Here is a 72,089-nt window from a genome sequence, read left to right as displayed (position 1 = left end):
TCTCACAAATAGGGTGTATAGTATTTACACCCCTTGTCCCTTATATAACACTATAAAAACTACAATTCCGCGTCCCGCACAATGACGTTGCATCGACGATACCAACTTTCTCTAGCGGCTTGATAGTGGAGTGATAAAAATGATTAAAATAGCTAATGGAGGCATTAATGACCACAGGAAAACACTGAAGCTATTGTTGGCCCTGCCGCAAAACCTGCGTGTTTTTTCTCTCTAGTCTTTGATACGTTCGCTAGATTTTATGTTATATGATACAGCAATCAATCCGCTTGTAATAATCGGTATCGTTAGTTCGACGAGAGTGGAGAGAGCGTTGAAATGTAATTTTGGGATGTTCTATATGGGACAAGGAGTGTAAATACTACACCCACTATCTCTGAGAGTGTAGTTGAAGATTAGACTAGGTATTTTATAAGGTAGTAACTCCTGTGGAAGCAACGAAATGTCCGAGGGACAAACTACTCCAGTTACCACTTCTGAAGAGAGGGCGCTAGTCGGTTGGTCCCTTTACGCACCCTTTGTTTAAGAGTGTTGGGTCCCCCCTACGCTTCCTGAAAAATATATCTTACTACTCCAACACCTTGTGCAGCATTTAAAGGAAGAGAGGACGTCAACGTGCATTGCACAAAGTCAAAGGAGGTTTTCAAGATGAGGCAAACGCAGCTCGCGCAGTTTATGAAATTTTTACGGAAATCGGTGGCCGAGTGGGCTAGTGCACACCAGCTCGAAGCACGGAGTAAAAGTTCGCGCTGCGGAACCCACGATCCTCGGTTCAATCCTCACTCTGCCGGTTTCGATCTAGATGAACGTCGTACCAGCGTGCGGTCATGTATCCCTACTGCGTGATGCACGTTAAAGACCCCAGGCTAGCGGTTGTACTGCAGTTACTAAATTGCTTATCTACAGCTGGGTGACTCGTCGCTCTTTGAGGCAGACCAAGTTCAAGGCTGTATAAACATAGAAACAACCCTATTTATTTTGCGATTCTATTGTATCGTGAAAATATTCAGATACACCAACTTGGGAGACGCGTGAATACTTAAGTATTCAAGGGAATACTTAAGTACATGTGAGCAAAAAGGAACGGACAACCATCAGCGTGCTTCAATTTCAATTGCTTATTTTAGTTTCATTACTTTTTTGCTCACAGGGAAAGTGAAGCATGCTCAATTTAGAAAACACTGCAACACTCCACACCATAGGAAAAATATAAAATTAACCCGAGCGATATGACGTTCTCAAAGGTGCCTCTTGTGGGCTGTCCAAATAGGCCCACTGCATTCCCCACGACGGCGGCCATGTAGACTGCCGACTTAGGTCCTTTGTGGGTCATAAGAGCAGGGCCTTTGTGGGCTGCCGATGTAGACCCACTGTGGATACCACGTGGGGAGCCCATGTGGGCTGACCAAGTAAACCTCCGGTGGGTCCACCGAGGCAGCCTTGGTGGGCTAAGGGCCCACTTGGGCCCGACTTGCAAAATCGACTTAGGGCGTCTGTGGACCGCCCAAGTTAAACTCACGTCGAGCCCCTTTGAGAGCCCGATTTGTGCTACATTAGCCACGGAAAGTATCCGCAGCTTAAGGTTTATACTCTAGTAAAAAAAAAAAGTTCAGACTTTCCACTTTGGTGTAGGAGAAAGACCAGCGAAGCTGTACTATTGTGTGAATGAGGTATTTATAAACGTAAGTTTTAAGGTGTGATTGTGTAATTGATTATCAGTACAAATAAAAAAGTTAAAGCCGTTTACAACTCCCGGTAACGCCGAATTGGAGCGCAGCTCTTGAGGAGGAGGACGGAAGTGTACTGAGGGGAGGGTAGACCCCTCCTCCTCCTCCTCCTACCCTCATTCTTGAATATGCTCCGGGGGGGGTCACCTGACCTCGGGAGGAGGGGTCACGTGACCTCGGGGGGGGGGGGTTGCCACGTGACTCCAGGAGAGGGGGAGGGGGGTCACGTGACTTCGGGAGGGGGGAGGGGGTCACGTGAACTTGAGGTGACCTTGGGAGGGGTCACGTGACCTTGGGATGACCTTGGGGGTCACGTGTCCTTCGGGTGACCTTAATTACGCCGACGGCGACGGCGACGCCGACGCCGCTAAAGCCGGAAACGGCCGCCTAAGAGCTGCGTTCTAAAAATCAGAAACATATGTAATGACCCGGGGTCGTTATTTATGCGCTCGTCCCGTGTGTTTGTTTTTCGTCCTCGTCTGTTTTTCGCGATGTTTCCTACAATGAATTCCCACCAACTCGCCCAACTGTTCATTCTTCTATGGCAGGTGGAAAGGTTGCCGCCATCTATGAGTGACAGCGGCAACCATACTGACTGTCTGTTTTCAGCCGGCGCTCATAGATTGCGGTAGCTGTCCAGAGTGTTGTGTAGTTTCGTGCCGAAATTTGTTTTGTACCTAACGCGAAACTGGGGAAACTAGCCCTTAACAGCTCCGCTATAAAACGCGTATAGGTGACACCGTTGTAAACAACGCAATGAAAAATTTTCCTGAAACAATATGCGACTGATTCACCGGATAATACAACAGATATATATATAGCCACCCAGTAACCGTACTTCCTCTCGCTTCGTTGTGTCTTGATTCCGGCATTCTTTGCCAAGACACCAACTTCCTTCCAAGCTTTATTTGATGCTGCAAATGATTCTCTTTCTTCGCCATAGCAATCCAGTAAATTTCCTAATTTTGTTTTCATACCCTTCATTCAATTACGAAGACTTCCCCACTTAATTTAAAGACCCGCGTCGGCGCTAGACTTTACTTCTTTTTTTAAGTATTTCTTTAGTACTCTAATTGTTGTGCCAACCTGTTTTTCTCGACTTGTCGTAGGTCCTTGACCTATTCGACAGACATTTCTTAAAAAAATGTTTCAATACTATTCATGGTCCTCAAGAAGTTCAACTCAATGTCCAGCATGGTCGATCCTGGTCACGCTGCACTGGACGTCCTTTGTTAAGCATACAAAATAGCGCAAAAAAGGCAAGGACAAGAAGTTTACAGACAAGCGCTATAACACAAATGCCCAGCTTTTCCAACATTTATGATTGCCAACATAAAGGTGACTTCTGTATATGTTTTTTTTTGTTTTTTATTTTTCGTTCTTTAGCAAAGACTTCTGCGCGACTTTGGAGTTGTTTACGTCCAACACCGAATCCCCTTCAGCACCGCCCTCTTTAAAAAAAGAGACGTTCACACCTTCCTGTAACGCCAAATTAGAGCGCAGCTCTTGAGCAGGAGGAGGGAGGGTACTGAATGGAGCGTATGCCCCTACGCCTCCACCGTACCCGCTCCTCCTCCCCTGCTTCTCCCCTTGCCCTCCGCTCCTCCTCCTCCTGCTCCTGTCTTGAGGTATATTAATTTTGCGATATTAACACACTTGAGGCGGTTATTGGAGTTTTAAATACATATTATTTGTAAAGTTTGTCAACGTTTCGGCCTGAGACAGACCTTTTTTGAGAGGCGTAGAAGTCTCAAAAAAGGTCTTTGTCCTTTTTCGTTTTTGTCGACGAACTTTACAATATGTTTTAAAAACTCCAACAGCCGTCTCAAGTGCGTTTTCTGCCATATATACGTTTCGTCATCCTGAGCTACGTTCTCTCTTTCTCTCCCTCTCTCTCTCTCTCTCTCTCTATATATATATATATATATATATATATATATATAATGACCCCAGGCTAGCGGTTGTACTGCAGTCACTAAATTGCTCATCTACAGCTGGGTGACTCGTCGCCCTTTGAGGCAGACCAAGTTCAAAGCTGTATAAACATAGAAACAACCCTATTTACCTATTTATTTTGCAATTCTATTGTATCGTGAAAATATTTACATACACTTTTCATGTTTTTAGAAACGACGCCGTAACATACATTTTTTTCAGCGAAATTAAAAATTCGACCCTTTTTGCCTGCACGATTTGAGATGAAATCACCCATATGTATATTGTCACGGGTGGTGACCAGAATAACAATAAAAAAAACAGGAAGAACTAAACGTTTAATGTGGCGAACTTGTGCGAAAACAAAAAGAGAATAGAAAATAATAACAAAGCGTCGCGAGCGTCGAGGTCGGCGAGACAGCAGAGTCGAGCGCTGGGGCGAAACTGACTCGACAAGGTCGCGGGCGGCCTCTTATCTAGAGTTAGTCACTATCTCGAAGATTCGGCGGAGAAGGTTCGAGCGTAGCGCGCTCGGGGCGAGAATGAACAAGCACTTTCTAGAACAACAAAAACAAGGATGAACGATAGTTATGTTCGCAGCAAGAATGAACGAGAACTTTCTACAAGTCCGTGACCCTGCGCGCGGCATTATCCCCCCCCCCCCCTTTAAAAAGTGCATCGTCCCGATGCAGCACGAAACGAAGAACAACAAACAAAAACAAATCCAAAACAAAAAGGCAGCAGAATCGCGAGTCGCAGTTCACAGTTCACAGTTCACCCGTCGACGAGAGTGGAAAGTTCTATCGTTCGTAATACGGCTTCAGCCGGACGACGTGCACCACCTCGGGTCGCGGCTGACGTCTTGCAGATGGGCGCGCTCCGTCGGGTAGAACTTCGTAGTTCAGATCGCCGAGGCGTCGGATGATCTTGTAGGGTCCGAAATAGCGTTTCAGGAGTTTTTCGCTGAGACTGCGACGACGTATTGGTGTCCAAACCCATACCCGGTCTCCGGGTTGAAAGTGGACGTCCCGGCGACGAAGGTTATACCGGCGTGCGTCGACTCGCTGTTGGTCTTGAATCTTGACTCTTGCCAGTTGACAAGCTTCCTCCGCGCGCTGGGAGATGAGTTGAGCGTCGTCGTTGACATCACCGGTTGGCACGTGAGGCAGCATGGCGTCGAGCGTCGTGGTAACCGTTCGGCCGTGTACCAGTTGGAACGGTGTCATTCCCGTGGTTTCTTGAACCGCTGTGTTGTACGCAAACGTGACGTACGGCAGCACCTCGTCCGATGTCTTGTGCTCTACGTCGACGTACATGGAAATCATGTCGGCGATGGTTTTGTTGAGTCTCTCCGTCAGCCCGTTGGTCTGCGGGTGGTACGCCGTGGTGCGACGATGGCTGGTGTGGCTGAGACCAAGGACCTCTTGCGTCAGCTGGGCCATGAAGGATGACCCGCGATCTGTAATCAGTACTTCAGGTGCGCCGTGTCGAAGGAGAATGGACTCCACGAAAAATTTGGCGACTTCCACGGCTGTTCCCGATGGCAGGGCTTTCGTCTCGGCGTATCGTGTAAGATAATCGGTCGCGACGATAATCCACCGATTTCCTTGCGTCGATGTTGGGAACGGCCCAAGCAAATCCATTCCGACTTGCTGGAAAGGCCTAGTCGGGGCAGGTATCGGCTGCAGGAGTCCTGCTGGCTTCGTCGGAGGCCTCTTACGTCGTTGGCACTCATGGCACGACCTTGTGCACAGATGGACTGTTTTCGGGAGTCTCGGCCAGTAGTACTTGTCACGAATCCGGGCGAGCGTCCGGCTGTAGCCAAGGTGTCCAGCCGTCGGGTCGTCATGGCATGCTTGAAAGATTTCTTCTCGCAGGCTGGCCGGAACAACCAGCAGCCAAGCAGGGTTGCTCGTTCCGAAGTTCTTCTTGAAGAGCACACCTCGCCGCAGAACGAAGCTTGACAACTCTCGAGCCAAGACTCGCGGAACTGAACTTCCTTGGCCTTCGAGGTGTTCGATCACGGCGCGAAGTTCCGGGTCGTCTCGTTAAAGTGCTCCCATGTCGGCATCTGTCACTGCACCGAGAAAACGGGCGTCGTCGTCGTCGTCAGTGCTTTCGGGAGGAGATTCGACTGGGGCCCTAGACAAACAGTCGGCGTCGTTATGCTTGCGGCCAGACTTATGCACAATGGCCACGTCGAATTCTTGCAGTCGCAGACTCCAGCGAGCGAGGCGTCCTGACGGGTCCTTGAGGTTGGCGAGCCAACAGAGAGCGTGGTGCTCCGTGACAACGCGAAACGGGATCCCGTACAGGTACGGGCGGAACTTGGTTAACGCCCAGATGACAGCGAGACATTCCTTGTCGGTCGTCGAGTAATTTTTCTCTGCCTTAGACAGTGCCCGGCTTGCGTAAGCGATCACCCTCTCTGCTCCGTCTTGTCTTTGGACGAGTACCGCGCCGAGTCCGGCGTTGCTGGCGTCCGTGTGAACTTCCGTTTCCGCTGATGGATCGAAGTGTCCGAGGATAGGGGGCGACTGGAGTCTTTCCCTCAGTTCGTTGAACGCTTGTTCTTGCTCCTCCCCCCCACTGGAAGTTCACGTCGTCCTTGGTCAGATGCGTGAGCGGTGCAGAAATCTTGGCAAAATCGCGAACAAAACGCCTGTAGTAATCGCACAGTCCAAGAAATCTTCTTACGGCTTTCTTGTCTGATGGCTTGGGAAATTCTGCAACAGCAGATGTCTTGGAAGGATCAGGGCTTACACCCTGAGCACTCACGACATGGCCCAGAAATTTGAGCTCGCCGTAAGCGAACCGACGTTTTGACGGCTTGAGGGTGAGTCCAGCGGTCCGTATGGCTTGAAGAACAGCTCGGAGTCGTCGCAAGTGCTCGTCGAAGTCGCTTGCGAATACCACGACGTCGTCGAGATAGACGAGGCAGCTTTGCCATTTCAAGCCGGAAAGAACGGTGTCCATTACGCGCTGGAACGTCGCCGGTGCTGTGCACAGTCCGAACGGCATCACTTTAAATTTGTACAGTCCGTCCGGCGTGACGAAGGCAGTCTTCTCACGATCCCGTTCATCGACCTCGATCTGCCAGTACCCACTCTTCAGGTCCATCGATGAAAAGTATCGGGCATGGCGCAGCCGGTCCAGAGTGTCGTCGATGCGTGGCAGCGGGTAGACGTCCTTTTTCGTTACGGCGTTTAGTCGGCGATAGTCCACGCAGAACCGAAGAGTCCCGCCTTTCTTTTTCACCAGGACTACCGGTGAAGCCCACGGGCTGCTTGAGGGCTGGACAATGTCGTCATCGAGCATTTCTTGGACCTGCTTCTGGATGACTTCTCTTTCTTTCACGGAAACACGGTACGGCGACCGATGCACAGGAAGCGCGTTGTCTTCAGTGACAATTCGATGTTTCGCAACGGTCGTTTGGCGCACCTTTGACGACGTGGAGAAGCACTCATTGAACTCGGCGAGAAGGTCACTGAGTTGTCGTCGTTGTGGGGTAGGCAGGGTTGGGTCGATGTCAAACTGCGAAGGCGGCGTTGTCTTAGGTGGCCACGAAGAGAGGTCTTCTGATATTCCGGCGACTGCGGCTGCGTCCGGGAGTTCCTCGGCGTGGCCCACGGCGGTGCCTCTCGTAAGGTGCTGGGCCTCCTGTCGGAAGTTCGTTACGAGTGCGACAGTAGTGCGTCCGTCTTGGAGCTCCGTGACGCCTCTTGCGATGCCGATCCCTCTTCCTAGAAGCAACTGGAGGCTTCCTTCGAGCAAAACGTCGCCACAGAGAGTCTCATCGACCCCGACGGGTACGAAAACACTTGACTGCGGCGGTAGGTTCACGTGGTTTGCGAGGACTCGTACCGCGGATGACGTCATTTTGGGGTCCTCCTGTGCTGGAGCAGGTTTTCGAAGCGTCAGCCGGTTTGCTCCGAGGTCGATGACGGCGCCATACTCGCAGAGAAAGTCCATTCCGAGGATAACGTCCCTCGAACAGTCTTGCAGAACGACGAACTTGACAGGGCACGTCTCACCGTGGATCTCGACGCGAGCAGTGCATCTCCCGACCGGTGTGATGAGGTGCCCTCCGGCGGTTCGTATCTGAGGTCCATCCCACGGCGTCGTGACTTTCCGAAGGCGGCGGGAGAGGCTCCCACTCAAGACTGTGTAGTCTGCTCCAGTGTCCACGAGCGCTGATGCGTCGTGGCCGTCGATGACGACGTTTAGGTTATTGGACACCGTTGCAGGGGCGTGGTTTCGATCTCTGGTAGCGTTCGAGTGGGGGCCCTCCGACGTTCGTGGAGGATCTTGGCGTCGGTCGTCTTCGGCAACTCCACCTCCATGGGTTGCCGCGCCTAGTTTCCCCGGCGAGGAGCGAGGGGCGACAGGCTTTCACGTCGGGGTCGGTGCATCGGCGAAGCTGGACGTCGTGGCGACGGCGACCGGAACTCTCGGCGGAACGTAGGCTCGGGGGACTGAGGTCGTCGCAGGTACTCGTCGATCTCCCGAGGGCGTTCACCATAACAGGGTCGCGGGTCGTTCGGGTGGAACCCGCGAAGCCCGAGTCGTCGGTATGGGCATCGGCGGTAGGTGTGGTTCGCTTCCCCATAATGGAAGCACAGAGGGCGTCGGTCGGGCGTTCGCCAAACGTCGGTCTTGCGGGGTGCGCGAGGCTCCGGGCAGGCGTACTGGACCTGGTCGTCGTGGTGTCGGTCGTGCTGCGGCGCAGGAGACTGACGTCGGGGCGGCGCGACATAGGTGCGACGAGGAGGAGGCGGTGGCCGTCGAGCCACTGCGGCGTAAGTCAACGTGGGCTCCTCGGGGGCTGCCACGACGACGGGAACCTCTTTCTGGAAGGTTCTCTGGACTTCTTCCCGCACAACCTCGGCGATGGAGAGTGAGGCCGGGCGTACTGCAGCGGGCAGGAGCTTCTTTAGTTCCTCCTGGACGACTTCACGGATAATTTCACGGATGCCGGGGAGGGTGGTGCCAAGGTCGGATCCGGATGTCGCCAGAGTGGTTACGCCGGGGTGTCGCTGGTAGTGTCTGGCGCGTGCTTGTAGGGCCCGTTCCATATTCGTCGCCTCCGTGACGAACCCGTCGACGGTTGTCGGGGGATTGCGAATGAGACCGCCAAATATCTCACTTTTCACACCCCTCATCAAGTGGTGCAGCTTCTTCTCCTCGGTAGCCTGACGATCGGCGCGGGCGCTCAGGCGGAGAACATCCTCAACGAAGCTGGTGACGCTCTCATGTGGGTCTTGGGTCCTTGTTCGCAGGAGATCTTCGGCCCTCTCACGTCGGTGTTGGCAGGCAAACGTCTTCTTTAATTCTTGCTTGCACACCTCCCACGACGTCAAAGAAGCCTCGTGGTTTTCCAACCAGTGCCTCGCAGTTCCTTCCATCGAAAAGTAAAGGTTCTGCAAGCAGTGCTCGGCTGACCACCCGTTATGGCGGGCCACCCGTTCGTAGTGTTGCAGCCAGTCCTCGATGTCCTCGTGTGCGTCTCCGTGGAACGGCGTCGGAGTTTTGGGTGCGACGGGCAGGTATACGACGGCAGAAGCAGCCGGGGCCTGCGCCTGGTCGGCCATCGTCGTCTTCTTCGGCTTGGGCTTGTCCAGTAGCAAACCGTATTCAGGATCCTCTCTCTTGATGCGCCGGCTGGTCCGAGTTTCGGGTTCCACGGGGAGTGGTCTTCTCACTGGGCTTGGTACCGGACTTGCACAGCGGGATTTTGGAGGGGAACGCTGTACAGGCATGCGGTACCCCGCACCTCCACCAAAATGTCACGGGTGGTGACCAGAATAACAATAAATAAACAGGAAGAACTAAACGTTTAATGTGGCGAACTTGTGCCAAAAAAAAAAGAGAATAGAAAATAATAACAAAGCGTCGCGAGCGTCGAGGTCGGCGAGACAGCAGAGTCGAGCGCTGGGGCGAAACTGACTCGACAAGGTCGCGGGGGGCCTCTTATCTAGAGTTAGTCACTATCTCGAAGATTCGGCGGAGAAGGTTCGAGCGTAGCGCGCTCGGGGCGAGAATGAACAAGCACTTTCTAGAACAACAAAAACAAGGATGAACGATAGTTATGTCCGCAGCAAGAATGAACGAGAACTTTCTAGAAGTCCGTGACCCTGCGCGCGGCAATATATATATATATATATATATATATGGGTGATTTCATCTCAAATCGTGCAGTCAAAAAGGGTCGAACTTTTAATTTCGATGACAAAAACATATGTTATGGCGCCATTTCTAAAACCGCAGTCGACATAAACCGCAAGTTCGTCGGATTTTTTGTTCTCGACTTATGAATTTTTAAAGAGGCCGCGGCGAAAAGCAGTGTTTTTCACACCCGTCGTGGGTCGGATGTTTCGCTTGATCTCCCGCCATGGATTTTCTGTCCAAATTATATTATCTTTTTTGAACCACTCTGTGGACACATTTAAAAGGCTCCAATACCATGAAATAATTTTAGGCGTTTTGCTTTTTTTCTGTAAAAATGTCAAAAACGCCTCCTCGGTCAATTGTTGACGAAATTTGACAATTAATTACTGGCGATCTACTTGGGTTACACCGATATTTTTTATGTCCACAGAGAGCCCAAAACACGCTCTTTATGTTTATTATAAAATGCCTTGGCTGTATAAAATATCCTTTGCGGTACGTTTACGTTAATATTATGCAAAAACCAAAAAGTACCATATTTGAAATTGATTTTCTCAAAAAACACATTTTTTATTTTTTTTATTTTTTGTTCAAATGTAGATATGACAGTTTTCTACACGAAAATCAAACCTAGAAAATGTATATTTTGTTTGCATGTATTATGTTTAGGCCTCAATATCGGAAAAAGGCGTCTTTATTTTGCAAGACCTAAGTCAGACATAGCGACCCATGCGTCTCTATGATATGTGAAAAAGTTTTCTTGAATTTTCTTCTGCATTTTGTAATCAATTATAAACGGATTTTGTGGCATTGAATATTTATGTATGTTTTGATAAGAGCGGGAACCATGAGATACATATCTAACCAAATCAGCAGGCCTTATAGTAGACTTTCAATAACCAAAAGGCACAGACGTTGTATTGTTTCGATTTATAAACCTTTCAAAATAAACTAGCACGACTAGCTATTAGCTGTCATATTACTAAGACAAAGAAAGTCCCCACATCGTCGATATATTATATACAATTCTTTACGAAACCAAACACTGGGGCTTGTTCACCGCACATCGCACAGGTCACCAGGGAATGTCCTTTCACTTCCGTAATACACAAAAGTGGTGACACAGAAACGGTCCGAAACACACAGAGAGTGTGTCACGGAGAAGGGTAGGAAATAAAAATAAATAAATAGGAATTAAATTGCCCAACTCCGATCTTAACGAAAATTGCGTTAAAAAAATAAATAAAATAAAGTATTTAGGTTCGAGCGGTGGCAAGGCGATAGGTCCACGCCTGGTGGAGAGTCAGACAAAGAAGTCGACGGCACGTAAAGGTAAATAATTTAATATTATAATTTAATTAATAATTATTAAACAATAATTTAATAAAGACAGGAAAACTCAGTCGCACATGGCAAGAACAAAAACCAACTCCCCCGGGCATTCCCTAAACGGGACGCAACCAAATGCGTGCGAACACGCTCTCTACATCACCGCCAGGCCGCTACGCCATGACGAAATAAACCCAACAGCTGAACAGTGGTAACAAACAGTTAGTAAGAAAACATTGAAACAAAAAAAAACGTTCAGAAAAATCCGCACCCGCGAAACAAAGTTCAGCGGGGCGAAGGAACACACACGAGTCGGCCCCACGACATTGAAGTCTGGCAGGATGACGGCGTCCAGATGATGCTCGAATATGTTTCTCCCTCTGTTACGCACATCCACGACGGCTGTGCGGAACAGTGGCTGTACGAAAGAAAGTGAAGAATAGATTCGAGCAGGCGATGCGCGAGAAGGTAACCGAGACTTTGCTTCAAGCTTCATATCGGGAAAGGAGCTTTCGAGGTAGTTTCTGCAGTTACTGAAACTTTCTCTTTTCCCTTCCCTTTTTCAAAAGAACACGTCAGCCGGCGCTAACGTTTCATTTCGGGAGAAGACCACTCTTCACAAACGGTTATAGTTGACAAGGAGGCTGACTTCGACCCAACTAGTCTCCGGGCAGAATACAAACACAAGTAAATTTATCAACACGCTCGTTTTAATGTCAGTCTCCGTGCTCTGCTCTTTACAAAAGAGGTAACCCATTATAAGGACAGAACGAGCGGGTTGGTGGGGATAATTAAACTTAAACACTCCCTTCTCATTTTCTTCCTCAAGTTTATTAGATAACCCTTCGGTGCTATCGGATCTCCCCGGAGAGAGAGAGAGAGCACGGCCGTTTCACGGTAAGGATAGAGCGCTCGAAGCTAGGGCAAACAGGCGGTAACGTTTCACGCATGCACGGATGGCTGGTTTCAAATTTCCCCACATCCCTAACGAAACCGGCCCATCTTCGTGTGTGCGTCTGCGGGATTTCTGTCCCGCGCCGCCAGTTTTAGCGCGCACGCGGCGTTGTTTTTGGCTGGCAGATCAGTTGTTGACCGTCGACATTGTAAGGCCGTGGTGTCCTCATCCTTTCAGGCAACGATTCCTTTGCTTTCCCTTGTGCAATACTCTGACCGACTCCTCCTGGGTGGCTGTCACTGTTCGCCGCGTCAACGACACAACCGCACCATTTCACTCCTCGTGACACAGTGTGCGCTGCTCGCTTTAGTGTCACGGGCCGTCCCATCTAACACAACGAGCGCGAAAGGTCGTGGTCATCTGCTGGCTCCGAAAGGGCGGGACGTTCATGCAGGCCAATGAGGGCCCCGAATCAATAAGACGTCTGCCGACTCCTACACGTTAAAAATTTACGACGACAGCTGCTCTGTTAAGAAGTGTTGCTTTCTCTTTTTGGAACTCCTCCGATGTAGCTTGCCGCCTATAATAAAATTAAAATAAGCAATAAGTATATCAGGGTGGAAATAATGTATTTCATTTTTATGTGGGAACGTTGAAAAAAAGAAAAAAAACTATTTCCAAGCTTGTGAAGACGCGCAATTCGCAAGTGCACTTCGAGCCGTAAAAACACGTTTTTGTACGATATTGGTGCTTAAATGTAGAACATACAAACAAAATATACACTTTCTAGGCTTGATTTTCGTGTAGACAACTATCATGTCTACATTTGAACAAAAAATAAAAAAAATAAAAATAGGTCTTTTGAGAAAATCAATTTCAAAAATGGTACTTTTTGGTTTTTGCATAATATTAACGTAAACGTACCGCAAAGGATATTTTATACAGCCAAGGCATTTTATAATAACTATAAAGAGCGTGTTTTGGGCTCTCCGTGGACATAAAAAATATCGGTGTAACCCAAGTAGATCGCCCGTAATTAATTGTCAAATTTCGTCAACAATTGACCGAGGAGGCGTGTCTGACATTTTTACAGAAAAAAAGCAAAACGCCTAAATTTATTTCATGGTATTGGAGCCTTTTAAATGTGTCCACAGAGTGGTTCAAAAAAGATAATATAATATGGACTGAAAATCCATGGCGGGAGATCAAACGAAACATCCGACCCACGACGGGTGTGAAAAACACTGCTTTTCGCCGCGGCCTCTTTAAAAATTCAAGTCGAGAACGAAAAATCCGACGAACTTGCGGTTTGTGTCGACTGCGGTTTTAGAAACGGCGCCATAACATATATGTTTTTCATCGAAATTAAAAATACGACCCTTTTTGCCTGCGCGATTTGAGGTGAAACCACCCATATATATATATATATATATATATATATATATATATACATATGGGTGATTTCATCCCAAATCGTGCTGGCAAAAAGGGTCGAATATTTAATTGTGCTGAAAAAAAAAATATATGTTATGGCGTCGTCTCTTAAAACGCAGTAGCCACAAACCGGAAGTTCGTCGGATTTTTTGTTCTCGACTAACGAATTTTAAAAGTGGCCGCGGCGGAAAGCAGTGTTTTTCACATGCGTCGCGGGTCGGATGTTTCGTTGAACCTGCCGCCGTGGCTTTTCAATCCACATTATATTAATTTTTTCAAGCACTCTGTGAACAGATTTAAAAGGCTCTAATACCATAAAATAATTTTAGGCTTTTTGCTTTTTTTCTGTAAAAATGTCAAAAACGCCCCCTCGGTCAATTGTTGACAAGCTTTGACAATTAATTACTGGTGATCTACTTGAGTTACATTAATATTTTTGTTATGTCCACGGAGAGCCCCAAACACTCTTTTTATATATGTAATAAAATAACTCGGCTGTATAAAATATCCTTTGAGAAACGTTTACGTTAACATTACGCGAAAACCAAAAAATACCATTTTGAAATCGATTTAAAAAAAAAAAAACCTTGTTTTCATTTTTTATTAAAATGTAGATATAATAGTTGTCTACATGAAAAGCAAGTTGAAAAAGTGTGTATTTTGTTTGTATGTTCTATATTTAAGCGTCCGTATCGTGCAGAATCTTGTTTTTACGACTCGAAATGGACTTGCGAATTGCGTGCCTTCACAAACGGTAAAATATTTTTTGCCCTTTTTCAACGTTCCCACATAACATTGAAATACAGTAGTTCCACCCTGTTCTATTTATTGAATATCTAAATTTTATTATAGGCGGCAAGCTACATTGGAGGAGTTTAAAAGAGAAAGCAACACTTCTAAACAGACCAGCAGGCGTCGTAAATTTTTAATGTGTAGAAATCGGCAAACGTCCTATTGATTCGGGGCCTTCACTAGCCTATATGAACGTCCCACCCTTTCGGAACCAGCAGATGACCACGAGCGTTCGCGCTCGTTGTGTTAAATAGGACGGCCCGTCACAGTAATGCGACCAGCGCACCCTGTGTCACGATGAGTGAAATGGTACGAATGTGTCGTTGACGCGGCGAACATCTCTCTCCACGGAGATCCGATAGCACCGAAAGGTTATCTCTTTTGCCAACAGCAAAGACCGCAGACTGACATTAAAAACGAGCGTGTTGGTAAATATACTTGTGTTTATTCTGCCCGGACACTAGTTGGGTCGAGGTCAGCCTCTTTGTCAACTATAACCGTTTATGAAGAGTGGTCCTCTCCCGAGATGAAAAGTTAGCGCCGGCTGACGTGTTCTTTTGAAAAAGGGAAGGGAAAGAAAAAAGTTTGAGTAACTGCAGTAACTACCTCAAAAGCTCCTCTCCCGATATAAGGCTCGAGGCATGTTACGTCTCGACCACCTCCTCGCGCATCGCTGCTCGAATCTATTCTTCACTTTGTTCTGCACAGCTACACTCTTAGAAAAAAGGGTATGGATAGTCCTCCCTTAGGGGAGGAATGGTCTTGTAACCCATGTTCCTTTAGAAAGGGAGAAACTGTCGTCCCTGAAGCAGGGGAGAAAAGTTCCTCCGTCGCTTACATCTCAATATGGCGGCCCCGAATCGAGCAAATCGAGCCCAATAAGGCTTGACAAGGACGCTACGTCTCTTGAACGGGACGAGAGGAGCAGCAAATAAAAACGTAACACGAGCTTTCCGCGAACTGTTGATTTCCGAAGCCAGATTCCCCCCACAGGTACAGAAAGTTGCGTTTCGAAAGCAGTAACTCAGTCTTCTCGTCGACAGCAATGCGATGTTAAACGGAGACAACCGATATAAAGTTACTTCGCGCACTTTGCATCTTACCTTTGGTGTTCCTCGAGTCACAATTCCTTCGTCAACCGCACATCACGGAGAAGGGCAAACAGAATCCGCGAAACCAAAAGCCGCTCTCGAAAGAACAAACTCGAAGCCGCTGTTTATCGCGTAGCGTGAAAGAAGGTTAAATCGCTAGCCACCAGATGGCGGGGTCAAACAGAGTAATTGCAAGTAGCGAGTATAGGTGGCGCTAGGTACCACCGCCCAATTCACGTTCTACAAAAAATAATTTGATTTTCTCTGACCAATATGGCGCTTGGGGATCCTCTACTACACACATAACGCTTGTGAGAAGCATCAGGTCAACATATATTGAGCACATACACGGCACACACAAATATCAATATACCGGAACACCACACTAACCCTAACACTACGCCTGTGCTCTGAGTTTCCGTCTTTTATACTGGTCGTTTTGAACGGACGGAATTTCTCGGTGACTGAATAAGCGATAAAAAAATATTCCCAGCTTGTTGATTTTTTTTCAGCAGTGTCATACCTCTGAGAGTATTTTGAATGGCTCAGGGGATGAATCTCTTGTTAAAAAAGAAAATGCTCGATCATGCCGTAATTATTTGAAAGCCAATAAATCAAGCCGCTCCAATGCTGTTCTAAGCCATGAGTTTGTTTCCCCGCACGGCACGTCGTAGCCTGTATTGCTATTGTAGTGTTCGTTTTTCTGTTTGTGCTGTTCGCGCAAAGCTGCAATTGCCGTCTTGAATTAATCTCTGTAGTAGAAGCGGTGCTTCACTGGCTGAGAAATCGCTTGTCGATCAACTTGAATGCAGCCAAAGCCGCGACTTGCGGCAGGTGTTAAGTGTACGGAGCTACGCCGTGGCGAGCCCTAAAACTTCCAGCGCTCATCCCAGCGCGCCACTTGGAGGGCAGTTTCTCCAGGAACCGTAGTATATTTAAACAGCAAAATAAAGGGTAGCTTTTTTTCGATTTTATTTACTATTGTTTTTTAATGCTAAAATTACACACTGTAAATATACGTACTTTCCGTCACGATTTCGTGCTGTTGTCCTTTCCTCAGAGCGCAATCGCTCTCGGGGACGAGACAACCGACAGTCACATTGGCCACTGTACGATAGGAGCTTATACTGTTCAGACCAGCGTTCCAACATGACTATCGGCACGTTGATCGATTGCACGTAATCCCTCAAGTGGTATTAAACTTTTTCAATGTAAAGCGGAATGTCAACCTGCGACACCCCGCCTCCTCCGATCACGGCCCGACCAGCGGCTTCAATGCCCGACAGTTTACGATCTCATCTTGTTGTTACACCACTGATACGCGAGGAGACGGTCACATCGGCGATAATTCCAGTCTTCTGTTCACAACCCACAACACTGCAATCACGATGTTGCAGCTATGTTGCTGACACGCACAAATACAGAACCTCGTTGAAAGCCGGTTGCACTCGGCATCGGAAAACAAAACCGAACTCAGCACGGAAGGCACCTAGGCAGCTGGCAGCAAAACCTGCCTGTCTTTGACACAGTTCCTGCGGTTTCCATAACGTCGAACACGTCGACATAGTTCCGCGTGGTTTCGCTACTGCAGTTCCGTGCCGCGTGAGTCCCGCAATCCGGAGACGGCCATCCTACCCAGTGTACGTGGCGCTGCTGACACATGCTCCGGAACTTCGCTGTTTTTAGCGGCTTCGTTCGCTCGTTTGATAAAATTAGTGATAAAAACGTCATTGCAACCGAAATGGTCTGCACGTTTAGACTAGAAGACGGAATTACAGGCGGCCTTCGCTGCCGCTGAAGCTCTATCAACTCAACAGCTATTTGTTAAACAACGTGTGTGACCTGCTCGAAAAACGAAACCGAAAGAAGATGAGTCGGGAGGGCGAAAGCTTTCTCCCGTCTGTCTGGAGAAGGAGAAAAACGTTTCGTTCCTCCCCTTTTCTCGTGTCCGCTTGGGAGCGCGTCAGTACCCTTTGCGATACTTAGCGAAAAACCGGGGCTCTTAGAGTATACTTTATTTGCACTTGGGAGACGCGCCTTTGCTCAAGGAGGATAGAAGGGTAGGAGAGGGCATGACGTCGGCCGCGTTGCCTCCACAAGTCATGCTCCATTGACGCCTCGCCTCTTTCTCAAATTCCTCCTTACTCTCCTCTCTTACCATGCCAACGTGTCCACATCACGTGACCGTAGCTAACCTTCGTGTTGCTACAGTGTACTAGAATCTATGGGGTACTAGAATACACCACAGTCTAGCCTTTGATCTGATAAAACCTACCGGTCGGAGCGCGCGCAAGCCTGCGAGGAGTCCTTCTACAATTAACCTTCCATCTCACACGTGACATGTCACGCGCACCAATCGCCAGAGAGATCTGCGGTCACGCTGGGCACAAAATCATTTAAACTTTTTATGACTAGGCTTCACCAATATTGCAACGTGCCCCCTCCTAGTATTCTAACCTCCTTGCCGTTGCTACTTTTTTCCACCATTTTTACTTAGAGTGTACTGTTCTGCACAGCCGTCGTGAATGTGCGTAATATAATGAAGAACGGATTTGAGCCTCATCTGAATACCGTCATCCTGCCAGGCTTCAGTGTCATGGGACTGGACTCGGCATCGGTCAGTTAAAACTTTTTTTTTTATTTCGTGTGTGTTTCTTCGCCCCGCTGAACTTTGTTTCTCGGGAACGGTTTTGCTGAACTTTTTTTTTTTAATGTTTTATGACTAACTGTTTGTTAGCATTGTTTAGTTGGGTTTATTTCGTCATGGCGTAGCGGCCTGACGGTGCTGTAGAGAGCGTGTTCGCACGCATTCGGCATTTTAAGAACAGAAGGGAGGACTTCGTCAAGCTTCCCTCCTCCACAAAAGCGCACTGCAAAAGCGGACAGTGTTCCCCCACCCCTGGCCGGGAGTGGGGGAACACTGTCTCACGGCGTTCTATGCTCTGCTTTTAGCCATATTGCGCCCCACACTCCCGCCGCCACTGTGGCAATGTGGCAGCTTGTGCAGCCTTGCTCTGCTCGTCGCCCAAGGCTCCAAGGAGTGCGGGTCGGAGTTGAATTTCAGATTTATGCTTTCGAATTCACAACTCATAAGAAGTGCCTAGATGTCCTCGGAGTTATTTTTTTCTAAAGCGCCCTGTATTTTGTGCTTGGAACACACTCAAAAATTTTACTGCTTTTGTGGAGGTATAGGTTTACCAATTATGCTCTGTTATTTTCTTGCTCGCTAACGTATACTCACCCTTTATACATTAACACACTGCGTTCAAGCGAAAAGCCTCCGTATTGTTTCCTCCTGCAACTCATACCCACGATCTTTTCTCTTTCATCTGGGCTCATTGTGCAGCAGTTGCGACAAAACGTCAAAGATAAACATACGCTGCAAAACGAAAACGAGACAGGCGATTTTTGCTTTTCTGCCCACGCCACGACCCAAGACGCGACATTTAAATCACAGTAGCTTGCTTTATTTTTCTTCTTGAATCCCCTTTTGTTATTCCCTTTTTGGCCTGTTTGTTCGATGGCTTTTTTTAAAATTATTTCCGGTACATGTGCGATTGGTCATGAGCGGAAGCACCATCGATTTTGACGACTTATTTTCACGCAAACTTCACTGTTGATTGTGACGATTGGAAGGTGGCAAGGCAAGAGTAATTGAGAAAAAATGTTTAATGTGACGAATTTGTACAATAACGAAGTGCCAGAAGTGGCTTTGCGGGCGTCGCTGTTATTTTACAGCAGGATTCAGTGCTGGCGTAAGACTGACTCGAAGGAATGCGCTATGGTGCTTTTATACACGCTCTTAACTCAGCAAGATACTAAACTTCAAGCGACGACAACTTAGGAGAATGCAGTGCAACCTTTTAATAAAGCAACCAATTGTACAATAAAAGCTAAACCACCAAGATTAGTACCCGGTTGATTCGCGTGGGATCCAGGTGCGTTGCCAACTCGGCCGTGTACACTCGTCTTCTAAGAAAGCAGTGATGAGTGTCTATTTACTTCTTTCGCTACACCATTCCTACTGCGTACTAGGAAACCCAGAGTTCACCTCTACCCGCTTGAACTAAATTCACGTACCTCGCGATTAACGCGACACGTCGTGGAGGCGGAAATATAATCTGCGTGGGAGCCACACTGCATCAGAGCCCACATGCTGTTTACCGGTCCGCCGTCAGAAATTCGATTTCCGGTGGCACCACATTAGTAACGACTGTACGTGCTCCAGTTTACTTACAATAAAACATTTATTATACAGTTTTCGGATACCGTAACTGGTATCGCAATATCAAAACAAAGCAGGTGACTTATCTGAATAAATATTTTAGCCAATCGTCTTACCTTACACAGCGCTACTGGAAAGAAATATTGTGGTATTAAGAAAACCAATACATTTGCGATGCGTTTGAATGTTGGCTTTAATATATGAGGAAACGAAAAAGCTATCGCGGTGACGCTGATACACAAATATGTATTTTTAAATAGCACACTGCCCTTCCGTAAAATGGCTCAACAGAGTGCACTCTTACACAGCGTAGCTCATCATCAAACCTTATAGGTAAGTTGGCTACAAAATAAGTTGGCTACAAAAAAGTCTTTCCACTATTCCCAATATTTAATATTAATTTTCTCTTATACGATCACTAAGAAGCAGCCATCAATGTGTTTTTATTGTCTTATTATATTATGTAAACTTATACAACAGCCCTTTTTGATAACTACCCAACATGCATTTTATGAGTGCGTAATAAAGCGCAAGCTCCCTCAAGTTTGCTGAATAGCTGAATATGCCTATCAAGGATGGTATACATTCGTTTTTAACCCAAAGGGCAGAGAGGCACTTGTATCTGGGTGAGTCACTCCGCTGCGGCAAAGCTGCTATTAATATTGGCTTGTTCGCACTCCCTTAGAAAAAGAAAACGCAGTATGAGGGTCAGTAGAAAGGTACTGATACTTTAGGCACTCCTCACAGATCTGTTTTTACAACTATTACATTTCTTTTCGGTATCCTTTTAGGCATTGCACAGAATGGCCCATCCCTCTGGAAAAAAAAACCGGGACAGGCTCCAATGGCTATCATGCACTGGAATTAAGTGCTCCTACTAGGCTGTGAAATTATGGTCAGGGGTTTTAAAATCCCCTTACCGATCAGTTTTCTTCTTAACCATCGAGGACACGCAAAATTCACGCGATACAAGGCATGGATGGGGTAAATTGTGTGTGATTAATTCCAATGAAATGAACTTCGAGGAAGTTTAGTGTCATATTGACACACTAAGCTGATGGATTGTCGTGGTGCAGCAAGATTTTCCCCAAGTTAGATATTGGTCGATTCTCTTGATTTTTGGAGGACTGCTGGAAAGCATACTGTGGTGTGTCATTGTACAGGGACTTTGTTTTGGATTTCTAGGGCAAACGTCGCCACGTGTTCTTCAGCTGTAAAAAAGGTTCCGTCCATTTTGCTTGAAACGTTTTATCATATTGACCTCTTTGTGGTGAACTCTCTTCAGGGAGCACCCAACAAAATACAGGCGTGTTATTTCGGAGTCACACTGCGGACGCAAGTTTAGTTGTCTGTTACTATGTCATCTGAGCGGCATCTTTTGGCATCATTCCAATAGCTCCTGATTATTAGTTTTTTTTTGTAAAATTGTGTTGCGATCACCAATATAAAACTTTTTCCCAGACAAAGGTGTTCGTAATTATTTGCTGAGGTATTTGGTAATTATTCTTCAGTGTCTTTTTTATTTCAGTACAACTCAACCTAGGATCCGCCCTAAGAGTCGCTCCACTGCAGAAAAAAATTGTTTAGGTCACCTTCACGGCTGGTGATGGTCTGGTGGTGGAGTTGCTGTCCTTTGGTGAAGTGACTTCACGCTTAAATACACCCAGTTAACAAAAGCTGTTGCATCCGTCAGTGCAATGGCCCTAAAAGCACGTGGGAACCGTTCTCGTGATTCCGACATTCAAAATGGTAAACCATTACCGCTTGAAAATCCCGTCTCTCAACATCGATGGCGAAATCCGAACGAAGGAACTAGTTGCCGTCTATCAAAGTCCATGGCTGATATTAGGCGGCGTTGTGGTAGCCTATAGAAGGCTATTATTACTAGGAGAATACAAGGCTTCGTGGTGCCACCATTTATTCGTGCCTCCGTTTTTATTGTTTTTCAGATTTCAGAACGCTTCTTGCGACCTTCTTATTACAAGAATAATCTGCCTAATTCGATAAATGAAGCATTTGATCGCCAGTAGAGCATCGTTTCCCGAAGATAGATTTTATGATCGGGGCTGGCCACGGGCTTTGAGTGCCAGTATACAGCTTAGGAAAACGCAATGAATGACATAACTAACGGCTATCCTTCAGTCTTCGGACGTTACCTCTCCCTACAGCCTACCTGCCTTCCTCTCAAGAAGTCACTCGATAAAAAAGTAGGAGCACTCGGTCATGCCACCGCGAGTCACTCGGATATTTTTTTTTTTTTTTTAAGAAGAGGGTTTGTTTAAGATTTTACGATTTTACTCCTCCAGTAGCTGCCGGCAGTATCGCGTCGCCTAGTTGAAACCTTCAGTTGTGTCTGAAACTTGTAGCCTAAAAGAACCGGTTAAGGCACCGCCCCGAAAATACGCATGAAATTTGCATTATTCCGGCAAGATTCTACTCCAACATAACTTGGCAAGCAGAGGTGTCACGTCGAGTCACTCAGGTTATTGAGCCAACCGAAGAACCGACGCCGACTACGAGCGAATCGAAGCGTAGGCACGACATGAACTTCCCGCCTACACCAGCCCTCAAGCAAAACACATTCGTGGACAAGAACGTCGCTCAGCTCTTGTCTTGCCGAGATATGCTAGCAACATTAAAGACTCATTTTATGGGCTTCATCTACCAGGCTACATTTACTGACCACTTAAGTGACGCAGATCCTGATGAATCCAAAGCATCTTATTATTGCTCGGAAGCCAATGATATTGCGACATTAGCTGATGAGAACTCCCAAGGACCAGTCGCAAAGAAAGAAGCTTGAACATTATAAGTCATGTCCTTTGTTTTTTAAGGTATCAATGTGTATGAAAAGGATACTTCGACTTGAAGGATTACCGGTCGGCATTCATTTACTTCGCAGTGTAACCCGGTCAACTGTTTCATGGTTTGGAAAAAGTCTTGGCACGATGAGTCATTGCGGGTGAAAACTACATTAACCAGGTTAACTTTTTACCCAGGATAAAAACTACGGACGATAACAACTACTAGGTCCTTTACAGTACTTTGCCCCTGGGACCAAGTCTCATGGGTCAGGAGGAAAAAAATTCGGATCCCTTGATGTTTCCTTTTCCACCAAATGAGCACATTGCGACTTCCATGACAAAGCTATGCAAGCAAACGGAACTCATGAGAACCTCAAGAGGTATTCGTTATGGACACATGCTTCCGTTCTTTCTGCTTTCTTGGGGTCGAGTACTCTCTCCTTTGCGTAATTATGACGTGTCAGAATACGTAAACTTTAATGTTTTAGCAACATGACTTGTATCTGTGGCGTCGCTACCACCGGCGGTGTTGCTGTGACGTGTTCGTGCTCTATATATATTACGGAAAATCGCACAGCGTAGGAGAAAAGAGGAAACAATAAATCCTCCCTGAAGTTTGACGACGCCCCACATTTGTCGACATTGGATCTATTTTTACGTACCCAACTCGACAATCCTGGCTAAAATTTGAGCAGGATTCAGAAGTAGCAGTCGTACACGTAAACTGCTACAGGTTGGACGTGATATTTTACGAAGGAAAATGACACACCCTGCCGAGTTTGCGGTGTTCGGAGTGTTGATGGTTGTCGTGCTCGGTTTGGGACTATTTTTCTCTTTTAGGAGGCGTTCGTCGCTGAGCGTGGAAGAAGTGTTCTTGGGAAGCCGTACACTGCAGATGATACCGCTGGCACTGTCTGTTCTCGCCACGCTCGTATCTTCAACAGGCATCATCTCGTTTACTGCACACTTCTACGCGTATGGCATGAATATGCTGTGGTGCATACTTCCTTACCTCATGATGATTCCCGTGATAGTCCACATCATAATCCCTGTTCTGTACAGACTCAAGGTGACATCGGTCTTTGAGGTAAAGTACTCCACTTATACTTTTTATTGTCGAACAGCCTTTAAGCAAAAAAAAAAAAAATCACTGTTTCGCGACGTTGCAATTGGTATGTCAGCAGTGTCGGATGGACATTTTAGTGCCACAGGGTTTTGCGGATACCATAGGTTTTTCATTTCTCTTGTTTACTCTCGCGTCGACTATTCGGGCCCAGTTGGAAGAGCGCATGGCGTCCCCTGGCACGTACTGGCAAGTCTGCGACTGCGTACGAGGGGACGCCATGCCGCCATGGACGGTGGCCGAAGTACGCCACCAATCGACCAAGCATGGCTGTCTTCCCGAATATAATGTCTTCCCATCAAAAAAAAATCATACTTTATTTTTGGCATGTCCTAGACTCTTTAAGTAATGCAGGACCTGCATTACTGCCTTGACTTGTTTTTAGTTCTGCGACGTTCTCATTGGCTTATGCAGCACTCTAAGTGATTGTGGACTGATAAGACGATTAGGACTCACTAGCCCTGCGTTTGTTGAGCTGTGAGGGAGTGTAAATATCTCTGATCCGGGCCTTACGGAGTCAGGGCGAAACAAAAGTCCGAAAGACATAGGCAGTGTAATTTTGAGATGTGATATCACACATCTCACACATCCCCGCCTCCATCGCTTCAGTCACTGACACCGACCGTTTCAAAAGTGCCATTTGCAACCATTTTTTGTAAGCCCCCTGCTGTGTTTATGTTCATGTTGTATTTTTTTTTTTTGCTTCACCACTTCTCTCTGTAATGCTTCGGCCTTGAGAGTAAATAAATGAAATGAAATGAAATGAAATCAACCTGAAGCGAAAAAGACACGAGAGACATTTGTGTGACACGGGCTTCAGTACTCATTTTTTGTTTAAGGGATATTGTAAAATGTTTCTCTTTTTCCAGTATCTCGGAGCACGATACGGAAGCAAGATCTCACTTACAGCCTGCATAATCTACTTTCTTCTTACTGTAAGAGAATCAATTTATTTCTATTTGTGCGCCACAGAAATTTCCCGTTATATCGTCTATCCTGCAGATAGCGTTCGAACTTTAAATTTGCACATGCCTGAAAGAGAGCCTTCGGCCGGAAAACTCGGCAATAATAGTTTAGTAAAACGTCTAAGCGTAGCCTTCTATATATACTGGAAAGCCCGTCAAATCGACGACGGAACACTAGAGCACCCGTACGCCGGAAAAGAGAGAGGAGAAGTGGCAGAACGGCGAACGCAATGGTAGCGCAGGAGGCGATCTCTCGTGAGCGCCAGAGGACCTAGTGACCTCTTCCCAAAACGCAATTGTATTTCTTTCTTCTCTTTTGCTTTTTTTTTTTGCTCTCCTAAACGCTGCGGCGGCGAGGCAACGCGGAAAGGGTGCGGCGATTGTTGCACGGAGGGAGAATAGAAGGGTGTAAACCTACGTCCTATCTCTCCTCCCTCAAAAACAGAAACAAAACACGCGAGTATTTTTGTTTTTGACAAGGTATCCCCTCCAAGGCGCTTTTGGGCATCCTCCCTCTCCGCCTCTCCCTTTTTCCTCGACCGCTTTACGTTGAATCCTGACAGGCCTTCTCGAATATACACCTTTCCAAAAAACACTCGACCCCAGGGGCGACAAACTGTTTTCGAGCCCAGTCACTGAGTTTGAGGCTAGACTCTCACCGGCGTCCCTCCTAACCCTAACCGAGTGGACTGTGATTTCAATAGGCGCAGCCTGCGTAGGCGCAGTTTCAAGCGCTGCTGGCAGCTAAATTCTCGTCTTTTCCCGCTATATTTTGTGTTTCATGGTACATGTATGTTCCCGAGGACATTAAAAAAGCATTGTGCCACATTTAAAAAAAAAAGCAAAAAAAAATCTAAACTATTTTTGTTGGGTACGCGTGCGACAGAACGAATGCGACTGGAATGAATAGTTCTAGTTATTATTATTTTTTTTCTTACGATGAGCTTTGACGGCGCCGCGGGATTCGCCGCATGACAAACGACAAAGCGCTTTGCTGTCAAAAATAAATTGCAACAGAAGAGGGCCGAAAGGCATACATTTTCACGCTCACAAATAACGTGTTTACCGATGGACAGGACACGAACATACAATTGAGGAAGTGTTAACATTCGAACAATATATCGAACGTACCACACGATGCAGCCTTATCCGAAGAGAATTTATTTGAGAAAGATCTCAAATAACACAGTCACAGTCGACGACAGTCACATCTTGACGATCGGACGGAATCCGAGATGACTTCGTTTTGGGGCACGTTTTGGGAAGAGCTTCCTTTTTTCACAACCGCACCATGGCAAGGAAACAAACGCGACTGACCCGTTTCTCACCCCAACCCGGACAACTATTTTCGGAAAAGACTGAGGATTCTACGCGGATTATCTCTAGGAGGGGGGAGAACAATGCTCGCAAAATCGCGTCGAGGGTCGTTCGACGTCCTTCACCTCCTTCGTTTCCCGTGGTGAATGTCGAGCAGAAAAGCTCCAATTGCAGGCACTTACCAGCCTTATTTTTCACAAGGGAAGATAACTCAAAAAGGGTACGCAGCACGCATAAAAACATTAAGTGGAAACTTTCAAGAGGGGCCGGAAAACGTCGAATGCAAAACCGCAAAAATGTAGGTAGAGAACCGCGCTGAGCGGGTGTTCACAGTCCCAGAGAGTGGCAGAAAATTTCTAGCTGATAGAGGGCGCGAGAGTCGCACCAGCCGCATCAGCATCAGCAACACGGCGGCGGCCTAGGAGCGTTTTTTGGAAAGGTGTATAGGAAGCTATGGTCTAATATCTCGTTCCGATTACGGTACATTTCATCCCATCTTTGATCATTTTCAGCAAAGTTCAGGCGCTGTTGCCATTTCTGCAGCAGCCATGGCAGTCTCGACCAGTAAGTTGACACAGAATTGCGCAAGGCTTTGAGGTTAGATATTTTATTACTAATGCATACATTGACTTTTTTTTTTTTTTTTTTTGCTTTTATTTGCAGTATTTCAGGTTTCATTCGTTTGGTGCTGCTTGGCCATTGGATTCATGGGAACAGTGTACACGGCTCTGGTATCTAAGTACAATTTTAATATATCACGTAACCGATTAGACGACCTCGTGCGTGGAATGGACGATTTCGCGAACGCCAGTGCAACCAGTGTGGATCCCCGAATTATGCAATTATCAAGGTTTTCTCGACCTCAAGCCAAGCTGGCCGAGCGCAACCAAGCGGCCAATGGGCCGTGACAGTTCCTCAGAAACATCAAGGACGCAGTGCTCGATTTCCTGCGTCACTTCAAGGAGCAAACGTGAATCGCAGGAACAGCGACGATCAAGATTCGGCTGATCCCCGTGTGTTCACTGATTGAACACGAGTACCAGCCGATCGCTGACGCACCCGTCGGGTCCGATCAGCTGACCTCCTTGAGTGACGCAGAAAATTCAGCCACGCGGATTCGCCATATATTGCCCCAGGGCAGCAAATAGGCGGCGACTCGGTGAACCATTAGACTGCGCGCCTGGTGGCCGAAATGGGCAAATCTGGGAGGGCCTAACCACCGAGCGATTGGACACGATCGCTGCATCGCAGCTCGAAAAAAGTTCGGACTTTACAGCTCAAGATCGGGTCCAGTGATTGCGGTCGCGGGAACGCCTCAGAGTTGCAAGAATTCGCCATAATATGGCGCCACATGTCAAACCAAACTTGATTGCCCGGTTCGTCCACAACCAACGTCACAATCCGATTTAGTCAATCAAAGAGCTTCGAAAGCGCATCTTCATAGTACTCAATGCTATTTGGGCGTCTGTTGTCACCGACTATAGCCCAGTCAGGCACAGTGAAAGAAGCGCTATCCTGCGCTTTCTTTGGTATGTGATTAGTTTAGCCGATGATGGCGAGTCCACGAGCGCCTTGATGGTTCACTTTTGGAGCTGCTTTACCGGCTCCAAAGGATCGTGGCATCAACTACGGTTGGACTTAAAGTGAAACGAAGTGTAGGGGTTACTTGCCGCGCTCGGGGGCAAGTGGGCGGTAGTGGCAGAAAGGAAAGAGATAGAGAGAAATAAACGCCGAGAGAAACTGTACGCGACTGCAGTAACTGGCGCTGCACATAGGTCGCGGACGATGGGGCCGCTCAAGCACGTTCAGCCGCGGTCCATAGATTACCTGGTCGGTAATTGTTTCGTCATGCTACGGGGATGTTTTACCTGATGAATAATAGACTCCTCAGAGTTGCTCTTCCGACGTTAGGGGGCAATCAGTAAGATCGTATGGATAAGCTAACGGATGGCTAGGGGTGAGGATAAGCCACTGTGAAAAGTAGGAAAGTTGCCGGATGCGTCGACTATTCCATCAAATCGTGCAGAGTCACCGAAAAAAAAAAAAGAAAGATTGTAAGCGCCATCTATTCTTCGGACCTAGAGATTATATTATTTCGAAGCAATTGAATCACCATGCAAAGGCTGCTACATCTTCATTAAAAGGGTCATCGAAACTCTTAAATATATATATTTTTTTTTGCTTTTACTGCCGCATGAATTAGTGCCACTTGTAGCGACAAGATTCACCAGGGGGCAATAAAAAAGAAAGTTCGCATAGAACCGAGGAGCGTATATAAGTACCGCGAAGTTCAGGTTACATCGGTATTCCCAGCATGCGTGTTGTCCGTCTCATGAGATAGCGCGGTACTTCCCAAAAGGGTTGGTTTTAGATGTGTTTAGTTTTATATTAAGCCAGAGTCGCGTACTTTTACGTGAACGTTCAAACATGCGCACACAAATTTGTTTCTCTTACTGTGATACACATGAAAGGCCATTTCTTTTTTTCCCCCAGGGTGGTCTGAGGGGTGTTGTCTGGACGGATTGTGCGCAGGCAGTGATCTCCGCATGTGCACCAGTGGTAATAATCGCGAAGATAGTCTACGATTCCAATACAGGAGACCTGAAACTGCGACCATTCAACCTCAACGCATTGGGCCACTACGTTATAGAGTATGCTTTTCTTTCCGCCATTGCACGCTGTTTGAGAGATCACTCTAGCCAATTTTAGTTCGGTTGTCTAAGCAGACATTTTTCCCCATCTACGATGGGTCATTGAACAAGTTTTCATACACCATTTTGATCGTCATAAACAAAACAAAGAGTACGCATCGATGAGCGTTAAATCTCAACCCGAATATAACGCCAAGTCCCGGACCACTTGCGCAGGTTCAAAAGTTTCCGGTATCATAATTAAGAGCAACGCAATTTTTAGAAACATTCAGCCTGAAAATCGGACCCAGATCTCGGGTTGCGGTCGCCTTTCAGCTCAATCTATTTGTGGGCTTCGGAGTCAACAATTTCATATCTGAAGTTTTCATTAATTGCTTGTAAAGTTTGAACCAGAGAACGCCAAGCTTTGAAGCTTTAGCACCTCTCCCGACCGATAGTGCTACGTGTGTGTGGGGAGTGGGTATTTGGTGAGCATAGTGCATTCTTAGTAAACAAAAAGCTCTCTATATTTTGGGGACATCCTCCAATTATGCTTATAAGACTAGTAATTACTTCACGTGAAATATTACGCATTACTGACTTACACTTATTTAAATCGTTTAAAAGCTAAGAAACACAAAGACTACGAAGGAACACGTGCAACGTAGACGAGCACAAATGTTCACCTACTTTAGTCCAGACATGGGCAAACACTCCTGCGACAACAATCACCCCTTCTCATACAAAAGATTACAAAAAACATCAACTATATAGATTAATCTTTCGCACAATTGAACTGCACTCACATGTCTACAAATCACCATCAAAAAAGTTTTTTTGTGACCGAGTAAAACAGATGACATGCTAGCGTGATTGTCACCTGAAGATTTTATAAAAAAAACGCAACAATTTCTTATGTAATTAATGGGAATGGTACTGAGGGGAAGGTATACCCCTTCTCCCCCCTCCTCACCTCCTCATCCTGTTAGTTATTTCTCCCTCCGAACGGCGTTGCCGTCGCCTCACGAGAGTCACGTGTCCACACGGGGGTTATGTGAGCTCAATGAGGTCACGTGACGATGACGTCATCGTCATCGTGATGATGTCATCATTGACGTCACGTGTGACATCGTCGCGATGACGTCATCGTCATCGTCGCTCATAGTCATCGGTGGCGTCACCAGTGACGTCACTGATGCTGTCATCATCACTGGTGACGTCATCAGTGATGTCATCAGTGCCAATTACGATGACTACGAGGGTGTTGAGACGTCATCAGTGACGTCACTGATGACGCCATCAGTGACGATGACGATGCCGATGCCAATGATGTACCTGATGACGTCACCAGTGACGATGACGATGACGATGTCACTTATGACGTCACCATTGACGTCACGCGTCCCATAATGCACCGCGCGGTTACGCCGACGGCGACGGCGCTCAAGCCGGAAACGGGCGCCTAAGAGCTGCGATCTAAAACGCAACACTTTCTTATGTAAGTAATGGGAAGTACACTAAACACAAGCATAACTCGCTCCTCACCCTTGTTCATCTTTGGGAGAAAGACCCAGGCTCGGCGGAGTTGCCATAAGACGTCTGCTGCCAGTTGGGAAATCGTCTTGTCCGTCCCTGTGTTTTGTGCTCTTCCCAGTATTTATATTATCCTTAGCAGCATGCTCTCAATTCCAAGATTTATTTCTTTTTTTCGTCCCGCGACTTGATATTTTGATAGCTTTGGATAACTCTCAGGGAGGATATTACCCGCAACGTATGCGATATAGCGCCAAAACGCCACCACCCCTCGTAGAATAACATAGAAGTTTGAATGTAACTCGCCTTTAGTTTTTGCTACCGGCATTGTGCGCTTGTCGCCAACTTCCTAATATTAGCGCTCCCTACATCAGTCAGAAGATTTGGAGATGTGTGAAAAGCCAGAAGTCATAACTGAAACACACCGCATAGCAGCACGTGTGCAGCAACGGGATGTAGTTTTAACGCAGGATCATGCAAAGTCATACAGCATGCCACTGCTATTTCATAAGTATGCTATCTGCCGTTCAGCGTACAACTTCCCGCATCGAGGTCAGCACCACTATTGTCCTCCGATCGTCGCTCGGATATTTCAGCTAATTTTGTTCGAGACTATTCAGTGCCAGACAACGTTTGCGTGAACTTGACATGAGTACCTTTTTGCAAAAAACTTTAAAAATTGCTTATCCCAAAGGGTCCGGCTTCTGTTAGTGCTTCGAATTAGCACTTTCAATTTTTCAATATGGGAACCAAAGCACTAAAAAGTACACTTTGTAAAAACTTAAGAAAAAATTAACCATAAAACGACAGGACAGGTGCACTATTATTTTGTCTTCAGCGCACTTTTTTTATTCTCTGTTTTTTTATTTAGCACAAACTTTTTCTAGGAAAGGTTTCCTTCAAGCAGCTTGCAATGTCTCAAGGGAGCCTAGAGCATAGCTATTCATTTCTCGGTATTCAATGCTGGCGATTTAAGCGCTCTTGATGCCGGCACTGATTTCGTGTGCCGTCTCGTTGAGAAAAATTCGTTCTGAGAAAAATTAGGTCTACTATATCTAGGCAAGCTCGTTTTTTCGACAGTGTTCATTGCGCGCACCAATGAGCATTATGAACTCAAACGCAAGAATACCTGAAGGAATATAGGCACTGTTACATATTCCTTCAACGTCTCACATACGAAACATAAAGTGGCTTCAGTAAAATCACTTATTACTGTTACGTTAGAACCATACTAGCATTCTAGGCCTGTTTACACATACACCCCAGCGCGACGACAGCACTATTAGTGAGCGCAGAAATACCGCTGAGCTAGATGATACTTTGTGACACATTGTCTATTCAGCGCTGCACTACGTGCAATTCCAAGTGGCATCAGTGTAGTTTTTATTGTTATTTTAGCGATGGGGGGGAGGGGGGGGGGGGGGGGCTTGATATAACCGTGCACCGGCCTTATTGTAAGTACTGCGTCCACCCTAATGTCTGGATAGTTTTCAGCACTGAATTATCGCTGATCTAGCGCTGTGCTGTATATTTGAAGAGATCATCACAGTTATTATTGAAAAAACGTCTCTGTAGATGCTACAATTATTTTTGCGGTTAGATACCACTGTAGCGTGTATGAAGAAGCAACCTTACATAAAAGAAGGAACGCTGCTGTCCCTGCGATGCTAAAACAAAAGAGCAAGACACGAGTGTTTTCTGCAAGGTCTTGAAAGTGGTCAGTCGCATAAAAAACTGCCGAACTTTTTTTTCTTTTTTTTACTTTCTTTTGAAAGATTTTGGTTAATTTTTTAATGACATTTGTTGCGCCTTTCGTTTTCTTACTTGTCAACATTGGATCCGAATTTCAAGATTCAAAGTGTCGTATAATCTTTATTTACAGCACCCGAATGGACTTCACAGAGGACGAAAATTTCTGGGCGTGCACGATTGGTCTATTGGTCATTGTCTTGTACCGTACCGGAATCGATCAGATGGTCGTTCAAAGGTATCTGGCTGCCAGAACTCTGCAGGAAGCACAGAGGTATGGCAGGTTAATTTCTGGGTGGTGATCACCTGGCCTGGTTTTCAAACAAAACAGTTAATTTATAAACATTGTGTTAATTGTGAACGAGAGGCCGGAACACGACAGTATACTTTCTAACACAAATTACACACACTTTCATCTCTCTACTTTGTGATAGCTTAAAGGGACACTGACAGGGTATTTATGCTCGCCGAGGTTTTTAGTTGTATGTGACATATGAGAGCTCAACTACCCAGAACAAAATTTGCGGCTCGAAATTCGGTTTCTTTCCGCCCGAAAACCGCCGATCAAGAACCGGCCGGTTCGAGTCTCGCTCACTCTCTTTTCCGCGGTCACGGGCCGTTTTCTAAGGTATCGATGCGACCACCAAAATTTAATCAAAGTCGTGGGTCACTGAAAACACACACTCAATATTAAAAATAGAAAAAAATATGAAACCCAATTTTTGTGGCTTCTAAAAAGCTGCAAATACGTTGATTGAAAAAAAAAAAAGTTCCACAGACAACCGGAAGCATTCTGTGCGTTCGTCGTTTCGCGTATCGTGGGACCCGCGGGAACGGCGATGGCAGCGGACGACGGGCGTCGGACCTCTATTTCAGAACTGTCGTTCGCGGTACCGGCGATTGCTGTCTACTTTTAAAAGAGAAATTTGGGACTGATCAAAAGAATTGGTATTCATCCCGTACGACACGCCCCACCACCAAGCCGATTTGCACGAAGACGTCGCCAAGCCGTCGCCGAGCCGTCGCTCCCTTCTCGTGGCTGAAGACATCGCTCGCGCAAACGTCAAGCACGACGTGTCTACTTCGAGCTGAATATGCACGCGTACGATTTCTTTACTAGGTGAGAATGTCGCCAATGCGTGGTGCATCCCGACTTCGACCCGGGAATGCTTTTGCTAGAGGAAAATCGGCAGCAAACTTTCCAACTTACAGTTCATCGGCTGAATTATTACTAAGGAAAGAGATCCGCTGATTTCGATATGCCCCAGTAGCTTAGTGGGAAAGACGTCCGCTTCACACGCGGTAGGACCGCGTTCGATCCCCCGTGGAACTTTTTTTTTTTCTTTTTTTTTTCAAATATATTCCGATGTCTACATTTCTTTTTTTTTTTTACAATTATTACTGAAGAAACAAACAAAAAAAAAGAAACAAATGTGGACGACACGTCGCTGAATTAAATGTTATGGGATTTCCTTTTTGACACCTGCGAACTCAATGTAATCACTTTCCACAAAATGCAAGGAGCATATAAATCAGGTAGCGTCCGCTTTCCGAGGTGCCCGTAAATGGTCTACAGGAATTGCAGCCAGCCGTTGGTCCCGATCCCGTTGATCTTTCGGAAACTCTGTCGCACAATGCCACTTCTGTTTCGGACGCAGGACATGTGAGCCAGCTCTTCACGCAACATCTTGGGTGTATTCTTTTCGGCGCCGATCAAAATTCACCACGGGCACTCACTACTCATCTCCAACTCCTCAATGTACAAAACAACTCATCTTGGAGTACAGAACGACGAGCGGAACATACATAACTGCAAGAGAATACCATGGCGAACAGTTCCCGTACGCCGCATGTCGTCTGCTATGGAAAGGAGAAAAAGAAAAAAAAAAGCACACGGTTGGGTTTACCACGTGACTTCCGCCACTCACTCTCTTCTCTCCACTTCTCCGACCTCCGTCGGGTTTCGGTTTCGGTTTCGAGCAGTTGCGTCTTTTGGCTTTATTAAAAAAAATACGCTACTATGTTGCAAAATATTAATAGGGTTGTCCTCCGACACCATAATAAAGCGCCTGGCAGAAAATGGAAAAAAAATGTTGGGGGGGGGGGGGTGTCAGTGAATCTTTAAGCAACCTTGGGCGTGGTGAGTTCAGAGAAGCTTATAATCGCTGCGAAGCCAGACAAATTGAAGCATTAGCCGATAAGAACGTTGTTAAACAAATCAGAAGGCAAATAGTGTTAATTTAATGAGACGCACCCTGGGGGGGAGGGGGGGGGGGGTAATTCTTCAGCTGTCAGTGACGATAAACGAAACAAAAGCATTGGACAAACATAAGCCAATAGATACCACTTTTTGCGTGTAAACACTTCGCCCCCCGTGAGAATATAATTTATTCTAAATGAACATAATAGCTGGCAGCGAATCAAAGTTCTGAATTAGTGACCAGTAGGATGTCTGAGGCTTATACTGCAATTAAATTAGAAGGTGCAAGCGAGCTAAGCTAGAATGACGAAAATAATCCTGCAGTAGGAGAACAAAAAGGGTAAAAAAACAAACACAAATTGCCAAAAACAGCTAGGTGACTCGTGCGCCACTGAAAAAAATCCGCCTGATCTGGGCATGGAACCCGGGACCTCTCCACTTCCAGTGGAGCGCTCTACCAACTGAGCTAACCAGGGGCTAAACGTCAGTAAAGCAAACAGGTAATAGAGAGCTTTAGGAGGTCGTTTCCACATGAACGGTTCGCCCTCGAACCCATCCGCGACGCCACTGCGCATGCCCGCGCGAGTCGTTCGGGGAGTCGGAAGGCTCTTCTCGTTCGTTTCTCCCATTCCGGCCGCTGGAGTCGTCACCGCAACGCAGCCAGCACCGTTCACGACTCAGGTAAAAAAAAGATGGCGGTCGGTTCGGCGACCGCCTTCGCCGACCCAGCCGAGCGTTAGGCTTAGGGCAGCGGGAGGCGATTTGCCGTCCTGTTTGTCTGCTTCATCTGAGAGGTTAAACCAAATCATTTCGAGGACTGCTTACAATGGTAAGCGATCGTGAATGCTGTAAACCGCGCATGCTAGTAAATTTTTGCGATCTGCGGGCAGAATAGCTGCCGTGGCGACCGCGAGCAGACTAAATGATTTGGTTCGACGGCACACAACGTGAACGATCGTTCAAGTTCAAGATGACGGAGACACGCCACATTCCTTTACGGGCGTTCAGACACTTTTTACTTTATCTAGCTTCGCAGTTCTTGAAACTCCGGCCCACAAATGTTACGTCGGCCGTCTTGTTTACATCAGTCGTACGCCGCAAACACGAGCTGCCACCACGGTGTCCGCCCCCGTCGCCACGGATTTACACGTTGCAGAATGTTTCACATGCTTACTAGAAGATGGCGCCACCGTTAAGCACTATCATCATCATCGTTTACACGGTCGCGCCACTTTCACGATTCGCTAAAGTATGTCAAATTTGGCGTACGGTTTCACAGAACGTACCAGCTGTACCGTTCGTGATTTCGGAACCGTGCGCTTGAAAAACGACTCGCTAAAACTCCCTATTATCAGTTGCCGCCAGTCTAACACCAACAAGGATGAAAGGCTTGCAATTTAAGGTAATGATTATAATGCAATTAAATGCAAAGGTGCAAGCGAGCTGGATAAGAATGTCGAAAATAATCTCTAGAGAATGGGAACAAGCGTGAAAAAAGGTCTCAGGAACACGAGTAGAGACAATTGGGCTGCATCAGAAACGCACCCCGTAAATTTGGTCTGTTGGCCGAACGCTATTACGAAGTTGTGCTCAAATATATTTTTTATTCTCATGCGGTTCGCACCATCCAACTTCTGTTGCGTTTTTTTTTTTTTTTTTTTTTTTTTTTTACATTTGGGATACACTGGTACCTCTCGCGGCACCTGTTCACTTTTTCAAACAGGGCTCCTAAAATGTTTCACATCTGCAGCCCTAACGGCCGCCACATTTCCGCGCAACGACTTATGTAGAGTTAAAAGAGGGCCGCGGCATTAGCCTTTCAATTTATCCATGCCTGGGCCTTATCAAAATACTGGGGAAAATATTATTTTACCGTGCGGCAATCACACGCGAAAAGTGAACCCTACCCCAATGTGCACCTCTAAGGTACCGTTACTTACCTTCATTCAATCTAATTACTAAATAAGAGGTATCCACGGTCCGCGGAGTGAGGAAAGCATAATATTGCCACGCGTGTCGCCGAGTGAGCGCGTGTGTGGCGGATTGGTTACAGCGCTCGTCTGTCGCGTGGAACGTTCGGTTCCAGTCAGTTGAATGTTCATTTATTTATAATTTCAAGTTGGCTTTCTCGTACGTTTGAGAGCATCATCGTGTGATCGAGTTCTGAATGTTCTACGCGCCGAACATTCTACGTCAAATGTTCCACAAACCCACGCGTGTACATAATGGGCTCTGCGTGGCGAGCAGGAGTCAGTCTTCCGCCAGCGTTCGATCCTGCTGCCACGCAAACTTCGACGCCCGCGACGCTCTGCTGTCATCCTCTGTTTCCTTTCCTTTGTTTTGGGTACAAGTTCGCCCCATTAAATATTCTAGTTTCCTCAGTCGTTCTTTGTTTCGTCACCCCATCATTCGTGATAATATGCGAAAGAAAAGGAGATGTCTATGCTGAGTTGTCGCACTGTCTCAACCTGGGCTATACTAGCATCTTTAACATCTGATAAACCAAATTATTCTAATTCCTTAAAGGGGCCCTGCAACAACGTTTTGACTGTTTTTTTTTTTTTTTCAGCGAACCTGAGCGCACTGAAGGTAGTAACTTAATTAAACTTTTCTTTTCTTGAATTTCCTTTTATTTTAAAAGTTAAAGGCAACTTAAAATTATAAAAAAACAAGCAAAAAATAGCATCCTTCTCGACTTCCTTGGTCGTGGCTTGAGTGGCCGTGAACTTGAGGAGGGGTAGTGAGCTCAGCGAGCGCTCACGGCTGCCGCACTCCGCGTCGACGGCTCGACAGGGCGCCTCTGAACCGTGTGCAGGATAGGCTGTATGAAGCTGGCAGCCAGGGTGGCTGGCATTGCATTTGCTGTGCGATTAATCACTAATTCGGCGTGACACTTCATTGGCCACAAACGACAGCAAACACGGGGTAAAAACCTGTTCAGAACGGGAGCCACCTCGCGCTGCCAACCACCAAACGGCCAAACCGCAAGCCAAACCAGCTCGCCGAAGGCCTTCGGAACGCTGGGAACCGGTCGGATCCTCGAGACCGTACACGACTGCAGCGCCGCCGCCTACATCAAGGACCTTTTAACGCTCGCCGCTCGTCGGTGCCTGATCCCACTACCCCCTTCTAGTATGCGCTGCTTTTCCCACCACTTGGTGGTGGGTATCTCGATGGTTCATTGCTTGTTTCCGTACTTTAGAAACTGCATTGGTTTCTTTTCTGATTTAAAATGCTGAACAAAAACTAATTTCATAAATAATTAAAGCGGTTCCCGCCATTTATGTTTTGTATTTCGACTAAAAAGAACCTTTTAACGGCTCAGGCCAGAACTAGGGCCAGGACCAAATACTTTACATACCGCGCGTTTTCGGCACCGCGGGTCGCCCCTGTAGGTGGAGGAGGTTTCCGCGTCGTCTAGTTAAAATATGGCGCAGTGATATTTAGTGACTCTCTCCGTGCACGCTGGCTGTTCTAAACCCCAAGAGACGTGGAAACCGCACAAAAGTTAGACGCTGAAATATGATTGCAGGGCCCCTTTAAGCTAATATTTGAACTGCATCGTTTGCAGCAAACAATTTGCATCCAAGGGCTCACCTGCAAAACTACAGTTAACTGATATCCGCTACTACCGACTTTGATGAGGGTACTCAATGATATCCTGAGATAAACTCAAGCCACGAAGGTTCTTATTTATACTATGTTCGTCATGGTGGAAACAAATCACAATTTTCTTTTAAGTCGAATAAATCAGACTTATTTGATTTAAGTAGCATTCATTGAATTTCAGAACGATTGTTTTTGTTTTAATCAGATTAATTTCATTATTATTACAACAACCCGATTATTATAGTTCTTTTTCACTAGATGTATTATATCACTACATGTATCTATCCGATCACTAAAGATAAGTGGAATGATGAATTACTGCCACTTAAACTTCTAACGTACAAGTTTATTAACGAAAAGGATTGACGTAAACCACACCATCCTAAAACAAATAAAGCTAAGTGTTATAAGTAATAAAAAATGCGCATTTTTCTTTGGTGTTCTGATTCGGTTCATATAGGGGATTACGTTTCTTGTTCAGGTTTCTCTCACTTTGTTATTTTGTTCCAGAGGTGGTTAGGAAACTGCCGAATTAGTGGGAAGGAATCTCAAAGCTCTGGATTTACTGGCACCGCTTTATGATTGTGTTCAGCCTTCTATCAATATGTCTTGCTTGATGTTGATTTAATGGAAATACAGAACAGAGGCACACGGAAGGCCTCAAATCATAGACAGACGTTAAATTAAACAATATTTGGGGATTGTGTTTGCGGCAAAGGTCTCATCTAAAGCATCATAAGCAAGTGTATTTAAAATGGAAGTTTCGTCATCTTCATTTATATTTTACACACTGCTAGTGGCGCAGCTAAGACTATTTGGCGTATAGTGTATTACTGAGAAACAGTGAGTATACACTCCATTCAGTTACAGGTGTTACGTGTATTTTTTTAAACTAACATATACCTCCTTTTTTGCACCTTCCGTCTTCCGGAAGTTCAGTACATTAGTCTGCAAAATAGCACAGTACAGATAAATACACGCGAAATAATGTAAAAATTATCATGAAAATAAACATGTGCATGAACGTGTGATAATGCTGTCTACTTTCATGAAATTGAACTTTTCCTGACTATTGTTGCCTTCTAAATTCCCACCTCCCTGTAGAGATACCCACGTGCAATGAACTCAAACAACGTATCTTTATATCACGAAGGTGAGATGTGAAGATTGTAAAAAAAAACGTGTTAATGTTACTCGAAGAGGTTAAAATAAGAGCTACTACTAAGAAATAATGCACCGTATAGCATTAAAATATTTTGTATGCAAGACGACGCAGCGTTTTTGAGTTGTATCTTTTATTTAACGTATTTCAGTAAACTTAAAACGTTTTTATAATCGTCACATCGCACATTTATGGCATGTAAACACGTCGTTTTACTTTATGCAGTAGCGCGACATAAACAGAAAAAAATAGGAATTAAAACTTAACCTTACCGATTCGTCACTTTTGCGCGCAATTTAAAACGGTGTAAAACTGTAATTTAAACTTTCTAAAAAAACGCAGTTTCCGTTTTTTTTTTTTTTGTTTTTTTTTAAACGTATGTGCTTAGAAAAAGAATCAACGTGATTTATTGATGCCAGCCCGTAATTCGATGTAAAATCTTATCAAGCATGACGATTCAAGAAACATTACCTCTAAGGTTATGCGTAGGTTTCTGAAAGAATAATGTGCAAATTGTTAAGCACCTTCAGTTGAAACTGGGTAGTATACTGATACACGAAAGTTTGCACAATAACACAAGCATTTTGACAAAGTAAGGTGTCGCGCAAAGTTGTTGCGGAAAGGCGAAATGGTTTCGATGATTCTAAGCTGTTGCATGTTAGAGAAACGTAACTATACTCTTACCTGTCAACAAAAGGTTTGTGTAATGCTATTACCATTAATATTTGCAATGTTCTTTATGTATGGCAACTGTTCAAACATAAATAGCCTACTGGGTTTTTCCTGTATTGTTATTGCAGCCCTTACCTACTTAATTGTGTTGTGCAACCTTCAATATAAAATAATAAGTAGGCTCATGTTCAAAAAGATAAACATAAAAGCCTGAAAAAAACCATGAATTCTTGTGTTTTTTGACTTCTGTCTTTCTACCAGACTTAGCAGCTGAATCAGAAGGGGTGTAAATTCTGAACCTTCCCCCATCTTCGTCTTTCTCGATCAGTGGACCTGGCTGTTGAGCTGTACAAGATCCGTTTATTGCCAGTGTTGCGTGAAGGTAGCACGAAGTTTATGAAACATAAAGAAGTGCCGGCCATTTGTGTCCTTTCCATTTGCCTCCCATCCCATATTGGTTGCGAAATATCTGGAATTGTGTTGTATTGTTGTTGTTGTTTTTTTGTTAATGTACGCGCATTGTACATCACGACTCCATTTTTATTGTGAGCTAGCATATTAAATTGTGGAGATTTTATGTCGCGGAAAAGGGGGCAAAGTAACTTTAAATGATAGGGATATGCATTATTAAGCGTGCTAAATGGTGAGTGGTAAAAGCAATGTCAAATAATTTAATCAAACCGCATTGTTTGTTTTCCATTATTTACTGCCTTTTAACTAAATATTGTTTTCTTTTTTTACGCAGGACAGCTTGTTGGGGAACTGCTTTTCTTTTGACATTTTTTATTCTTGTTCTGGCTATGGCATTTTCACTAATATATTGGTTCAGAGACTGTGATCCTCAGCTTTCTGGTGCCATCAAGCAGCTTGACCAGGTGAACAACTAAAGTTATTAAGAATACACACCAACCGCGAAATTCAGTGTGGTTCTAAGATAGTGTTATTTATGCACGATTCTCGCCCATTCGTTTCCTTATCCAGTTCGGTGCAAAATTCTTGCAAATCTATCAATAATTCGTTCAAGATATACGTCGTCTGCCATTTGTGGCATTAAAAAATCTTTCCAAACCTTTCCTTGAGTTTATGGGCTTCTCTGTCGATTTTAACGGGGTCAATCTAAAACACGAAGGCCAAAATAAGTTCAGCTTCGCAATACTGAGTCAGCGTGTCAGCGATTGACAAGCGAGTTCAGCTCCACATGCGCGACACGGAAGTTAATTAATGCTCTTGCCGCATAAGCGAATGTAACTTACTTTCAGATGAGCCTCGCAGACTGTCACTTGGGGGGGAATAAGTGTTATATATTTACCTTCCGTTGATACGAACCGTGCAGCACGTGTCATGTTCGCGAAGTAGTAAATGCGCGGGGGGCGGGCCATTCCAGAGCTATGCGGACGATATAGAGCGACACGCGGCGCGGCTTTGTTTACCAACTCGGCCAGAAGGCCACGCATGCGCAGAAGGTATGTGGGCAAAAGCGGCCCGGCTCTCCGTGTTTTCACCATTCCGTTGTGTGGCGTGCGCTTGTTGTTGACGTTGTAAAGACGCTTCTAGCTTGATTTGTGCGTCGTATTTCTTGCCAACCTATGTCGTATGTTATGCCCGACTATTTGAGCTCGTTACCCGAGCCTGAACGGCAGCGGTATTGAGACAAAAATGTTGTGTGAACGGCGTTACCTTAGATGATCCGTACGCCGCAAACAAGGACTGCTGGAGTCCCGATATAAATTGCTGTCACCGGCGCCGATGGCTCATGTTGTCGTTTATTCAGTTTCTTCGCCAAGCCAGTTCACGGCCGACGTGGTGCAGGCGTAAAGGTCACTTGAGGCCCACAATTACTTCGAGCCGCTTTCCGCGCTGCCGGCCTGATCAGAACAGTGGATCAGCAGACTTTGCGTCTACGAAAGTGTATTGATTATTTGATTAAATACATAAAGCATCCTTCTAGTCACGGTATGATATTTCTATTACCCTCATGATCACAAGACATGACAAGCGGTCACGCATTTTTCCGTTCTGCCGCACGGTCACCTTCCGCTTGGCAGGACGCGCGTAGCGAGCAGTGTTGTAGCCGTTACCTGGAAAAAGTAACGAAACATGTCCCTCGTTACTTGCAAATAAAAGAAACGCGTCACCGATTTACGTTACCTTTAAATAAAAGGAAAGCGTTACCGTTAAAAAGTGACGCACAATACTCTTGCCTTACTTTTATTTGTAAATTACCAGTAACAGCTTTTTTTTTTCTGCGACAGGGTTTTTTCACACTGGGCAAACAGCGTAGGCATTGGGGCTTTTCCGAAGTGGGACTTTTTGCATAAAGAAAAGACAAGCAAAATTTTTGAAGGTAGGTGGAATGTAGTGCAATAATTAATGACTTGGCGCCTATGCTTGGTTTCAGCTTTTGTCCAGACGCAGCCGACTCTACGAACTACTGGGACCAATCAAGCAGCATCACAAGAGCGAGTCACTGGGTCGTTCTTGTTTATGATTGGTTCAGCGATGGTAGAACACGTACAGAAACACGACGAACATTATGATGGTGTGTTTTTGACTCTGTCGATTGGTCCCATCAGCTCGTAGCGCCGGCTGCGTCTGGGCCGAAGGTAGGACAAAACACAAAAGCACGAAAAAAAATTTATTTTTTCAAATCTTGGAAAGAATATGTAACGAGTAAGGTAACTAGTAGTACGCGCTATTCGAAATAAGAAGCGTCAGTACATTCCCCGTTACCGTCTTGAAAAAGTTACGAGTACGTCATTGCGTTGCAGAAAAAGTAACGCGTTACCGGCAACGCCGTTCCTTGTAACGCGTTGCCGCCAACACTGGTAGCGAGCCACCGACAACCGCTTGGTCGGTGTTTTGTGCGCGATCACCGTAGGAACAGAATCTGAGGGGTTTCCATCAGACGTCGGTTTTCCTGCAGATAAGCAAGCCTCGGGACAGTGATTGAAACGGAAGCCACACTTGTTTTCAAAAAAATGCTTCCCGCACAAACGGTCGTCCCCGCGAGGCGACCATTATTTTCGATTTACGGATATTATCCACCTTGAACAAAAAGTAAGGGCGCAAACGAGCTGGTTTACATTGCACATGGTTGAAAAAAAACCGAGACTGCGGGTAAACGACAGAACACTAAAAAGTCTCTAACACAGCTGAAATTTTTATTTTCCTAAATCTGGTTATATAGGTACTTCGATACAAAAGAAATTATCCACCTTTTGCGCTTTTCAGAGTCAGCTGGGAACTTGGGGAAACTCACTCCGCTACGTTTGCTGCACATTTCGGTGCAATTAACGGCTGCACAGCTTTGCGGCATGCTGAAAGGCTATGACGGCCATTCTAAACGCCCGCCCTTTTGCCCACACCTCCCGGCTCCGGCGCGATCACAGCGCCGCCGCAGCTCCGTGGACCGTGACGTCAAGTTCGCGTGTCGGTCTATACCAGTCGCGACAGCTAAGTTATAAAACAAAACAACAACAACATATATTTACCAGAGCGTCCAAAGTCTTTATCGTTTTGCTATTGTCAGAAGAGAAAAAAAGAACTTGTTTGTAAAGTCTGCAATCCTACAGGCTTGCATGACAGATGCTCTGCTCCAGACGACAATAATAAGCAAGAGGTACGTCTAATCTACATGTGACTGGCGTAGGCGCTAAATTCGCGGGGGTGGTGGGTAATTTTCGCTGCTGTCAATCTGCTTAAAACAAAAGGGGAAGCAGTAACGAAATACAAATTTGAAAGAAAGCAACTGATGCAGTTCGCGAGTCCTTGTCCGTAAAACAGCTGCACAAATCGCCCGCGACTTTCATCCTGCACGACAAAAAGCGTATACCTACCCTGTAAGCACGGGCGAAGGCACCTCCCGTCTCACGAATTCCTTTTGCCTCTAATTGGCTTTTGCATGTGCGCGCCTAAGGCTGCTGTTACACAGAGGCGACGGTTGCGTATAGAATCGATGTTCGACGTAAATGATGATGTTGGCGGGCGAAGAGAAATTTGGTTCACGTGATTGTTCCTTGTGGATTCCTTCGGTCGAATTCGTGTTAACGGCCCATGCCAACCCATACACGCTGTTTACAAACAAGCCAGCTTTTCCCATATCCGGTCTGCGCATGCGCAAAAACCAGACTCGCGCCATCTGTCTGCCACGCGCTAGAGACCGTGGATTGATGAAAAGGGAGGAGAAAATAGGTGGGACGGTGGCATCGCCAAGATGACAGTCGTTAACAGCTTCGTGTTCATTGCACAGGTACTGCTGCTTCTGCCGCCGCACTGGGCCGGTGACGCCGTCAAAAGCTGTCCGGCGGCGATTCATCGAGCTGAGCGCATCATCACGGCTGATAACAAGGAAACAGCGACTCATACAGACCGAAATTTTCTTCGGTGGACCTTCAACGAAAACCTGGAATTCTCAAGATTCACATCGCCATCGACATCGGCTGCCTCAGCGCCAGCGCTGCCAAGTATAAAAGACCACCCCCGATCTGCACTCCACTGTGGGCACGGTGGCATCGCCAAGATGACAGTCGTTAACAGCTTCGTGTTCATTGCACAGGTACTGCTGCTTCTGCCGCCGCACTGGGCCGGTGACGCCGTCAAAAGCTGTCCGGCGGCGATTCATCGAGCTGAGCGCATCATCACGGCTGATAACAAGGAAACAGCGACTCATACAGACCGAAATTTTCTTCGGTGGACCTTCAACGAAAACCTGGAATTCTCAAGATTCACATCGCCATCGACATCGGCTGCCTCAGCGCCAGCGCTGCCAAGTATAAAAGACCACCCCCGATCTGCACTCCACTGTGGGCACGGTGGCATCGCCAAGATGACAGTCGTTAACAGCTTCGTGTTCATTGCACAGGTAGGAAAACGCTATCCTTTCTGTTACCGTAGCAACAACCTTTGTCTTTTTTTGCTGCCGTGCCCACGGACCTGTTTTGCCTTGTTGCGTGAAATGCGTGCACGATTTGCTGATTTGCTCATGCTGTGCGGAGATATAGAGACCAATCCCGGTCCTGACAGGGCAGCGACAATGGAAATGTTAACTAATATCTCGGTCGACATTAAGGAAATTAAACTGAGCCAGGCTGCGACAACATCGAGACTAGAGAAAATAGAATCGCGCCTCGAAGGCCTTGAAGAACTCAGGTCCGTTGTGAACAAAAACTGCGACAAGACCAACCGCCTCGAAGCCACCATCACATCACTCTCGAACAAAATTGATGATTTAGAGAACCGTAGCAGAAGAAACAATCTAATTATTTTTGGTCTTTCTGAACTACCTAACGAAGAGAGTAGCACCCTCGAGGATAGAGTAACTAAAGAGATTCTTGGTGGAAAACTAAATGTAAAGATTAATGGAATCGATCGCATACATCGCCTTGGGAGGCCAGCTCATGGCAAAACCCGTCCAGTAATATTTCGACTCGTAAACTTTAAAGATAAATTGAATATTTTACGCAACTGCAATAAATTGAAAAATGAACGACTCTCGATTAGTGAAGACTACTCAAAGCGAATTCAGGGCATTAGAAAAAAATTACTTGATAGCTCGAAATCAAATAAACTTGCTGGTGATAAGGTCACGCTTACCTATGACAAAATTAAGATAAATGGCACAGTATACATTTGGAATGAGGCCATAAACGATAAGGTTCCCATATCTGAGGAAACCCGGAATCCCAGTACGTGACCAAGCCCTACTCAAGTCAACCGTGTATATGAATTTCGATTACTAAACCTAAACGCGCGAAGCATCGTAAATAAAACTGATAAACTTGAAGCTGCTGTTTTGAATACCCAACCTGATATTATAGCAATGACAGAAACTTGGCTATCAGACAGCATTCTTGACTGTGAAATCACGCCCCCAAACTATACGATTTTGCGCAAGGATAGAGGTTCTCGCGGTGGTGGAGTAGCGATTCTTGTAAAAAATGGCATTGTATGTACCCCCTTACCCGATTGCCCAGAGATTGAGTGCCTGTGTTGTAAAATTGCTTATAAAAATACGTGCTGCTATATACTTGTTCTCTATAGACCTCCCACTTCCACTTCAGTGTTTTTCAAAAGTATGTATAGTTATATCAATGATAATATTAATGTGAGCAGTAAGATTATAATTGCAGGTGACTTCAATCTACCTTCCTTAGAATGGTCCTCTCTATCGAAATGTACAAAATCATCTCTCGGCGCAGATATCCTTACAGATCTATGTTTTCATTATAACCTCACCCAAATAGTTACTGAAAATACCCGTATTCAGGGAACGTCGCAATCAATGCTCGATCTCGTCTTTGTCACCGATCATTTCCTGAAAGATGAACACAGCGTAGAAGTTTTAAATGGCATATCTGATCATGAGATGGTTTTGTGCTGCTTCAAAACGAACATCCCAACTTCTGGCAATCCCCAGACTTGTAAGGTTCTGAACTTTGACAGAGCAGATGACGTTGGCGTGCTCGACTTCTTTGATACACACTTCGATAACTTTCTTCTACTGTCCAAGAGCGACCGTAACACTGTAGATATGCTTTGGAACGAATTCAAAACGGCAGTTAACACGTGTGTCTCATGTTTTATTCCACAACGAACTAAACGAATTAAGAAAAACCCTTGGATAACGCGAGAAATCATCCATGTAAAGCGCAAAATAAATAGGCTTCGTAAGAAGGCAAAGAAAACCAGAACTCTTCTAAATAAGAACAAAATGGCATTACTCAACAGCGATCTTGGACAAAAAATCAAGTCGGCTAAATACAATTTTTTCAATATCACTCTCCAATCGTTTATTCAATCTTCACCCGTCAAATTCTGGAACTATGTCAACCCAAAAAACAAATCGAGTCTAGAAACGCTCTTCGGTGACAAAGCAAATCTTGCAAAAGCCTTCAATGATTATTTTCTTTCGATCTTTACAACAGATAATGGTAATGCACCCTCATTCGCGTCCAATTCTCCAGTCTTGGCTGTAAATGATGTTGTAATTACCGAACAGGGTATCTTATCTCTTCTACTCAACCTGAACACAAAAAAAAGTGCTGGGCCGGACGATATACCAAATGAATTTCTAAAAAGATATGCCGAATGGGTAACGAAATATCTTGTTATAATATTTACACAATCACTTAACAAAGGGCAACTTCCTAAAGACTGGAAGTTAGCGAAAGTCATCCCCATTCATAAGTCTGGAAACAAAAACGAATTTGCGAACTACAGGCCCATCTCCCTTACCTCAACTTGCTGTAAATTGCTCGAACACATTGTTCTCAACCATGTCTCCACCCACATCGAGAATAATCAAATACTTACTCCATATCAGCACGGTTTCAGACGTCACCTTTCAACAGTGACGCAACTTGTTGAAAGCATTCACGATTTTTCCACTGTCATAAACAATAGAGGACAGGTTGACGCCATATTCATCGATCTGTCAAAAGCCTTCGACAAGGTATCTCACCCAAAGCTATTGTTTAAGCTAGAATCTATACTAGGAGCAGGAAAAATTCTCAGGTGGATTGAAGACTACCTTTCAGATCGCTTCCAGTACGTAGCACTTAATGCGCACTCATCATTCAAAGGCAAAGTTTCATCGGGAGTCCCCCAGGGATCAGTACTGGCACCTTTTTTGTTCCTAATATACATAAATGACCTGGTCAAAGATGTGAACGTAAAAATTCGCCTCTTTGCTGATGATTGCATACTTTACTCACAAATAAATAACCCAAATGACCAGATTAACCTAAATAATGCGCTTCAACACATCATAAATTGGTGCCACGACTGGCAGATGGAAATAAATTCGAATAAAACTGTATTTATGACCATAACCAATAAAAGACAACAATACTCCTTTCCTTACCAGATAGGCAATAACCTCTTGGAACAAGTCGGTGAATACAAATACCTCGGCCTCAATATAAGTCAAAATTTACGTTGGGACTCACACATTCACTCCACAACTAATAAAGCTCTAAACAAACTGAGTTTCCTTAAACGAGTCTTAAAATTTGCATCTCCTGCCACTAAATTACTAGCCTACAAAACTTTAATACGTCCTATGCTCGAGTACGCCAACGTCGTCTGGTTTCCCCACACAGTCTCCGGCATCAATAAGATAGAAAGAGTTCAGAGAATGGCCGCGAGGTTTATTTGCAATAAGTATAGTAGGCACGTCTCTCCCTCTGAACTTTGCAGGCAACTGGGTCTCTCCTCTTTAGAAAAAAGAGCAAAAACAGCTAGACTTAAATTTCTATACGAATTAGCCAACGATCATTTCAACCTACCAAAAGAAAATTATCTTATCCATACAAGCAAACGATTAACACGGTACAACCATGGCAAGCTTTACGAGGAAGACGTCGCTCATAATAACTGCTTTAAATTCTCTTTTTTTCACCGAACCATTAACGAATGGAACCACCTGCCTCAAAACGTTGTTCATTCCTCTTCTATTGAAATCTTCCTCGATTACGTAGATGCCCACTTTTCATCATAAACTAACATTTTATGCTGTTTTTAAAAGTGCAGTGTATCTATTGTATTGAAGTTGTTTACTAATTTTTCATTCGCGACTTCTATATTTGCTTTGAATATTTACCTGCAAATTGTGTGTTGAATATTATTTTTCTGCTTGTAATATCTCAAACTGTACCACCCTACAACAACCCCGAATGGGGTTAGTAGTATTGGAAATAAATAAATAAATAAATAAAAATCTCAAACCATGGGGAGCGTTTGCAATTTAATGGTGGACGCCTTCTGCGGAGATTGGCTGCAAGTGCGCATGCGCTGCGTCGTCGCTTGGCGGGGAGGAAAGCAGGCGGAAAGGCGGAGATATTTGCAGACGATCTAAGCTTTCGCCACCTCCCCCTCACAGCTCGTTTTGCAAACGCGGCCTACAAACCAAATGACCGCGATCGAGCACTTGGAAACTCTCTGAAATTTATGGCCTCGAATGAGCCATGCCAACAGCAACGCCACCGCAGTGGAGTGATGCCATAGAGTTCAGTTCGTCTATAGACCGTTTTACCGCCGGTAGCGCCATTTTGGGAGCGAGAGAGGAAAGAGGAAAGGGCTACCGGCGCTTTCCCCCTTGCTTGTTGTGTAAAACGAGTGGAAGTCCCCGATGAGAGGCTTGGCTGGTGTTGGGTGTATGCAATGCTTGAACTTTTTCGTGCTTTTTTTTTTTTTTTTTTTATCAAACTCCCAAACTTAATTAGAGCCTAGGTCTTCGATGGCGACTCTCCCCCGGTCATCGGGACACCATTTCTCGGTCATAGGGTGCACGAATAACGACAAAAAGCGTCGCATACTGTCCGAGGACCAGTGTAACTTGCATGAAATCCGGCAAGGCGAGTGCGGCCGCAATGTTTTTAAGCTCCATCACTTTCTGCGTGACTAAAAATGCTGAACCATTTATCAATTTTTGCTTGCAATGGGCCTATTTTGCCGTAGCCGTTTTAATAATCAACAAGCAATATACGACACGGGAACCTCAATTAATTTTCGTAAACACCCGGAGCTGCTACAGAGCGTCTTGCTGCGCTGCTTTTATCTTGCGTGTCCGTGTTCTTATATTTCATTGTGGAGGAATGCCGAAGACGTTCTAGATGTACTTATATTGAACCGCAGAAAGCCTCAAAGCAGCCCTGAAGTATTAAACTAATTGATGCAATATTTTGAGTACTCACCTCCAATTTCTATCGCTGGCACGTTCGCTCCCGCTGTTCCCCCCCGTCACCGCACTGGCGTATGCCATGACTCGAACAAAGAAACGTGCACACTGGGCTCGAAAACGCAGATCGCAACACACGAGACGTGCCCTGCAGTGACTATCCAGCGCTTCAAAGCGCCCAATCAACGGAAACAACCCATTAGCCTTACTCCAAGGAGCGCTTTTGCGTGCTCGCCGGTATCGCGCAGAAGATCGCGATTCAGGAAAACCGATGGAACTAACTTTTCAACAATTTCCAGCCTTACCCGGCGGTGGAAATGAGCCTTCAACTAAGTGTTGTAGATGATAAAATTGAATCAGTCACCACCGCGAATTATCAATACTAAGATCAACTCAGTTACAAAATTTTACAAGCTGAAACAGCAATTATCACAAGAAAACTCGTATGCATCTTCCGAGTGTAACCCATGTTCATCGGCGGTACAGCATTGGGTGCGCGTTACATTCACAAAATCTTTTGACCACAGTCGAGAAAATGGCGCTGACGAAACGTCCTTCGGGTTGCGGACGCAATCCACTGCCACCAGAGACCGGGGTCATGTGGACAGCGATGAAGCTTAAAGATATTGCAGCCGCTCTCGCCTTGCCGGATTTCATGCAAGTTACTTAAGTCCTCGGAGAGTATTCGACGCTTTCTGTCGTTATTCATGCACCCTATGACCCAGCAATGGTATCCCGATGACCGGGACACTGTCGTAATCAAAGCCCGTGGCCCTAATTAAGTTTGCGAGTTTAAAACAGAAAAGGAAGCGCGAACGAAGTTTAAGCACTGCAGACATTCAACACCGGCCCGGCCTCTCATCCGGGACTTTCACTCTTTCTACACAACGAGCAAGGAAAAAGCGCCAGTAGCCCTTTCCCCTTTTTCTCTCGCTTTCTTTCAGTAAAACGGTCTATAGACCATTTCATATAGCACTCTCAGGGCGGCATCATTTTTTTTATACCGCAGCGCCCTCTCCACACATCCGGGAAGTTCAGTAGGTTCGGCGTCGTAAAACGAGAGAGAGGGCACGCGCCCGACTCTGCTAGCAGACGACAAACCGGGACGTTGCCGTTCTCCATCTTTAGGCTGTTCCGGCGGGCTGTACCGAACATCGAACTCTCGCTCGTGGCTGCCATTACGAAGTGTTTCGCGTTCTTGGAATATTTATGGCAACTACAAAATCATGCTTTAGCGCTCTGTTGTTTTATTTCAGTAAATGATCAACTAGCGTATCTTTGTTCCGTTACTTCAATAGCAGTGGAGTCGGCCGGCACCTCAACCACTGCGTCTATTGCGCCAGAAAAGAACGTTTTTATTTATTATTTCGGACTTCCACTCATTGACGCTGAACACCTCTCTTACAGTAAAAATGAGTACGAACTTCGTATGGTATATAGCTACAGCAACCGGATTTACGTTTCGCCGGAGCAACCGGCCACACCAACAGTTTTTCCTCCTGTTTTTTTTTTTTTTTATTCGCACGCAGGTAACATTGCAATTAGACTCGGTTAGCCTTTTTATCGAGCATAGCATTACACGACAACCTGCATATCTAAATCCGCGCATCTGCGCTTGAAATGTCCAAAATGACGCGAGTTTAAACCGAGTTTGAACGCCAGCAGGATGTTAGGTGCAGCCTACTCGGCGGAGCAGACGACAGTTGGGACGAGACGGGGAGGGCATTTTTTCTCTCTCTGCTCTTCCTAGTGGAGCGGTCTATAGAGCGGATTCGATCCTTCCCGTGCGTTTAAAAAAAATTATGGTATATGTAGATAGTCGTTAACCAAAAAGCAATATGTTACTTTTATGATGAGGGAACGTGTGAATTTTCGACACCAGTTACGCGTAACGTACAAGGTTAAGGTTTCTCGAAGAACATCTGCACATGTGAAGATACATGTTCATGTCAAATAAACATTGGAAGATACAGTAAAACCTCGTTATAACAAACTGGGATATAACAAACTAATGGATATAACAAGGCAGTCATAATTCCCCTTGCTTGCTAATAGTGGGAAGAAATGGACATTGGCTATAACAAACTAATGGTTATAACGAAATAATTACGATCGCTCCTTCAACTTTGTTATAACGAGGTTTTACTGTAGCTAGTTTTATTAACTCTATTTTGCAGCTCCTTCCCTTCTACGTCAAGAAGCACCTGGCTGAATATCCCGGATTCGCGGGCCTTTTTCTGGCCGGTGTTGTCTGCGCAGCAACAAGGTATATGTTTCTTGCCCGTAAATTTTAACTGAATATTTTCAGCGCAAACGGTACGCACCACTCAGTGATCATCCCATACCTTAGAGGCAGCTCATCGTTGCTGAGTGGTACTATAAAGGTCAATTAAATTAATTGTAAATCCCATGGTCTCACTCTTAAAGTAAGGCTGTACAATATATTTGAATACGGCACTTTCTCGAAAGCTTCATAAACAGTAGCAAAAATTTGGTTAACAGCCTTCAACGTCCCAGAAGCTTCCCTGTATAATCTTGTTAACAACTTCTACTGCCACCTCGTTGCGGTTGCGTGTTTTGTTTAGCAATTAGCCTCCTTCCAAAAACAAAAAAAGAAAACTAAAATAGGTTTGTCTTGTTTTATAAAACTAAAACGAACTGTCATCTTGACAGTTATTTTGAAGAATGAAATATTCTGCAGAAAAAAAAACGAAATAATGTATCTTAATGAATAATACACCTGCTTTAGCGTGCCCCGTGTCTCATTCTCTTATGTCATGATGCTGTCCAGGGTTAAATTTACTACTGTGTTCGAGGTCACTAAGCCCAATAACGTCGTCGTGAAATTTCGCACGTAGAAAATAGCAAAGTTCGATATCATTCCACTGGAAATTCCGGAAAATCTCAACCTCAATTTCGACTTACGTGTTAAACTGAGGTGTAAGGAGAAGCTGAAAAATAAGCGTAAAAAACAAACATTAACGGTAGCTCATGAGCGTTAAATGTCTCAATGAAGTAATAGAAACAATTAACAGCTATTTAAACTGCCCTTCGACTTTTCTCGCCGGTCGACTAGTTTTTGCTAATAATGCTCAGGCTACTACATCAATAAAGTAACTTAAATTTGACAAAAAATTAAAAACTAAATTTGGAAGGTTTGACAATTTACAGTGCCCAACGGACGCTGGTTTGAACATTAATAATTTTAGTTTTAAGTTGTGGGATATCTTTGCAATGTGAGCGGTTTCACACTTTTATGATATATTTCGCGACTGACTGTTAAAGAGGCCTTTTTCTCGCATGGATTAGTGAAATCATTTGACACAGTATGATCTTTTTCAATTATTAAAACGGCGAACATTATTTTAGTATTAAAGTTATCTTTGTATGCTTTAAATTTATATAATTCCATGCTAATAAGGATCCGTACTATTGGTGTGAAGAAGTGTAAATGTAAATGCATTTTAATGCGCAGAGTTTGGAACTTAAGCGTTTTATATTCTCAAGTTGGTGGCAATAAGTATTCAGTTTCATACTCTGATATAATATTGTAAAGCAGAGACGTCATTAGCAGCTGACATATTATATTTTGTCAACGTTTACAATATTCTTGAGAAATAAAATTATTTATTAAATGTTTATAAACTATTGCTTACTCTCGTAAAGATCTCCCGAATTGACAATGATAAATTATTTACTTCCAGCACTGAAAGGGAAAGGGTCAGCGGAATTAGCTGTTTTAGAACTCTGAGAGCCTGGTCGTAAACACAAGCGGATGAAATTGAAGATAGCTACTTTCACCAAGAAAATGTATAAAAAATAATTTGTCTAAGATTCACGTATATTTTTTTGTGAAAAAAAAACGATAAAAAAAGTAAACGCGACAATATTACCGTTTGTTTAGGTGAGTTTTGCAGCTAGAGGAAATAATCACGATAAGTAGCAAAATAGACTAAATATTTAATTAAAATTTTATTACTCGAAATAAACATAAGGTTCGAATTAGCAGATTGTCGAACGCCACAGGAAACCCATTAATCAGCGGATTTATAAAGACTAGGAGCGCATGGGAATCTCGGAATGGCGCTGACGTTATCACTTCAGCTACAAGCGTAAGGCTGGCGGTGCGAATACGATGATCTAAAAAAAAGATGCTGAAAGGCCGCGCAGCCGAGTCTAAGACGGGTGCGTGTTCTGAACCCAGAAAAATCAAGTACGTGCGACCAACCATGTTTTTTGATAAATGACTCATTCAGTTTTTTTTCCAATATGCCTCGCAAATGTTCTAATTGAAGCTATATGTTGATTTTCACCAATTAAAATGTTTAATAACAAATTTTAGCTAAGTATCCGAAGAATTGTGAAGGTTAGTCGTCTATACTAGCTCCCCCTGGTTGTATAACACACCTGCTCAGATGACATTAGTGTAACTTCACGGGTTTTTCTAGAGATAAAAAGGTGAAGCCTAAGAAAAACGGTTTCTATGTGCCTATGATCATTATATTGAAACAATGTTGCGAATTCTGTGTTGCAGCACAATATCGTCCATGATCAACTCTCAAGCCACTGTTCTCTACATAGACGTTGTGGCTCGGTTTGTCACTCTAACAGAAGCTAAATCCACCCAGGTTACAAAATATCTGGGTATGATCTAACGTTTTATTTATATTAAGAGACGATCACCTTTACATATGTTAGGTTGATTGCCTCAAGTACTGACGCCGGTAAACATCATTAACATAATACCGTCCTTCTAGTTATTCGCCCACGCATAATTTGAAATGTGAACTATGATCATTCCTGTTGTTATGATTACGCATAAATGGACACAAATTTGGTGAGAATAATATATATTTTGGGGGTCAGCGAAATACATTTTGGAAGGATTACGGATTACAGTGTTAACAATAATGTCTGCTACCTCCCCGAAGAAAGAGATGGAAATTAAATCCAGTATAAAATGTTCTCGATCGTAGAGCCTAAAACTCATGAGGACTTCGCCCTCCCAAGACCTGTCTTCCGTTTGCAGGCAAAATGAACCTTTTATTGGTTAGTTCGTTCATTGAAATATTTGCTAAAGTAAGGAGTACGTATTTGGGACTACACAAAAAAAAAAAATTGAACGTTTTTGTGGAATTAAAAACCACCTTGTGCGGCAACATATAGTCCAGCTGGGCTTTTGAACATCACGACGGCGCACTTCCAGAGTCGAGATATCAAGTTCCTATGACGGACTTATGATATTGCGTTTGACTATATTTAGGTGCTTGCAATAAGATGATGGAAACTTGCAAGGTGTACTTACGACACTATATATCACAGAAATTAAACTTAATATATACTACTGTTTCAAACAGCAAGTCAGAAGATGCATATTTATTGGTCTCTCTCGTGCTCACAGATGTAAAACAAATCGGCAGTGAGTTGCAATTGTTCAAGTTATGTAGTGCCTTAAAAAAGTTGTAAACCATTACAACCCGCTAGAGCTCAGGTTCTTATTTCGCTGCTTTCTTATTTTCGTTGACGCAAAGCTACACGTATGTCGTTTTCGGCGTAAGAGAAATGCTCGTGAAATGGACCTGAGTCATTCGGAACCGTACGAAGAAAGTCTAGTCGCCACATTGGCGTGCACTCGCTCGATCTTCCGCGGTAAAGTACGCGACTTTCAAGGCAAAAGACACCGATTCTGTGCCCGGTCGCTCGTTTAAATCGATGTGCTGCTTGCTATAAAGAACAAAGTACTGTTTAATAGCGTTGATCGGGGTCGCTGCAGGGACCTCCACGGCACTGTATTCATGCTGCTACTCCGAACCGAGAAGTTCGATGTACGTGTTGGTTGCATCTCTCGTAAGAGTGTATGATGTCAGCGAAGACGAGGGGCACCAGACGTAACTTCCAAGGCGCCTCTGATTGGTTCAGTCGCAGAGTGACTCGGCTACGGGTCTGAAAAATTGGTTTGAAAGCGATGGCCCCAAACCTGTCGCTTTGCGATCGCGACACTCGCTTTTGCAACACAACTGTTGCGCGGAAGTTGACAATTATGAACGCGCCTTTATAAAATTGCAAAGAATGTGGGGAAGTTACTTGCTACTCTCCCAACCCAGAGCAATAACACGTTGACTATTACATTTAACGTAAGGACAAGAATATAAGTGACATAGAGCTGGTTGGCGTACGACTGTCCTAGAGGGTAGAAAAAAGAGGCGAGTACTGTAAGACTGTCCATAAACTTTTAAAGAGATGAACTTGCAAAAAAAGGCGCAAAGGAAAGCGTCAGCTTGATATTAGAAAAACGGACGAAGAAAAGACGGAACAGGACAAGCGCTATTTTGTCTCGTTATGTTTTTTTCTTCTTTCGTTCTTCGTTCGTTTCTGTCAGCTCAAGCTCACCCTTCATTAATATGTACCAACTAAGTTAACTAAAGCCTGCGTCGAAAGAAATGTGGCTGATCCCAAGCAGCGCGCTACGGCGGCTTTTATGAATGCATTATAATTGTCCAGAATAAACTCGTCTACATGGCCAACAGAAGTCTAGATGTCTAGATGAGCAACAGCTGGCGGAGTTCGAACAGGATGCCTCCGCGTGAAACCTGACTGCGCTCGCTGCCCATCCCGGACAGCGAGCGCGGGTGCAATGAGGCAAAACATCTCTGACCCGATTTTCTTCCATGTGCAGCTTTTGCGGTCGGCATTGTTATGACGCTTTTTAGCGTGGCCATTCCTTACCTGGGCTCAGCAACCAGGGTAAGAAATGACAGGTTTTATTGTTTTGACTGAAAAAAATGTAATGTACACACAGAAAACAACGCAGGTAGCTTGCTAGAAAAATGCCCAACAAGGAATAAGCTTGGCAATCCCACGGGCCTAGATTGGTCTTGTACATTTTTGCTCCAATGCGTTAGTTTATGCCAGAGTACTTTTATTTGGCGTTACAATGACCTTCCGCTGGATAGTCACATAATTGCCAAAGTGCCAGACTTAAGCCAAAGATGACAGGTATGAAGTGAAGAACCAGCAGGGAAGAATTAATTTGGCACTCGTAGGAAATTTAAAACCGAACTTTCCACGTGAAAAACGAACAACCAGAGGTAAAGGATGACTCTTACAGTTGTGTGGCCATTTAGGCCCAATGATGCTAGATGAGAGCGAACCTACAAGTAGTAAAGCGTAACTTTGGCATTCGTCTGGTGAATTGGGCCAAGGTCCCAGTATTTTGCCAAAGAAAGTCGTTTGGCTCTGTCTCGGCTTTAACGAGCTTTTTAAGGCCTTAAATTTTCATTAAGAAAATAAATTTGTACCAAAAAAAAGTGTTACTTCGACAGCGTAGAGCAACGACTTAAAACGCCTTATTGTAATTTTTTATTATAAAACACCACATGGGTGATTTTTAAATAAATACAATCTCTAATTATTTATCTGAACAAATGTCTGTTTGCCAAATAATTTCTTGCACTTCAATCTAAGTAGTTGAATATCCAACTACTTAGATTGAGAAGTAGTTGAATATCCAACTACTTTTCCTGATCTTAACTTATTCAAATCAATGTCCTGTTAAAATAGATTTTTTTTTTATGTACCGCACCCTCCTCCTGTCACACGCGTAGCAAATTTTTAAAGGGCAACTCCGCTAAAATATTGACTTTTTATAAAACAACGCAGTCCCTCCGCCGAATCATCAGAGAAGCCTGCACGTTATATATTATGACGCTACCTCTCCCTAAATGTTTATTAAACCGGCCAACGAAGTCGGAGCAAGTCGTAGCAACTCCACGGTCACCAAAATCCACCCAATATAGCGGGTGACGCGCGACGCGCGGAGCAGGCCAGTCAACGCCGCTGTGTGTACACAGCGAACACTGCACGGAACGTCAAAAGGAGGTTTTAAAAGATTTCTAGAGTGGCGGTCTCTCTCTCACCCTTTCATTCTCTCTCTCTCTCCCTCTCACTCTCCCATGCGAGCAGGAGAAATTAATTTTGCTGTCCGGCGGCCATCTTACTCAGGGCAAAAAAGACGCGGCGTTAACTGGGGCGCTTGCCGTGCTCTGTTAATTTTGGGGCTGCGTATTACAAAGGAACAAAAAAGCAAACAATAAGGTTGGTATTGTTTTAAAGGACTCAAAGGCCGCTTAAGACCCATTGGATTCTTTTTCCTCGCATAACTTATTTTAACCTTAGAGTTACCTTCGAAATATTACAGAAGCATCTAGGCCGAGTGGAAGGACGAACAGATGTTTCCTTTTTTATTTTAGTTGTAGACATGAACTCATATCTTTGATTGTTTTTTTTTAGCCTGCTTATTTATTTTAAATACTAACAAAATAATAACGCACACGATGATGAGCTGAATACATTAAATTAACTAAATAAGTCGAAAGAGCCATTGCTCTCCGGCAGGCTGCTGATAGATGCAAAATTAGTGAAGAAATACAATATTTTCCCATAATACAGGTATCAAACACTCAAATTATTCAGTTCAAACTACTAGTTTTTCAAAGTTTCTCGTTATTTAGTTGTCTTCAGCATTTTTAATGTTTTCGTAGTGAATACATAGCATAACTCTCACGATCGCGAAAATTTGTGCAAGTGAACTACCGCCGAAACCGGCAAATTGAGAATTCAGTGAAATATCAAACTCCTGAAAAGAAAGTCGTGTGTTGAACTTGTTTTCCGGATGCACGGCTGTTATAAGCGCACCGCCTCGAGTTTTAGATGCAACGTACTCAGATACAAAATAAGCGTTCTAAGTCGCTACGACACTCACTGCTTTTCGCAGGTATGCTCAAAATGCAGGAAACATAGTTGGATGCATCCCGGTCAAAGTCTTCTGGTTTGACCGCTTGGGTCAACGTAGTCATCTTTGAAGTATACCGAACACAAAACGTCAGCATTCTTAGGCGACCAACCATCCCCCAGGCGAATAGCACGCTCCCACGCAGCACACTGATTGTTTTTTTTTTCAAAACCTGCGACGTGCAAACAGGTTTAATGCTCTATAGCGCCGTTATAACCAACATATTAACCGATCTTTCTCACGTAAGCCTGCTCACATGCAGTAGTAAGCTAGAGCGAGTGATCGAGAATCGTTGCAACGCGCTTGCTGCATATACTTCCACACGGAAAGTAATTCCTGCCGTTTTCACAGTTGGTTTTCACGCGGTTTACGCAGCCGAAAGCGATGCAGGAGCCCACCATCACCTTCGGGAGCCGCTGCAGTTGCTTTACAAAGAGTTGCCTCCAATGAAATGCCGCACATCATATCAGAAACTTCCTTGGTCGTACTGCGCCAAAAAGTGCGTCAATCCGTCTTCTGACCCGAGCAAGATAGCGACGGTCCGTGTTTTTGGCGTCACCTACTGATCTGTATTATTTGCTGGATCGCATTTGACCAACGAGGAAGAGGGGCTTAGAGTGATAAACCGGAAGCTCGGAAGTAGCACCCTTCCGGTAGCCCACATGCTGCACGCAAAAGTGACCACCCGTCACGTGAACTCACAAGAGCCGTGACGTCACCGGTAAGATGGCAGCACTCAGAGCTGGCGGATGCGAGTTTGTTCGGTGCGCGGTGGCCGTGATGTGCAGCTGATTTTTGACAATTTCGGGCTTCTTCGTGCTTGCTGACGCAGGTAGAATGTGAAAATATGAAGGAATAAGACTTTATACCCTTTCTGTGGAAAATCGCTCTAGATCACCTGGATATTAACACCTGTGAGACACCACCAGCCGTATCGCGTACCGGTGCTCGGATTCCCGGATGTGTTTAAGGATTGATAGAACTTTGTGTGCTTTCAGTATAAAATTGTCATTCCCGCATACCCTTAGCTTTCTTTAAACTTTTAGAATTTCTGAGAAACGACGCGAAATATATGCGTCGGACGTAGGGCCTAGGGGCATTTGTTTCAGCCCAAGGTAACCACATAATCACAATACCTTTTAGCAAAGAAGCTCCTGCGGTCTTTACGTTTTGTACTAATCAACAATTTTACGATATAACTTTTAGAATCAAATATTCGCAATTTTCTAGCTTTGTTTTAACGTTGGAATGTCTGAAAATCAAAGCGAAAGTTATACGTCATTTTAGGAAGTTGTTTCAGCCCTGTCACATCGAATAACCATAGCAACCTTTAGCTAGGAAGCTCCTGCGATCTTTAACCTTTTGTGCTAATCGGCGATTCTACATCCGATCGCAATACCTCTTTGAAGTGAAAGCAGGCATTTGCTTAATTGACGTGCACGCGAACTCTTACAAAGTAATCGGACCAATCATTCAGAAACAATTTATTACTTATGTACATAAAACTGTTTATTTGTCCTCTTGGTACTCAATACATCGAAATTCTTTGATTAATCAGTGCACGAAATGCTGCGTCTGATGTCCATCAGAAATTAGTATTAGTAGGCTCGTTACCTTGATGATCGGTATAAATTGTTCACAGTAACCTCCATGTGTATCATCAGACTCCTCTCAGATGGTTGTCTAATCCATCATTTTAACATATAGAATCTTATAAAAAAAAAATGTAGCATCACTTTTTAGAGGTCCAGGGATAGAACCACATATATCGATTCGTTAAATGTAATGCAACTCGAAAATATAAGATAAACTGCTCATTTTCTGCTTCGTAGAATGTATTGCAGCAATTACTTTTTTCATCAAGAGTGCATTGTATTAATCGGTCAATAATTTACTTGTTCTAATTACCTGAACAAGACGGCTTGTATTTGTGTTCATCCCTTGCCCGAAGAACCCGTCTTGTTGCAAAACGTTGACTGCTATTCATTTCAGTCTTTTCAGTCGACTTTTTTCAAAAGTGAGGGCAGGTTATACTTCGTTTCACCATAACTAAGTAAAGGGCAAGTGCGACAGCTCCCTCGAGCAAGTCAGAGACGGAGCAAAGATATGTGACAAATCTGTGCAGATGAGCATTTTGATGATATGTTGTCACGTGCCTCTCTCTAACGTGCATATTGGCTCACCGAGACTGTAGCCAATATGCAATTTGGCAAGCGGTGAACGCTTGCCAAATTGTGATATAACGAATTACAATAGCGACTAATTTAATTACCCAACTCCTTCATACTTTGGGCATTTGTTCGATAAGAATGTTACGTCACTAATCACTGTGAACTCCCCTCACCGCTTACAGAAATCCAATGCTGAATAGCGTTCGATGTGAACTGGAACCCATTGGTGACAGTCATGCTGCTTGATAGGGTTTTGCAAACGGTCTATTGTGTCTTTCGTATAAGAAATGTCCTGCTATATAACAGTGCATCAACACGAACTATTAAACTAGATGCTCGGAGGTCTCTTTGTTTTTGCAATTAACAAGTTACAGCAATGATTATTACTTGCAAGTGTAATATTTATTTTCGGTGGCTCGGCCTGTTTTGTGCTTATTATTGTCAGTGTACTATGATGTTATTATCATATGTGTTTAAACTATCTGCTCCGCGATGCCTACAAAAATCGATGGAAGGAATAAATTCATAAATAACATTTTCACATCACTGGAGTTGGTTTTCGGATGCGCGTCACGTTGAGGGGAAATGAAACGAATGCAGACCCATGCAACAAGTCTGCCTGTCTGGTATGTCCCATTAATTAATATTCAGGTGTCAGAGATGCGAGTTTCATCAAAAGGTCTAGCGCGAGCAGTGAACACAAATATTGGTGTATAGACTCTGAAGGCGTAGAGGCGAGTGGAAATATTTTTATTTGGTTTGTGTATCAAATATGTTTATTTCCATTTGATTACATAATAACTGATTCCTGGCAAATGCTTTCATAAAGAGTTATTTCTGCGACCATCTCGTGTCAGGCGTTCAGCCGTATCCTGTGCTCCCTTTTGTCGGATGACACTCCTCGCACGTGGGTGTTCACTTTGGTCCAGTGGCAACTTTGACTGACTGACGCCGTCTTGTAATTATACTCCATATGACACCACTGACGTCTGACGCAGTAGAGCTGCAGGGCTGGCTTCTAATACCCAAATTTTCCTGGTAGTCTTCAGCGTCAATGTACGGCTTAATTGGCTGCGCCTTTTGCTGTACCGTTGACTTGATGGCTGGCAACAATGTTTGTTTGATATCCAAGCCATTTCGCTTCCATTCCGTTATGGCGATTTCTTCGGAATCCCGCGACCACTGCAGCTTGTGTAAGTCTCGTGTGGCAAAGTGAAGAGGGGTGAGGCTTAGTGTCCACGTTTGACAAAACCCAACCATTTTATTTCTTCAAGTCACTCAGCGGCATTCTCCCTCAAAGTTAGAAACTCTGTGCTTCGTGGAGTGGACACAGATAATTGGTGTCAGAAAATTATTAGGTAGTGTCCTTGAAGGACAACCGACACCAAATCATCTGTCATTGCATTGCCGCTCACGTGCTTTGTCGTTCTTAGCCCCCGTCGAAGTGATGGGGATCTGGAGCTTCAGGGTAAATTCGGCACCAGGGACAAAGGCCGCCGAAGATAATCCTAAATGTCCCGCGGTCGCTCGTCGAGATGTGGTCCAGGGTCGTTCGGCACGAACCCTCACAGGCCGATTCATTGGTATGGCCACCTCCCGTAGACATGGTCGGCAATACGCAGTGGTAGCAGGGTGGTTTTCGGTCGGCCATTCGCAACACCTCCGTTTTTATCGGCGTACTTTGTTCAGCGCGAACCTACGCCAGTTCTCCCCGATGTCGGAGAGGCTTCGGCGTTGGAGTGTCTCGTTGAATTGGCATTGAATACAAACGGACAGCCGGGGGCGGCCGTCGTGCCATTGTCGCGTAAGTCGCCCTCGGTTCGTCAGTTGCCGCTTTGCCCGCAGATGTCTCCGGTTGATATGCCTGTCGATCTTGTTTCGAAACAATCTCGGGAATCAAAAGAAAAGCCAGGCAACTGATGGCAACAAGTAGCTTCCGGATCTCCACCCGGAAAGCGTCGTGGAGGATGTCGCGGATGCCTGGTAGGCTGTCGTCAAGTTGCAGCTGGACAACTCGAGTGTCGAGACGCCCGGGAGTTGCTGATAATGGCAGGCTGGGGCATGCAGTGCACGTTCAATGTTGGAAGCCTCGGTAATATGAAGGCTTACGCTCTGTCGGGGAGGTTGCGGAAAAGGCTGCCGGAGGTGTTGTCTTTCACAGGAGGGACATGGGATTCTTAGCTTCTTTTATTTTGTAGCATCATGGTTGGCGTCGGTGCTCGATCAGGCGCAAAACATCCTCCACGAAGGCGGTGACGCTCGCGTTGGGGCTGTGTCCTGGACAGAATCAGGGATTCGGCTCTCTCTCGTCGTTGGCTGAGGAATGTGCACTTCAGCTCGATTTTGCAATTTTCCCACGACGCTGAAGGGGATTCGTGGTCCTCAAACCAGTGCCTGGCAGTTTCATCGACGAGAAGTATAGATTCGGCAGGAGCTGGTTGTCTGTTCACCTATTGTGGCGTTCTACACGCTCTCACTGTTCAATCCAGTCCTTGACGTCTTCATACACCTTGCGTGAAAGGGTGTCGCACTGAGGTGCGATGGGCATGCAAACAATGATGGGAGCGGACGCGGTTGCTGCTACAGGCTTGCCATTGTTGGCTTAGTCAACTTCGGTTTGCCTGGCAGGAGTCAAAATTTTGGTGGTTCTTCCTGGTAGCAGCGACTAGCTCAGATTTCAGGTTCTTTGTGATGTATTTGCGAGGTTTGTTCTTGTGGTACTTGTTCGTCTTGTGGTTTTTCTGGCGGGGATGGGGTAGGACTTGGTCCAGGGCTCGCCGGGGGCTTAAGATGCGGGATAGTCCGCCACCCGTGTCCCGTTATCGGGCAACTCGGCTGAGGAGCCATCAGGGTGCACACAGAGTGAAGGGCTACGGGTAAACTACCCAGCACCTTCACCAGAACATACGATGACAGCCCAGCACGGCCTTTAACTTTCCAGAATGGTAAATCATGATAGAAGATAGGACTGGAGCAAACATCCGTGAAATTCGCAAAACTGACAGAAGAGAGTCTATAGTGACCACTGAAGAGTCTGCATTCCGTTAGTGGCGTTCTGTCCGAATAAATCTTCTCCTTCGGGGTTTGGCGACTGCCGTGGACGAACTGAACTGAAATGGGTGTGGGACTGCTTTTCTGGCAATGAGTCGCTGCAGACTGTCGCCGCAAAGTGGCGTGAACGAATAGGTTCGGTAGGTAACACGCGCGATGAAATGTCTATACAGCATGCAGTTCGCTTGACGAGTGGCGATGAAACGTGCGACAGACGAGCGGAATTAAAACCAACTGCAACACCTGTGCTCCATGAAAGTGCTCGTCTACGCCAGAGCAATTTAGGAAGCAGCACAGCAACACCTAAAGCACAGCACAGGAGTTATCAGCTTGAAGGCAGCTCTTAATTAACCAAAGTGAACCTTCGGTCAATTAAACGAAACAGCACCACGGTTGTAGACTGCCAAGCACGATTCACGCAAAATTTCTCTAGCTAGCTGTGTATCCAAATACATTGCACACGCTTCACTGCAGGCTTCGAAGATTTCGATGGTCAGCAGGAACACAAAGACGTCGCGTTAATATGGATCCTTGCGATATCCGGAACAATCTGTGGTCCGAGAAACGCAGGGCCGATTGTCTCTTTCGTGACAATATCCACATCCGTGTACCAGCGCAATGCACACCGTTCCTGCGTATATTCAGATTTTACCTACGTAAGACACCACGCTGAACCCTGAAGTGGCCTTCGACCGGCCTTATATGGTGGCTTCCACACCTGAAATCAACTCGTCGAAACCAAGGACAACGAACAAAGTATCCGACAAGCTCCGGCCATTGCTCCGGCCCAGTTGGGGCCAGCCGCTGCCTGGGCGCTGCCATCTTTCCTGTGGCGTCACGTATTTGGTTTGGTCACGTGTCGAGTGGCCACAACTGCGGAAAATGGCAGCGGCCTTTAAAGGGTCACTTTCGAGTGCAGGCCCGAACCCCGGTTTATCGCTCTAAGCCCCTCTACCTCGTTACGTTTGTCCGGCTCCGCCTATGGGCGGAAATGTAGCCACGGTCGGCCATCCTTTTGGTACGGTTGTATTATATCTAGCCATTATAGTAATATGGCGGACAGCGCTATAGCGGCAGGCTGCCATAAAAATAGCCGTGCGTCTAGCACACTGTACAGTGCCTTGCAATATGAAAGACCCACTGGGAGCGCGTGGCTCAGGCGGTGGCTGGCGGGGGCGCTGCAAGCGCTCCAGGCAGTTCCCTTCTGCTTCAAGGGGAGGACGCTCACTCGCGGCTCGGCACAAACTGATAAGCCCATTGCGCTTGAGCCAACGTTACTAGAAAACTCAGTTGGGAAACTCGCCGTCGAAACTTGGGCCGCTGGCGTCCACCGAGACTGAGCTAAATACGACAACAGCGCCACTTTTTATCATTTGTGAGTACTGCGGTCACCTTGAGCTTTTAGAAAGCATGTTTTTGCGTAAAAACAAACGGAAAAGACTTTTTTTGTATGAAATTCATCGGAGTTTTGTACCAAATGATGGGCGCGTGATCTTTTTAAAATCTTTAGGTTGCAGGATTTTGCGCCACAATTAATATTGTTTTTATACAACCACGCCTGAGCGGTGCTTTCAAGAAGCGCGTCCCGACCTAGGTGCATTTTAACTTCGGTAGTAAGTCGCGGCGCGTCCGCTGGAGAGACGGGGGTGGCACCCCTGTAACCTCTTCCGCTGTATCTGTTTCGGCTCCAAAATGGTTGATGAAAGCCAAAATATAAGTAACGTACAGTTCCTCGAGTGGCCGCTGCTGGAGAAATGGCGGCCTTGTGTTCCTCATTAGCTCGGTTCTCAAGGACAGATCGGGGCCACTTTTTCAGATAAGTCTCTGTGGCAGTTTCCCAACTGAGTGCTTTAGTAACGTTGGCTTGAGCTGAGCCCCGAGTGAGCATCCTCCCCACGAAGCACAATGGAATTGCTCGGAGCACTCGCAGCGCCCCCGCCAGCAACCGCCTTGGCCACGCGCTCCCAGTGGGTCTTTCATATTGCAGCGCATGTACCGTGGGTGATATTTTGTGCTTGACTGAAGTTGTTCCTCAAAGAAGATTCTTGAAACCCGGCGTTAAAGGTGCCCCATCTTTGAGGACCCGGTGAAAGTTCTACAAAACCGCAGCACCGGGGGAAAGCAGCGCAGCTCCCATCGAAAGCAGACGCCGTACCGGCGTCTGCTTTCGATGTCACTTGCGATGCGTGCTGTGCTACTTTTTCCCGGTGCTGCGATTTCGCGCAATTTTCACCGGGTCCTCAAAGATCGAGCTATTGTTCACGCCGGGTTTCAACAATATGTTTCGACAAAGAATTTCAATGCAGAACGAAATATCACCCACGGCTATTTTTATGGCAGCCTGCCACCACAACTGCCATAACGCTGTCTGCCATGGATGAATGACAGTGACTGCACCAGCTGTACATTGGCGAGAGGCAAGATAACTCTACGAGAAAGATGGCCGCCAGTGGCCGCATTCTCGGAGCGGGAAAACGCGATACATCAAATAGGCATAGAGATCAGTGTGGGCGCCACCTCCACTCTAGAAGTTGTAATATAACCTTCTTGAACGTCAACAACAGGAAGAATTCTTCTGTTTCTTTCTTACTTTTCGAGGCACGGAGCAGGTGGAGTTGGGGGAGCGCGAGGGCGAGAGAGAAAAAAAGAGAGTCTGAGGCGAAAGTGTGTGTGAGAGAGATAGAGAGTGTATTCTAGAAGGGAAGGCAAAGGAGGTGTTTCGAAGATGACACCTGTGAGTAGGGCGCCTTTCGCCGCTCTCGTTGATGAAAACCGACGTCGTTGTACCACGTCATGTCCACTAGTTGACGAACAAGACCGTTGTTGCCTACCGCGGAGAAGGTTTCAGTTTCTCTTTCTGCTTTTCGTTTAAATGAGGTTTCCAAGAAAACTATTTAACCTGTCGAAACACAAATGACTGACCGTTTATTAGTAGTAATCACCCGTAATCCCAAAATTTTCAAAATTAACCAAAGTCGATCTTTAAGATGCACATGGGTATAAATGTGTATATCCTATTTTATCGGAAAAACCAACGTAGTTGTATTTTCATCAATAAAAACAAGCCTGAATATTTTTTAGCCTGACCATCGTAGTTGTTTCAGTTCATGTATTTATAAAAAATTTATAATATTTTATAACATAAATAAACTAGTTGCTTCATTACTGCCTGTGCCAAATGTATCTTACCGGGAACGCGACATAACAGCACACGACAAAACAGCACGCGACAAAACAGCTCGGTCAAAACAGCAGGCGTCAAAACAGCACCACGTCAAAACAGCACGGCGACAAAACAGCAGGCGTAAAAATAGCACGCGACAAAACAGCACAGCGTCAAAACCGCACAGCGACAGAAGAGCACGTGCGAAAACAGCGCGGCGTCAAAACAGCACAGCGACAAAACAGCACGCATGTAGCAACTTCGAGCGAGCTCTTCACCTCTCTCTGCGCAAATATTTTCAAATCTTCACAACCCTTTAATTTATTATCGCTAGGTCATAAAGAAATTCATTGCCTATTTTATTGCTAAGTCAGTGTCCCGACTGGTGCTGCTGTGTTATTAGTTACTACTACATAACCACGCTGATCTATGAAAAGATTGGGTAGTTAGGGGTAATACCTTCGCGTCGATGTTGGGCGCGTCTAATCATTTTTTTTTCTTTCTTTTTTTTTTTTTTTTTTAGTACCAACGACAGATGAAAAGTTATTGGGAAAAAGAAATACATAAGTTCAAGTTATGAACCGTCTGGTTTGCGGCGGTCCGGTGAGGTTCCGTAGAACTCGTCGTTTCGTAATTACCACCTGAGCGTAGAACGTCCTCGCCAAAAAGCGGGAGATGCGCCGATTACAGGTGCATTGCTAGAACCGGGAAGATAAGGTAATTTTAATGTCGACCGAATTCAAAATGTACCATGGGTAACGATTCTGCGGGGTTCATTCGCCGTGAATAAAATGTCCCGAAAACACGCGGCTGCAGCTTGCGGGCTAGAAGTTGTTTTGTGTTAAATTCACAGATTATTGCCACCGAAGGCCTGATCCAGTGGAAACCGGTGAGGCAGAAACATGCCACAGCCTCAATGCAGTTGCCGTACAGCATGGGCTACGCTACGCACACCATTGCCACAACACTTTCTGTTTGTTTTTTTTGTTTTTTGCAGTTAGCAACAGCCCATTTTTGTGCGGTTGATTCATTTGTTGTAGACGACATCACCAGAAAACTTGAGCGTCAATATTAGCAGAACTGCTCGAGAAATAGCCAGAATACGCAACAGCGGGGGCTTCGGTACTGTACTGCCCAGGGAGCCTTCATGAGAACGGATTCGACAAATTGGCCGTCGACGAGATGACCTTCAAGAAATTGGCCTAGACCCTCCATTCCTTTACAGTGCCTACTTTGGGACATGTATTTTAACTCCATCGGTATATTTAGGGTTCAGCGTTTTCGGCTTAAACCGATAAAACCGGTAAAAGTACGACGTTTTTTGTTGTTTTTTGTTTTTTTTTTAAATTCTGTTTTAACTGACTCGAGGTTATTATTTTCGAGGGTGTTTGGAGGGGTGGGTGGGGGATGTGCTTCATTGCTGACCGCATGGCCACTTCCTTCCGAAGTTTTTAGCCTGTCTCCGAGATCGGTTCAACTTTCAACAAAAGTGGAACCTATGCAATGGTCTTCAGGACGAAATGTGGGTTTTTCACCTGATAGGGGATTTGTGTGTCGAATTCTTTGTTCAAAGAGGAGAGTTTAATCGTTAACTGAACAATAAAATAAAGGGGATCTGTAAATGCCGCACTTTTTTTAACGCCCCCTGCTTCCGTCTACTAGAGGAGGCCATAAATACGATTGATTTATTGCCAATTCTTGGACTGCGCGCTTTAACCACCTCTCGCAGTCGTGAAAATGGGGCAAAGACGCACTGAGTACAATACTTGCAAATTTTTGGATCTTAATATTTGCCTCTCCTACCGAAGTGGTAGTATAAAGCTCATGTTCGTCCTGTGTACAAATACGAGCCCACGACGATAATGTCAGATCACGATAGGGCCCCAGTGGGTCTTGCAGAACAGGTCGCGTCGGCTGCCACAGACAGCAACAAATAAGAAATCCAGTATCTGGTTTGCTCATTATTTGTTTTAAACAAACGCCTTTAAATATTGCATTTCGGTCAGTATACTGGTTTTCATGAATAAACCGAAAAGAACTAAACGTTTGAGTCTTCAAATATACTCAGCAATAAACCGAAAACTTCTGCTAGAAATAAAAACCGAAAAATGTGCACCGAATTTCAAAATAATTAAAAACGAAAACGCCAAAACATAGCTCTATTGTCAATGTCCGTTTTTGACGCTGTGCTGTCCTGACGCCGTGCTGTTTTGACGCCGTGCTGTTTTGGCACGTGTTTTTCTATCGCTGCGCCGCTTTGTCGCTGTGCTGTTTAGTTGCGTGCTATTTTGACGCGTGCTGTTTTGTCGTCGTGCTGTTTTCACGCTGTGTTTTTTTGACGCGTGCTGTTTTGACCATGCTGTTTTGTCCCGTGCTGTTTTGTCGTGTGCTGTTCTGTCATGATGCTTTCCTTACCATCCCAAATGACCTTCCAAACAGGTTTTGTTCCAAGTAGCCCGAGGCTTTTAGTGCTGGGTGAGGACTTTGTGCATCAAACTTCCAGAGAACGAACTTGCCTGAGTAAAAAGTAGGCAATGAACAACGACATTTTCCTGCTTACAGCCCCCGTCTGCATACGAGACAAGTCTGAATAACGCAGTGGCAGCTTATGCACACAAAATATCCTTGAATGCGCGTCATCTATCAGCTTCTGCGGCACTCATTCGAATCCGGCATTGTTTGGGCATGTACTCCGAGCATGTGTTGTACACGAGGTCTGCGTCATAGTTCAGCGTGAATTCGGCACATTTCGTATTAGAAACAAGTACAGCGAGTCAGCTTACGGCGGGAGCTTGGCTTTAAATTACGCGCTTCGTGCACAAGAAAGGGCGACCGCCTATGTTGCTTCATTGAGTGTTGAGAAGAGTATATTTCGTGTGTACAACTACCGCACAAGTGCTCGTCGTAGTATTTACTTTAATCGGTGTTGTTTTTGTTGTTGTTGTTTTGGTTTTTTCATCAGATACTTATGATGATCTTCAGCGCCGCCACAGCACCTTTTGTGGGATTGTTCCTCATGGCTTTAACCTTACCTTGGGTGAACAGTAAGGTGAGTCTGGCCTGGAAAACACCAGCCAGGAAAATGAAGGCCTCCGAACATCATCCTCTTACTCTACGATACGTCATCACAGTCGGATGGCAGTAACTCATCATTGGGGCCGGAGCCAACATTTCTTAGATAACAAAGATGAAGTGCTGATAAAGACGTCGCCATCAGCGAAGGTCAACGCTGGTCACAGATTCAACACGACGATTGCGTGAACGTTCGGCTAGGATTTGATTCCCAGGCGAGCGCTGACGCCGCACTCGTTTCCAATCTGTGTTCAGCGTTGTCCTTCACTGCTGAGGTAAAAAATCTCACCACCATGGCCTTGTCTTCAAGGCGGTGTTGCCGGAGCCCGATGTCACAGGTTCAGCTACTCGTTAAATAAACACACGGCCTAGCCGAACGCTGACGCGGTACTCGTGTCTACTCTGTGACTACTCTTTATCTCACTGTGATGACGTCAAAAGTTTAGTATACAGGTCTTGACACTGTTTTTACGTGATGTTATACTGAGGCCGGATAGCGACTTCCTTACTCATTCTCGCTGATCTTTGCGTAACGTTGATTGTTCACAGCCCGCAGTAAGCCCATACGTTCAAGTGATTGTGCACTCTCAACAAAAGGGTAATCGTAGGGTACTAAATTTGGGGTAGTCAGAAGCCGTCACAGATATCGCTACCCCCTTTAGTAATACTAACAACCCCATGGGTAGTCACGCGGCGTGCAATCAACAGGTAGTCACAGTGAGTACCCCCAAAAGCAACATGGCGGCTGGCAAGCGACAGTGGAGCAATACGAGTAAGGCCTAGCGAGCTGGACTGCTTTTTGCTAAAATACGATTCTCAAGTGCGCACGCTCGTTCGTTGCCTTCCGTGCGCACTAAACCACTCCAAAACGTGTCTCGAAGCACCGGCACCGCACCTATTACGAGTAGGGGCGGAGATGTGAGGGGGCCATTCGAGGGGGTTTGTCCGCGACAGCTTTCGCGCGGCCGGCTGCATTTACTTCGCGGCCAGAAAACATTCAAAAAAGGAATCGTATAGCGACAAATAAAATGATGTCTTTATTGAACAGACAATCTGCTTGCTGTGCTTGCCGCAAGTGATCCGGCATTTTCGGTTGACAGTGGCGAGGCGAGGCATCATCGATTCAAGCGGTGTCGGTTCCGATCGTTCAACGCTCCTGCTCACCTGTTAGCGTTCGTTATCCACTTTCAAGTCCCTGGTAATTCCCACGGCGTCTGTGCACGCACTATTCACCGCACGGAACACCCATTCAACTGGCTATGGGACTGATCCCACTGAGACGAGAGCACGAGAGGCCGAGAACCGAACGCTTTGTGGCTGCTCCGTGGAGCCATGGAGCGCCTCAATGTTTTTCGCTCAAATAAGTAGACACATAAACGCGCGACTCCTTGAATTGAGCAGCGACATGCGCCACCTAAGGGACAGCGCTCAAACTAAGAAAAACGAAACCAACAGTCTTTGCTCTGAGCGCCTCGCCAGACATGCACTACTACATTTTCCACACCACACTTCACACAAACGCGACATACAGACACCATACAATAAAATACATGAACGCGATCACAAACAGCACAAGGTACAACATGAGATATTGACACTCTACATTTCTTTTTTTTTTCTTTATTTCCGGTTAAGACAAAATGAAAAAGCACACAGTCATTCACATACGTACAGTTTGTTCAAGAGCGAATCAGCACTTAGCGGCGGTAGCCAGCACATTAAAATCTTTTTAAACATACCAATTCATCTAGTATTGGTAACCATTCAGGGGGCTCAGGGAGTGCACGGTATACCTCGAGAATATATGCCACACTATCAATGAAATTTTCTCTTACAGTTTTGGTATTAACATCAGCATTATTAACACTCATTCTTGTCCTCCAGAGACTGTGGAGGCCGAGGAGCATGAACATATTGTAAGGGACTCCCCCCTCGTTTTCCAGGGGCAAAATGCGGATGCCGTGCGCAGTTATAGGTAGATCTTTTTTCAGTGTGCGCTAAAGAATGTCCCAATGAAACACGGCGTCCCAACACTCAATAAATGCGTGCTCTATCGTCAAGGTTTTTTGCAGAGGATACAATTCACTGACCATGGTACAAATATACCTTTCTGTTCTAGCCACGCCTTTAGAGGGAGTACGCCGCAGTGCAATTTAAAGAAAAAAGATTTTACCGAAGATTTGATTGGCGTTTTCTTTACCCTTTGAAGCACATCTAGCCCTGGACGTTCACAGTATAATGACCTATAGAGAGGTATTGGCAACAGTACATCTATTAAATCTTTATACAATCGTTTTCGGGTAACTGAACTAAGATACTCTAAGGAAAAGCGCACCTTGAGTATTCTGAAAGAAAGCACAACTTCACGCAAATAACCTTGTACACTGGATCGCATTTGACTACTAGATGACTCCACAAACTCAGGGAGTGCATACTGCAGTCGCACTTGCATAACCGTACGCAAAAATGAATCTTTCTGATCGCGTAAAACATGAACCTAGACACAATTTGTCTTAGAAACAAATGGGACAATCCTAGACCACCATTACCAACAGATCGGAACAAATTGGTACGAGCAGAACGCTCCAAGCTCGAATTCCAGATGAAAACAGCGAAAACTCTGTGCAGTCTTTGCACGTTGAGGCGCGGCATACACAGCACTTGCAAAATGTACCAAATTTTCGCAGTTAAAAATAAATTACAAACGGTAGTGCGTGCAAACATGGAGAACTCCCTACCCCTCCAGCTCTCCGCTTTAGTCTTAACCTTCTCCGTCTCTTCACTCCA

General features: G+C 45.3%; 2 protein-coding genes across 2 annotated transcripts; both read left to right on the top strand.

Moving 5' to 3' along the window:
• Positions 1 to 31,875: 31,875 nt before the first annotated feature.
• On the top strand, positions 31,876 to 53,709 carry LOC115324582 (putative sodium-dependent multivitamin transporter). The gene is made up of 4 exons (XM_029985208.4): positions 31,876 to 32,009; positions 40,124 to 40,253; positions 51,232 to 51,320; positions 53,589 to 53,709. Exons 1-4 carry the CDS (start codon positions 31,876 to 31,878, stop codon positions 53,707 to 53,709), a joined length of 474 nt encoding a protein of 157 aa, XP_029841068.4.
• LOC8040645 lies at positions 43,592 to 45,313 on the top strand. Its single transcript, XM_040221939.2, has one exon. The coding sequence runs from the start codon at positions 43,592 to 43,594 to the stop codon at positions 45,068 to 45,070; it is 1,479 nt and encodes a 492-aa protein (XP_040077873.1). The 3' UTR covers positions 45,071 to 45,313.
• Positions 53,710 to 72,089: the final 18,380 nt, after the last annotated feature.

This window comes from Ixodes scapularis, unplaced genomic scaffold (genome assembly GCF_016920785.2).
Source record: "Ixodes scapularis isolate PalLabHiFi unplaced genomic scaffold, ASM1692078v2 PGA_scaffold3__209_contigs__length_174095766, whole genome shotgun sequence".
NCBI classification, from domain to species: domain Eukaryota; kingdom Metazoa; phylum Arthropoda; class Arachnida; order Ixodida; family Ixodidae; genus Ixodes; species Ixodes scapularis.
The sequence above is the reverse complement of the archived record's forward strand: the minus strand, read 5'-3'. Positions and strand labels throughout refer to the sequence as shown.

What these genes read in the sequence shown, in the direction of transcription:
- LOC115324582 (XM_029985208.4), top strand. Translation starts at nt 31,876, where the DNA reads ATGGACTTCACAGAGGACGAAAATTTCTGGGCGTGCACGATTGGTCTA. An exon ending in ACTCTGCAGGAAGCACAGAG is followed by an intron (nt 32,010 to 40,123) that starts GTATGGCAGGTT and finishes TTTTTTACGCAG; the next exon opens with GACAGCTTGTTGGGGAACTG. An exon ending in CCATCAAGCAGCTTGACCAG is followed by an intron (nt 40,254 to 51,231) that starts GTGAACAACTAA and finishes TCTATTTTGCAG; the next exon opens with CTCCTTCCCTTCTACGTCAA.
- LOC8040645 (XM_040221939.2), top strand. Translation starts at nt 43,592, where the DNA reads ATGACAGTCGTTAACAGCTTCGTGTTCATTGCACAGGTACTGCTGCTT.